Source organism: Nycticebus coucang, unplaced genomic scaffold, assembly GCF_027406575.1.
Source record: "Nycticebus coucang isolate mNycCou1 unplaced genomic scaffold, mNycCou1.pri scaffold_88, whole genome shotgun sequence".
In the NCBI taxonomy this organism is placed as follows: domain Eukaryota; kingdom Metazoa; phylum Chordata; class Mammalia; order Primates; family Lorisidae; genus Nycticebus; species Nycticebus coucang.
This window is the reverse complement of record NW_026515599.1, coordinates 168771-239452: the sequence shown is the minus strand read 5'-3', so window position 1 is coordinate 239452 and position 70682 is coordinate 168771. Positions and strand designations below refer to the sequence as shown.

Here is a 70682-nt window from a genome sequence, read left to right as displayed (position 1 = left end):
AGGGGGGGGGGGAACCCAGTACTCTGTATTCTGCATGTGGTAGAGGTGGGATGTTATCAGCTAGTTGCCAAAGAGATCCAGTCTTGTTTTCCTGATTCATTGATGTTATTCTGGGCTTGGTAGCTAACTGTATGAGAGATGAATCCCCATGGGGGTGGTAGAGGCAAATTCTTGAAGCTTATGCCAGACTATGAGGTGGGGAGGCAGGGAAGACTCTGCCATCCAAACAGTTCCCTGCAGCCACAGATGGAGCGGTGTCGTAGGCATAATCTGCTCACCTCTGCCCATGTGTTCAAGGAAGTCAGCCCTGGGGTAGCTCCAACTGCTGGAGTCAGAAGCATTAACATAATGGGATACTGTGAGGCTTCTCCAAGCTTGGCTCCCTTGGGTGTCAGCCAGCTCAAGGTTTTAGCATTATCCACACCTGCCCTGTCAGTCTCCCTAGGCAATGGGGACCAGGCTGCCAGGCCTCCCACTGAACAGGCTCCAGGACCAGATCTGCCCAGCCAGTGGCAGTAAAATGATAGCCTGGGTTCAGGCCTCTGGCTTTGTCCCTAAGAGGCAGAATATACTCTCTCCAACCCTTGAACAAAAGGCCAGCTTCTGTGCACCTGAACGTCCTGTGGGACCTATATTCCTGCTTGTTTCGTATCAGTCTTCAGGCATGGATGGACAGGCCCTCCCAGAGTTCAGTTCAACTCCCAGTCCACTCCTACAGAATGCCATGGTGCGGTGTGGGGAAATCACCTGCAAAATTGATCCCCCAGGGATTCCACATGCAGGCTCTCTCTCTCCCTGGGTTGCTGCAGTCCTTTGCATCTGCTTTTCATGCGTGCCTCTCACCCTTCTTAACGTTTTGCTCCTGGTGCTCCATTCTGTCTCACTGTGCCTTTGCAATGTTGTTTCTGGACAGGACAATCCAGATGGAGGCACCTAAAGACTCCGCTCATCAATTTGAGATCAGCTGATGAAGAAATGTCTCTAGTCTATCATCATGGAGCCTCCCTTTCTTCATTCTTTTTAAAACCCATCTGGGTATTTATGGACTGAAAATAGATTAGAAGATTTTTTTATATTTTCACAAAAATGAATGGATTATTTTGTTTCAACGTATTACTGGTGTAAAAATATTTCATGTTACATGGATCATTTTTGTGATGCTACAGTCCTGACTATAGGTATGCCCATCACTCATATGGTATTCATAGTACCCACTAGGTTGGCTTAGTCCATTTGCCTCCTTCCCTCTACCCCTTTCCCTTGGTTGATTTCCACATACTTTTACTTCCTTCTATGCACATGTGAGCTCATCAGTTAGCTCCAATTTAATAGTGACTGTATGTGGTGTTTGTTTTTCATTCTTGAGGTATTTTACTTAGAAGGATGGTCTCTGGTGCCATACAGATTGTTGTAAAAGGTATTAATTTATCATTTTTTGTGGTTGAGTAGTACTCCATGGAATACATATACAACATTTAATTAGTCCACTCATGAATTTGTCAGCACTTGGTTTGTTTCCACATATTGGCAATAATGAATTGTGCTGCAATAATCGTTCAAATGCAGGTATCTTTTTGGTAAAATAATTTCTCTTCTTTTGGGGAAAATAACTAGTAGTGGGACTACTGGGTCAAATTGTAGGTCTACTTTTAGTTCTTTAAGAAAACGTCATTCTCATTTTCATAGAAGTTTTACAAATTTGTGCTCTAACCAACAGCATACAAAAATGCCTTTCTCTCTGTGTCCATGTCAGCACCTATTGATTTGGGAATTTTAATAAATTCCATTGTAACTGGAGTAAGGTGATAATGTCATTGTGAATTTAATTTGCATTACCCTAATAGGTCATGAAATTGACCATTTTTTCTTATTTTGAGAATTGTCTTTTCACGTTTTTTGCCCACTTGTTTATAAGATGGTTTGTCTTTTCCTGTTGGTTGCTTGAGTTATTTGTAAATTCTAGTTACTAGTCCTTTATTGGAAGTGTCATTTGTGACTATTTCTTCCATTCTGTTGGTTGTCTATTTTGATCTGTTTATTGTGTCTGTAGCAGTGCAGACGCTTTTTAGCTGAAACAAATCCCAGTTTTGGTTTTGTCATGATTGCCTTTGGGGTCTTTTTCTTAAATTATTTGCCTAGAATCATATTTAGAAGAGCTTTTTCTACATTTTCCTCCAGAATACTTATGATTTTGTGCCATAAATCTTTTGTATATCCTGAGTTTGAGCGGTGAGGACTAGTGGTCCTACTTCATTCTGGTGCATGTAACAATCCAATTTTCCCAGAGCCATTTATTAAATAAGGCTTCTTTTCCCCAGTGTATGTTATTGCCTGCTTTGTCAAAGATAACTTTGTTGAAGGTAGGTGGTTTTATATCTGGGTCCTCTGTTCCATTGGTGTATTTCCATATTTTTGTAGAAATACCATGCTGTTTTTGTTAAACTACAAGGCTATAGTTTCATAGTATGGCTGCAAGTGTGGCACTGGGAGTCCTACAGATTTGTTATTTTGCTTAAGATTCAGGCTCTTTTATGGCTCCAAACAAAGTATAAAATATTTTTTTCTTTATCTGTGAATTATGACTTTGGCAAATTGATGGAGATTGCATTGCATTTATTAATCACTTTAGGTAGTATTGATATTTTAACATTATTGTTTCTACTAAGTCAGGATATTTGTTTATATCCTCTGCAACTTTTTTGTTCAGAGTTTTATTGTTTTCCATGTTAGAGAAATTTAACTCTCTTGTGTGTAAGTATATCCCTACTTATTTTATTTTGTTTTTGTTTTTATGAATGTTACTTAGTCTTTGATTTGACTCCTGGCTTAACTGTCATTGTTATATAGAAATGGTATTAATTTATGTATATTGGCTTCTTATCCTAAGACTTTGCTTAATTTATTTATTAATTCCAGAAGACTCTTGGCAGAACCTTTGGGGTTTCTAGGTACAAGATTATATCATTGGGAAAAAGTGATGTCCACTTAACCAGTTTGGATACCCTTAATATTCTCCTCTTTTTTATCTTGCCTAGGACTTCTAGCACTATGTCAAAAAAGAGTGGTGATAGTGGGAATCCTTGTCTTACTCCAGTTCTTATGGGCAATGCTTTCAACTTTTCTCCGTTGAATATGTTAGTTGTATGTTTTCCAAATATGACTTTTATAATTCTGAGATATTTTCTTTCTATGCCTAGTTTGTTCAGGGTTTTTATCATGCCTTGTTTGCTATCCTTTGCATATGGAATGAAGTCATCTTGGCGCTTCTTTTTTTTTTTTTTTTTAGTATGCTGTTTTATTCAGACTGCTAGTTTTTGTTTTTTTTTTTTTTTTTTGAGGGTTTTTGCACCTGTATTCATAAGGGATATTGGTTTCTACTTTTCTTTTGTTATCATTGTGTCTTTCCCTGGCTTTTGTATGACTATAACATTAGCTTCATAGAATGAGTTGGGGAGGTTTCCCTTTTTCTCAATATTATGGAGTAATTTCTACGTTATGTGTGCCCGGTATTCATTGTAGGTTTGACAGAATTCAGTTATGAACATATCTTGTGCAGGGCTTCTCTTTTTTGACTAGATTTTTCCTTACTGGTTTAATCTCACTTTTCTTTCTGTTTTTTGGTCTACTCAGTTTTCTTTCTTTCTGGTTCAGTGTTGGAGGTTGTGTGTTTCTAGGAACTTTTCTATTTTCTCTCTGTTCTCTAGATTATGTGCATAGCGATTTATCTAGTATTCATGGATGATTTTTTTAATGAAAATTTTGAAATTATTAATGTTTTACTATACATATTGTATTCTCTCAGAACTGAGGGGAAGGGGAAGGCCCCACTCAAGTGAGGTAACAAACATGCCATCAAAATTTAAATATAACTGACAATGTTATGGTTAGTCCAAAATTCCTGAGAATTTGAACATAATTTCGTTTCTGTGAACTTAAAAACAAATGTTTATAATTTTTAAAATAATATGTTTGAAAAGAAATTCAACATATCAACATGAATATGTTAGCAAGGCAAACCATCATCCAACTGTATGTCTGAAAATGTCTGTTTTCTACATTATGTGCATAGTGATTTATCTAGTATTCATGGATGGTGTTTATTTTTGCAGTATGTATTTCTGCAATGTTACCCTTTTCATTTCTGATTCATCTAATTATAAACTATTCTCCCTAGAATTAGGTAATAATCTCCCTGTGGTTTTTATTTGCAACTACCTGATGATTAGAGACAATGAGCCTTTTTTCATGTGTTTCTTGACCATTAACCTATCTTCAATTGAAATCTTTCTGCTCAAGTCTTTTGCCCTTTTTTTTGATGGAGTTGTTTGATTTCTCCCTTGCTTATTTGCTTGAGTTCTTTGTAGATTCTGGTCATCTGCTCTGTATCGGATGAACAGCATGTGCATATTTTTCCTCTTTTGGTAGGTTGTCTATTTATTCCTTGGCTGTGGAGCAATCATTTAATTTGATCTCTATATATCTCAATTTATGCGTCAACTTGAATTTCATGTAACAACAAAACCCATTCTATATAGAATTAGCAGTTTGTAGTCTTCAAACATCACAGCTTTGAGAACACTCCATTGCTTGATTTATGTTTGTTTTGGTCTTACTGGTATGCAGTTACCACTGCAGAAAAGTATTCATAACTTATTTTGTATAAATAGAAGTCATTTCCTTTGAGTACATACCTACAAGTGGGAATAGTGGATCAAAAAGTAGGTCTAAAATGCTTATGTAGAGGTCTAAAGTATATATAGTATTTCAGCAATCTGAGTCCATTCTGCAAATGATTGGGTTTTATATTCCTATAAAGATATGAACATATACTTAATTACATTAAGTGTTCTGCATAACTTCATAATTTCTATATTCCTTCCCTTCAGGTTTTGTTTTTTCAACAAACAAAGTTTTCATGCTTTCTTAATGCATTTCTTTTTAGTAGGTATGCAGTTGTATTAGGTTAAATGAAAAAGTATTTGGCAGTTCTAGACTGACAGTCACATATTGAAAATGCCTACTACATAGTATATTATGAAGGTTATGTAGACTTATTATAACAGGAAATGTCCTTATTCTCTCCATTTGCTGCTGTTTAAGTTGACAGCTTCTCATCACGATACAAATTTTATTATACTTCTTCAAAAAAAGAAAGAGATAAGTTAATAAAAGTCCATCACATAACAAGTTAATGAACAGTTATATAATCCTATTGGTTGATGCAGAAAAAAAGCATAAAGAAAATTAAACACTCTTTCACATTAAAGATACCGAGGAAATGGGGGAACATTTCAATTTAATAATGAGAAACAATAAAACACCTACAGCTACCATCATTCTTGTTTGGGGAAAACTGAACACTTTTCCCTTGAGATTGAAGAGTAGACAAGGATACTCACTTTTACCGCTTTTATTCCATGTTGTATGGAGGTGTTAGCTACTGTAGTAATGCACACAGGTGAGAAAGGGAGAAATAAAAAAAATCAAAATAATATAGAAAAACTTCTATAATTAAAAAATGAATTCAGCTAGATTTCAAGATACATGGTCAACTCATAAAAATTCATCACATTTCCATATACTAGCAATAAACATTGGAAACTGAAATTAAAAACATAGTACTATTTACAACCTCTCTAAAGATAAGAAAATTCTTAGGTACACTATTAAACAAAATGTGCAGGGTGTGTGTGCTGACTATTACAAAATGTTGATTAAAAAGGCTCAAAGAATGTGTTTATCCAAACGGAGAGACATATTGTGTTCATGCTTGGGAAGACTCAACATGGAAACAGATTTAGTTGCAATAACTATCTGAATCCCAAGTTTTATTATAATGTAAGCATGGATAGGCTTTTTCTAAAATGTGTATGAAAAAGTATAGGTCCTAGAATAAGTAAAATCATTCTGACAAAATTGAAAGTGGGAGGGATTATTTTACTCGATATTTAGGCTTACAGTATTACAGTCAGTGCTGTATGAGAGGGGGATTGAGGCATAGATCAAAGGAATAGAAGAGAGAACTTAGAAATAGCCCCAAACCATATGGCCAACAGATTTTTGACATCAGTACAAAGCAAATCAGTGAAGGATAGAGAAACTTTAATACAAATGCAGTCAAAGTAATTGGACATCCATAGGCAGCATAATAAAGCCCCACCCAAGTGTCACACTCTATGCAAGAGTTAAATGATAAAATGCTATGGAAGGGGTCATATATTGACACTTCCATTTAAAAAACAAAATATAAACCCTTTAAGAGGTTTATAAAAGAAACACTAAGAGAAAATCTTTAGGATCTAGGTCCAATCAAAGAGTTTTTAGTCTGGACAACAAAAGCACAATGAATCAAAAGAAACTTTTTATAAATCAGACCTCATTAAAATTGAAACCTTTTGCTCTATAAAAGTCCTGATATAGATGTGGATATAGGAAGAAACAAACTACCGATATAGGGAGAAAATATTTGCAAACACATACCTAAAAGACTAGTATCCAAAACAGGTAAAGAATCCCTAAGCCTCAACATTAAAACACAAGGACAAAAGCCATAAACAATCCAGTTAAAAATGAAAACATCAAAAGAGTTTTCCCTGAAGAGGATATACAGATAGCAAATAAGAATGTAAAAATACAGCCCATGCTATTAGCCTTTAGAAAAATCCAAATTAAAACCAAATGAGATATCACTACATACCCATCCCACCTATCAGAATGGCTAAAATAAAAAAAAAGTGACAACACAAAATGTTGCCAAGAATGCAGAGAAGCAGGGCCACTCCCATATTGTTGGTAAGAATGCAGAATGGTATAGCCATTCTGTAACAGAAGACAGTTTGTCAGTTTCTTGTACACCAAACATGTAGCCACAGAATGTAACAATTCTCCTCTTGGCATTTATCTTAGAAAAATGAAAACGTATATTTACAAGGAAACCTGGATATTCATAGCAGTTTCCTTTATAATAACCCCAGAGTAAAAGCTTCAGATATCCTTCTCTGTGTGACTGGTTAAAAAGTGTGCGGTATGTGCTAGTTACCAAAGCTTAGCAGTGAGAAGAGAAGAAGTGTTGACACAAATAACTATTTGGATGCTTCTCTCAGGAATTATGCTTAATGAAAAAGGTTAAACCCAAAGGTTGCAAGGTTATACCATATGTGATTTTATCTATATAATATTTTTGGAATGGAAAAAAAGTTTAGAATAAATAACAAGTGAGTGATTCAGGGGTTAGAAATGAGGGAAAGATCAGGAAGGAGGGTGGTGTGGTTGGTTATAAATGAGCAACATGAGGTAGCATCGTGTTTAATGTACTGACTTTGGGAGTGGATAGGACACATCTGTACACCTGATAGGAGAAATCAAAGATTGGTGCACTGCATCAAATTCAATAGGCTGAGACATTGCACTATAATCGTGCAAAGTTATCATCATTGAGGGGGACCAGGTGTGACAAGCCGAAAAATGGTCCCCCCAAGTGCCATGTTCTAATCCCTGGAACCTGTGAATATGTTCCCTGGGATGGCAAAAGGGAGTTGGCAGATGTGATTAAGTTAAGGATCTTTCAATGGGGAGATTATCCTGCATCATTCAGGTGGGTCCGGTGTAAGCACAAGGTTTTTATAAGGGAAAGAAAGGAGGTAGAAAAGTAAGAGAAATGGATGTGAGGATGAAGTAGAGGCTGGAGTGATCCAGTGGCTGGCAGAGACCACAATCCCAGGAATGCGGGTGGCCTTCAAAGCCAGAAAGAGTAAGGACACGGATTTTCCCCTAAAGTCCACAGAAAGAAGGCAATCACACCATCCCTTTAATTTTAGTCTAGCAAAACCCACCTTAGATCAATGTTCTCTGGAAATTTCAGATAATAAATTTCTGATGATTTAAGCCACCAAGTACGTGGTCGTGTATATCAGCAGCAACAGGAGACTAAAATAACCTGTGGCATCTCCCTATATTAGTCCTTACAGTTTCATGTAAATAGATAATTATCTGAGTAATATTTTCAATTAAAAACATTAGGAATCTGATCTCCAGTATGAAGAATGCCAATTCAAGTTGCCGTGAAGCATGAAAGCTAAAGAACAGGGAGGTAAAAAATAAGAAATTTCTCCTGTTCGATAACACTTACAGTAACATCTAATAAACAGAATGATTTACTCCCGGTACTTGTACAGCTTTCTCCAACTTTTCTTACTTCCCTCCTTCTAGTACAGTGCAATGGTGAAATGTTGGCCCTCACATCAAAGTGCTTTGATCCATATTCCAGCATTACTCCTAGGGGCTCTGAAACATTGGATGGTTGTTCCAGAATTGGAAATAATAACAGTAATATTTTCCAAGGGCAGATATAAACAATTATTTAGGGGAATGTGTTTGTAGTATGTTGGTACCTAGATTGTAGTATTTCCCTAAATTCTCCACCCAGACCCCTTAACCAGTCTTCATGCTCTGGGCCTTCATCCTCCAGAATTCACTTTTCCCTGCATTAGACAGCCTTTAACAGTTCCCAGTGATCCCTGCAGTGGACAGCCTTTGTGGTTCTCAGTGATCCCTGCAGTCGACAGCCTTTAACAGTTCCCAGTGATCCCTGCAGGAGACAGCTTTAGTGGGTCCCAGTGATCCCTGCAGTGGACAGCCTTTGTGGTTCTCAGTGATCCCTGCAGTCGACAGCCTTTAACAGTTCCCAGTGATCCCTGCAGGAGACAGCTTTAGTGGGTCCCAGTGATCCCTGCAGTGGACAGCCTTTATGGTTCCCAGTGATCCCTGCAGTGGACAGCCTTTGTGGTTCCCAGTGATCCCTGGCTTATTGTACCCTCAATGAATCCCCAACAATAAAACAATAATAATAATTAAAAAAAAAAGAAAGTTTCATTTGGTGTAGTACATAATATAATCCTTTTTATCTCAATGAAACATGAAGATATACATATGTGTGCGCGTGCATGCGCACGCGCGCGCGCACACACACACATATATATAGAGAGAGCTGGTGTGCGCATAAAGAGTTTACCAAAGGGGGGAAAGTAATTGAACACCTAGTTTAGACTTTGCTGGGAATCAACACATTACAATTTGCATCATGCATTTATTTTATCCAGAATGCCACAAACCCCTCTGTGAATTTATAATGAATTATTGAATTTCCGCTAAGAAAGTCGCACTTGTGGCTCAGCACCCATAGCTCACATACACCAAGGCTGGCGGGTTCAAGCCAGGCTCCAACCTGCTAAACAACAATGACAACTGCAACCAAAAAATAGCCAGGTGTGGTGGCGGGCACCTGTAGGCCCTACTCGGAAGGTCGAGGCAAGAGAATCGCTTAAGTCCAAGATTTAGAGGTTGCTAAGAGCTGTGACACCACAGCACTGTACTGAGGGCGACACAGTGAGACTCTGTCTCAAAAAAAAGAAAGAAAGAAAGTTGCAATTGTATTAGCATTGAAAGCCAGTATATTACATACAAATAGGAAAAAGAAGTAATCCCACATCATGGAAGAAGGCAGTGAGGCAGTGCTGCAACAGTGTCTTGAAAACTGCTTGTGACACGTGAATTGTTGTGTTTTAAATGCCCTTCCATGACCCAACTGGCCAAGTTATATGGTCCCATTGAATTTGACCCACACCCGTACACTCAGCCTCAGCAGGTATATGGGGATGTTAAAAAAGGAAGAATTTTTCCAAGAACAATAAGTAAAATTAAGAAGGCATTACATTTGTCTTCGTGTTACCATTTTCAGTCTATTTTTTAACCTACAGCCTTCGATGCCCAGAAAGAAAAGTGAGTAAAGGTGTATTGCTGTCCAACAAATCCTTCACGTTCTTCTTCACAATATGTCTTTGTCTCTTCAATGGCTTGTAATGATTATGATCTTGCAGGCACTTCCCATAAGCTATCTGTGCATTATTAATGAAGTTCTATGACGGGAAACGTCCATCACTGCAATGATTCTTGAAAAGCATAGATTCATTCAAACTAACAATGCATATGAGTTTGTCACAGTTTTAACATATGCATTCTTCTTGCAGATGGTTGAAAAAGAAGGTTATCTTCAAAAAGCTAAAATTGCAGATGGAGGAAAGAAACTAAGGTAATAAAAAGTTCTTTGACCCACTTTTATATAACTATGCTAGTTCCTGTATCCTTAACTTGTATCACTGCTATTGTTTGGGAAGCAAGGCCCTATGATAACAGACTGGTCCCTTTTGCTACCACTATGATCAACATTATTTTTAATATAATTGTAGTTTTTGAAGAAAGGCACAACAGTACATATTATTACACAGAGCATACAGATATGAAATGCTTCTTGTCCTTTTAAAGTATAAGTTCTTTAAAAAAAATTAAAGGAAGTAAGGCAATGGATCTTGATTTCTGGGATTAACAGATTTTGGAGTAAAAGGACTTATTTTCATTACATAAAAATTTCCTGGAGGGTGCAGTGAGTGTCTCATGCCTGTAATTCTAGCACTTAAGGATTCAAGGCAGAAGGATTCCTTGAGCTCAGGAGTTTGAGAGCAGCCTGAACAAGAGTGAGACCCTGTATCTACAAAAAAAGAAAAATTAGCTAGTAGTGGTGGTATATGCCTGTAGTGCAAACTACTCTGGAGGCTAAATCAGGACAGTCTCTTGAGCCCAGGAGTTTAAGTCTATAGTGAACTATAATTGGGCCACTAGACTTCAGCTTCAGACTGGGCAGCAGAGCAAGACTCTGTCTAAAAAAGAAAAAAACGAAAAAAAAAATCCCTACAGTAAATTAGGGGAGCAATTGTTTAAAGGATGAAGTAGTTGAACTATATTTTTAGATAAGTAAATCAGGACCCTTTCTTACCTCACCAACAGCATGGATAAAAAAATCCTCATGGTTTAATCTCATTTCCCACGTCAACCCTTCACTGGGGCTTGATGGGAGAAAGGAGGTAACATCATTGGTCAATCCTACTCTCCAGCCTCGTGCAAAGAAGACGGGGGGTGGGGGGTGGGGGGGAGGGATATTACAAGAAACCAAGATGATGCCCTACCATGGGGGTTATGTAAAGTATCCTTGCTGATCCATAGCAAACTTTGTAACATCTCTGAGAAGGCAGGGCCAGGAGGAAGCAAAGGACCAGAATAGGGCCCTTCCCCTAACCCACTCACATGAATATGATTTTTGGTAGTTGCGATCATTGTATACTATTGTGTACTTGCTTTATTTGCTTTTACTTTAATATGTTGTTGTACAATTTGCATGCTGCAGTTTAATTTCATATAAACATTTGCAGGCAGTTTCATTATTTCAATCTATTTGTAAACTATTATGCATTCTTTCAGCTTTTCTCACTTAAAGTTATACAAATTTTAGTTTTTCCTTTTTTTTTTTTTTTCCTTTTTTTATTTTCACCATAGATATACAGAATTGAGTTTGTGGCCTTGTGTTATCATTACTCTGGGAATGATGTCTAACTGGTTTTATTTTATTTTTTGTTTCTAATCCTCACTTCCATCCCCTTTAGACCTCCAATTTAATGCATTTAATGTGTGTTCATCAAATCCACTTTCATATATATATGTATGTATCAGAATATCTGTGTCACCTTAAAAGTAGTGTGTAGTTGTGTGTATGTGAATGTGTTGTATTGCATAAGCATTTTTGTGTAGTAAATTACATTATGGTTCTTACTACTTTCATTCAACGTTAGTGTTTGGACATCTTTCTATGGTGCTAGACAGACCTGTGTTTCTTAACCATGGGGAAAATAAGTCATTAGGTGATTTTGTCATTGTGCAAACTTCATAGAGTGTATTTACACAAACATACGTGGTATGGCCTATTACACACCTAGGCTGTCGCTCACTCCCAGGCTACACATTTACCATGTTACTACACTGAGCACTGTAGACAATCTTAACATAATTTGTGTGTGTGTGTGTATCTAAACATATCTAAACATGGAAAAGGTAAAACATTGTACAATGATGTTACAATGAACAGGATGTCACTAGATGACGGGGATTTTTCAGCTCCATTGTGATCGTATAGGACCAACATCTATATATGGTCTGTGTTTGACTGAGGCATTGTCATACAGTATACGAATGTATTCAAAGCTAGGTCATTTTTCCCAATTACTGCCCTTTGCACCCTGTGCAAAGACACTGTGGTTAATGATGACCTGCATATATGACGGTGATCTCATAAGATTATAATATTGATTTTTACTGTTCCTTGTCTATGTTTGGGTACAGATCTAAACACACTTACCATTGTCTTACAGTTGTCTACAATATTCAGACTGTACAGGTTTGTAACCCAGAAGCCATAGGCTATAGCACAGCCTAGGTGTGTAGTGGGCTATACCATCTAGGTTTGTATAAGGACAGTCAATGGTTTTCATACAATGATAAAAGTACCTAAGCTTAGACACATTTCTCCAAATGTCATTAAGTGACACATGACTATATACTAAATTTTACTTACCCAGTCCCTCAGGTACAAACCCTAAACTTCCTCTAACTCATTCCATCCAAGACAACATTTCAATGAATCACACATATGTGTCCTTTTAACCTGTTAGGAACTCTCAGGGTAATATAGCCAGGAGCACAGATCGCTTGGTGTTAAGTTATGTACATTTGTAAATCCACTGAATACCACTGCCAGACTTTCTCCTGAATGAGTGCCCCTGTTCACATAACTGCTCTGCAGTGCAGAAGGGATCTCATTTCCCATAATCTCATCAGCATACGGCATTATCTTACTCTCTTACTTCACTAAATTGGTGGCCATAGAATGTTACCTCAATGTCACTTTTATTTGTATTCTGCTGACTGGTATTGCAGTTGAACAACTTTGTCTGTTTAGAGTCATTCAGATTCTGCATTCTAAGAATTGCCTATTTATAAACTTTGATTATTTTCTATTGAGGTTTTTCCTTTTTTTATAAATTGAGGAAACTCTTAATATATTTCTGATAACATTTTGACAAATTTTGATATTGGAAATATCTCCTACAAGTTTATGGTGGTTTTTGTTTGTTTGTTTTTATTGTAAATACTTCACATATTGAATATTGTATGTATAATCAACAAGATAATAACATATGCTATCCTACCGTGTTGATGGTCTGTAATATACCGAATCATTTCTACTGTCCTTTAAAATTTGATTTTTAAGTTGAGTTCAGTTTTATGCTAATACTTATAATTACAGTGAACCCTCCTACTGCTTATCAATTATTATTTTATATTTTCTAGAGATCAATGCTAAACTTGGACTACTTGATCAAATTACATGACCGTTTTTTTATGACTCGTATTTTGTATTCCCATACTGCTTTACACTTTCATCACTAACACCAAAAATGTTGTTTACTTATAACTTTAAAAATCATGTTTTGATCACATGATTTAATCTTGTTTTAATCACATTTATAATTTAGCAACTAATAATATACCATACTTGGTATAATTTGTATTTTTATGTAAAATTTCCTTTGATAGGCTTTGTAACATTTCTCAACAATCTTTATATCTTTTCATAAATTTTAATGAGTTAATAGGCAATATTAATAGATGCTTACTCTGTCAAGAACTTGGCTAAATGTTTTACAAGTTTTAAGTAATAATTATTAATACAATGTAAACTCTATTATTACTTAGTATTGTACAAATGGAGAGTCTTGGTCACCTGTATTAACCTCTCCTTTCTCCTATTTTATGCAGACTTAGTATGACAGAATTTAGTCCTGCCTTCTGATTGAAATATGTTTGTTTTTTATCTTTTGCTTTCATCTGTTTGAAGTCAAGGACTAAAAATTATCTTTTTATCTCAGGACATCAACTGTACTAAAGACTTCAATTTTCACTTAATAAATATCATTTTATTAATTTCTACAACGTTTTCTGCTCATAAATCCATTCTAGATTATCTGTACTTTGTGCTGTTTTCTTATCTTCCATTTTCCTCCTTCTTGTTTTCTCTTTTATTCGTATTTAATTATTTCTATTTCTATCTAAGGAAATTTTGACTGATCCCTAAGTATGAACAGGAGAGGCTACAAGGAAGATGAATTCCTTGGCTGTATCTTACATTCAAAAAAGATCATACATTTAGGCTTATTTTGGAATGAGGTTGTACACATTTCCTTGGTGACACACTGGTAGATTTAAAAGCAGGACATATTCAAGATTCGGCTCTGCACCCATAGCACAGTGGTTACAATGCCAGTCACATACACCAAGGCTGGCAGGTTCGAACCCAGCCCAGGCCAGCTAAACAACCTTGACAACGGCAACAAAAAATAGCCGGGTGCTGTGGTGGGCACCTGTAGTCCCAGTTACTTGGGAGTCTGAGGTAAGAGAATCACTTAAGCCCAAGAGTGTGAGGTCGCTGTGAGCTGTGATGCCACAGCACTCTACCAAGGATGACATAGTGAGACTCTATCTCAAAAAAAAAAAAAAAAAGGAATATATTCAGCATTCAAATTCAATTTTAATTTTGAACATCAAAAATCTACGTCAGTTTTTCTGATTAAGTTTAGGAATTTATTTAAAGATGTCCATCCCCCAAACTGTGAGTAACCCTGTCCTCTCTAAAATTCTACAAGCCCCTAGTAAAGTTAATTTCAATGCACTATTTCAACATGCTCTGCTAGCCTCTCCCTATGCACCCAGTCAGTCCTTCTCCTTAGCCGGCTCCTTTGTATGTCATACTTCTTATTACATGTAGATTCTTCCTCTGTTCTCTTGCTCAGAAAGAAATACTTGGGAGTGAAGACATGGACATAAATATGGGTATTAAAAAAAACGCAGAACAGGGCAGTGTAGTGGTTATGTCTGCTAGTGCCTGCTTTCATCCTAAACTTTGTTTGCTTGAACAATTGTTATTTAGAATGGACTTCCTGTGATACTAAGGTGCCTGCCTAATGCAAACATATCTTTTCTTTAGTATTTTCTGCTCAGGATCATAATAAATGCTTCATGGCTATATCTGTCTTTCTCAATTTCTTGCAACACTGACAGAAATGTGTGTCCTTTATACTTCACTGTCTCTTTAACACACCTTTTAGCAGTCATAAATCATAAGAAGCTTAGAATGTGAGAGAGAAAATACATTCCTAGACCTACTAGTTTGAGAACAAGTCTGAACATTTAACAGTGTCAGAGTGATTTTGCAGTAAATCAGTCAGAGACACTAGAGTAAATCACTTTCACTTCCATCACTGGTGCAGAATCAAATCAAATCCAGCATGACCAAGTCAGGTAAAAAAGGCAGATGGCCCAAATAGGGGAGGCTAAAATTTGCAAAGTAATCACATGTGTGTTTTCCTCTGGCTTTTTTGGTTTGTCAATGTGTTGTTACCTCAAGAAGGCATAAGAGAAGTGAGTGTAGAATATAAAGCTTTGGTGTTTAGAGCAAGCAAATGTGTTAAACCTAGAGCTGAAGCTAACAGATTCTTAGAATGGCAATGAAAAATTTAAGGGCGGTTTTCCATCAAGCTTTCTTCCAGACGAGCAGTGACAAAGTTGCTGTTATTATGTGCTGCCATCCGGTGTTCATTGTGTAGAATGTCAAGCTGATGTCCACACTGAGTTTTTGGTTATTGTTTTATAGGTGCTTTTTGTGTTTGTTTTCAGTTTAGTTTGGTTTTCTTTTTGGCATTTTGCAACTTCACAACTCAAGATCTGTTTTTAGGAAAGTTTTGTGAAGGGTTTCACTTGGATAAATGCCCCACTGATTGCATAAATTGTATATAATTGCCCTAATACAAATTTAGTTCTCCCCCCTTCCTAATTGTAGTCAGTACCTTTCTCCCCTCTGAGATGCGATTTTTTTCTGTGTGTCAAAATATTAATAAAATAAACACCTGAATTTCTTGTCCTGGTATCTGTTTCCTGCCCCGAGTCACTAGGATTAATCCTTTACCTGATTTCCTATAAATCTGTCTGGAGACCGGGGACTGCCTCGCTTATTCATGGGACTTTGGATTTACTAAAATTAGATATTTTTTGAACCGTATGTCTTATTTACCCCTTACATCTATCTCACAGCTTGATTTTTATCTCTTCCTGTGAAAAAATAGAAAAGAATGCTCTCCAAGTTGTGATGAAATGTGCGGACCTGACTGGGTATGGAATGGATGGCAGGCGGGGATAAAGGGTTTGCAGGGCAACACCAGGGGACAATCCAGGTCAAGCTAAGAGTGACTTTGCTCCAAGGGAGAAAGAAGGTCTGGCAATTCTTTGGAAACAGTTCTGTGACTCCCTCTCTTAGCTCCTACATTGAGGCCCCACACAGGCAAGCTGAGCACAACTGAAGGGTGGGCTGCATGCCACCTTCTCTGGGGAGGCTGGAATGAGCAGGGGCCTCAGGGTCTAGGAGGCTTGGTGGTTGAACCCCATCTTTATGACTTTTTTGCCCTTGGTGAGAATGCAACATCCCTATGCTTCAGTTTTCTCATCCATAATATGAGGTTAAGCCCACCTACTGAAATTATTTGGAGGATTATTTCTTTCCATGATTATTTCCCATCTTTCTATAGTTAGAGGTAAAGTTTTTTATGTATCTCTTATTTTCCTTAATATTTTAAGCCCTGAGAATTGTGTTTAGCATGTTGTAAATGTTTAGCAGGTACTTATGACTGGTTTAGTGATTAAATTACATGATTCATATAGAATACCAGGCGCCATGTGTGGCACACCATGGGGCCCAAAGCAAGCTCATAGTATTTGTGTAGGTATGAGACATAGGAAGACCCTTGGAAGAAGCTCAGGGATGAGCCACTAGAATTATATATTGGAAAAATAGCCTAAATGTTCAGGGTTAAATAATTTAGGGAAAAAAGGAATGCTAGCAGTGCTGTATTAAAATAGTAAAGAACAAAGAAGGGAAATTTAACTTTTTTTCTCTTTTTTTCTTTGTCTTTGTTGGTAAACAATAGTCAACACAGAGCAGGAAAAATCTTGATGCATGACCCTTTGAAATTTGAAAATCCATATATACCTGTACTTTTACTCAAAAAACCTTTAATGATCAACTACTGAAGGTCAGATACTGTGCCCCATCCTGGAAAGGACCTAAAAGACCAGAGATGGTGTCTCTCTTTGTGGGTGCAGGGAGACTGGGGGATTAGACGAACTTTTATTATTCTAAAAACAACTTCATTTTAGAAAGGTTTATTTGAAAAATTTTATCCAAAACTGCTAGACTCACCTGTCCTGGCTAAGTCCTTTAAGCTTACAGAAGTTACTCACTTTCTGAGGTGTCACCCAATACACTGAATAGCAGTCACCTATAGTTACTTGGTTGCATATGGAAAATATTAAAGGTTTCACTTGGAGCAAAATCTTGCCAACTGATTCTTCCCATGTTCTCTCCAGGGATGACAGTGTCTCACTGTGTTAAGTAACTGAGTGAAAAGGCCATTCCGCTGAGATCCTAAGAACTATTCCATCACAATTAGTCAAACATATCAGAATGAGGAATGGACTGAACAGATGTTGTATGGACAATGATCAAGCTGCTAGAGTATTTTGTTCAGAGAGGAAGGGTCAGACTTGAGTCATAGGTTAAAAGTTGTTCCCATTAGATGAAGTCTCAGCTACTCCTAGACTACAGGCTCTTGACTCCCTTTCTGGTTTTATGATCCTTACCGAATACAGATGATTTGTTCCTTACTGAGACCAGAATAATCCCTTGTAGGAAAGAGACAGGTTCCACCCAGTTAGGAACATACACCTACTTCTGATTTCTTATGAGGAATAAAACGGTACGTGGTCCTACTCCTTGAAACAGTGCTAATTCTAAGGGAAGAGAGCTTGGGAGTGGTGAGTCTTTCCCCTAATTTTCTAATAAGAATAAGGTAAATTAGCTAATGACAGAATTCAGATGGCTGATATTTTGTCACAGGCTGTGCACACTAACTTTTATGATTTAATGATTTCAACCCAAACTATGTTGAAATTTGACATTGACAATATCCTTAACTAAGGTAGTACTGCTTCACCCTTTAAAAAAGTAATGAACAGATTATAAGTTTTGGAGTCAGAAAGACTGGGTTTAACTATAAATATAAAGGTATGACCTTAAGTACATCACCTAAACTCTCTGATCCTCATTTTCGTCCATTAGTAAATAAGGACATTATTCGTACCTTATCATTTTTTGATTGCGAAGTTAAACCTATGCTAAATGATCAAATTTACAGTAGGAACTCAAAATAACTTATGCTAGTTATTATTTTAAAAGAAATCATGGGGGGAAATGAAATGAAAGAAGGACATCTAAAAGGTTGTCAGCAGCATTTTATTCTTCATTTTGAAATGACATTCTTTCCAAGCAATAGATTTAAATGCTTTCACTTTTATTCTAATATGATAAAGATAATGTTTACAGTTTACGAACACAAAAAGAAATAGCACTGTATTTAAGGTGTCAAAGCAATTTATATTACTAAAGTTCCAAGACCTGTGGTTCCTACCCTTTCCAGCTCATTCTTCTGTTCACGTAATAAGAACACAGTTCACAGCAGTTCAAAGTCCTAATCAAGAACAATGAGATAATTGAATTTCATGCAACGTTAGTTCTAACCAGTTCCAGTTCCAACTTTAAGGAAGGAGAAGTTTTGCCAGAAAGTTTATAAACGATCAACATCTGAAACAGATTCAAATCAAAACCATTTAACCAGGACTTACTATAGATAGGACGCAAATAAGGTATAGTATCTCCTTGCCAAAAGATAAAAAATATAGTGGGAAATGTAACAGGCAGGTTAAATATGGATTCGTCATGTGTGAGGGTGTTCCATACTCTCTCATCACATATGGTTAAAATAATAAAATAAGGATGCTCACAGAAGATGCCCAGACTAGACCAGCAGTCTTTCTAACGTTTCTCTTTCTGCTATTTGGGGCCATGTAATATTACAACCTGTAGCATATGAAAGCTATGGCTCCTTCAGTTCACCTTGCAGCTACCGGTACCTAAAAGGAGAAATGAGCGGTAGGGCAGAAGAAAACACCTGTATGATTTTCTTCCTGTGTTACTTCTTTACATCTTTTCATTATTTAATTGAAAAATTGACTCTTCATTTAAAGACAAGAGGATCCAAGAACGTGATGTTTGTATTCCTATGTTGGAAAATACACATTGTGTTTCTTGTGTGTCTGTTTATCCTGTTCTTTTTTATAATAACACAATGACGCGTCGTTAAAAAAGCGTCAGACGTGTAAGAGCAACCTAATTCTTGCAAACACTAACCTTGCTGAATCAAAGCTGTCTTTTCATCAAGATCCTAGATTCTAAGAGACAAATGGAAATAAATGACACAAAGTTGTTGAATGGTCATTTAAAAAATATGTTTGTGGGGTTTTCTATTGACCCGAATGAAATCTTTCTGTAAATATTTTAAAAGTTGAATTCAACTATTTTAAAGTTAATATTAAGCCAAAGCAAGCTGCAGCAATATGATATAATGGATAGAAACTTATGTATATTAATCTCCTTAATGCTTTGTCATCTAAAAAGAATACTTTTCACAACACAAACACACACATAGTCTAACTGTACAAATAATGTATGCTTAATGTAGAAAAGTTGGTAAACACCAAAAAATATAAAGGAAAAGAAAAAGCCATGATTTTACTACCTGATTTAAGTATTATCATAGTCAGACTTTTTTCCATGCCAAAGTGCACTCACCAATTCAATGAATATATATTGTGTTTCTATTCTGTCCAAGGCAGTATGCTAGGAACTGCGGATACCTCTATAAAGATGAAATTGTTTTTACCATTTGGGAACTTATTTTTTTAATGGGATAAGAGAGAATGAAATTTTAAAAATATTTTAAAATTTATTATAAGTAATATACAAGGAAGTCATGGAGGCACATTTGAAAAAGCAATATCTTGTCTTTTAATGAATGGAATTAATGATCAGAAGGGGCCTCTTTGCCTACTTTCCCTAGTAATGGAGGCCTGTTCATGTCCATGGTGAATGTATCCCACTTTATAAACTTTCTTACTCTGTAAGCCTACCTTTCTCATCCTCAAAAAACTGTTTCCTGCTTCCTTAAAAATGATAATAATAATCAGAAAGGTTTCAGATGGGTGACGAAGACAGCACAGCATGGAGTTTTGGACTGTAGATTGCATTATGGTTTGCATTAAAATCTTCCCATGTCAGTATTCTTCTGAAGTGTAGGGTTCATTATTTCATTATATGAATCTACCATATGCAATTTACTTAACAAATCTCTTATTTTTTGATATTTTTGGTACAGAATTAACAAATAATGATGTACATTTGTTTCTAAACATACAGCCTTAACAATGAGTGAGATATTTTTCTTTAGAATAAATTTAAATTAATAGTAATGAACACGTAAAGGCAAAAGATATGCATATTTTTAAAGATTGTTTTAAAAATATATTGTCAATGGCACTCCAGAAAGGACATACCAGTTTATACTCCCACCTATCGGGTATGAGAGAACCCATTTCCTATACTCTCATTAACCCTAGATGTTATCATTCCTTTTAATCCTGGACAAATTGATGGGCAAAGAGGGAAAAAGTATGCCTCTGTGTTTGTTTGCATTTCTTTGATTTCCAGTGAGATTCAACATTATGAAAATATTTTAAATTAAGCAATGACATATGAGCTGGTTAGTTTTTCATCCTCTGAAATATACTAAACCAATGAAGAGAAGACAAAATGAAAGAAGGGATTCTGATTTCTATTTTACTTTGCTATTTTTGGCTTGATGTAGAAATATAGACTTTTTATGAGAGCAAGGCACATGGTTACATAAAAATAGGAATTTTAGTAGTTGGAAAAGATTTCAGGAAGATTTATAAATTGAAAAATTTTTACTATAAAGACCATGCTTTTCAGTAATTACAGAATGTCTTTATTGTCACCTAAATTTCATGGCACCTATAGATTTTAATAAAGAGAATACTTCCAGGAAGACTACTTAAAAATAACGAGGGTATTTACTCATTCCAAATGTTGCTCATACTGTATCTATAAATGATTTCTTCAACTGATAATGCTTTTTTCCTCTTTGTTTTTTCCTAAGGAAAAACTGGTCTACTTCCTGGATTGTTCTTTCTAGTAGAAAAATTGAATTTTACAAAGAATCCAAACAACAGGCTCTGTCCAATACGGTAAATAATTCTCTATTTCTACTGTTAATCATCTTTTCAGAAATATCGTTGTACTAAAAGTTTGGTTTTGTCAGAAATCACACTAAAACTTCCAAGCTACCAACATCTGAAATCAGATGGAGAAAATGACTCAATAAACTTTTAATCAGATGAAGGGAAATAGAACTTAGTGTCTATTTTATTAAGTGGTGCATTTGGAGAATAATCACAAAATGAGATGAATGGTGAGCAGCTATATAGTAATGTGAAGGTAACACTTCAAATTAAGGTGCCATTTATAAATATGTTATTCTTATTTATGAAATGATCACTAAATGTAGCTACTTGCTCAAATAATGTATTATAAAGAATGTTATAAAATGCATTAGTAATAAATGCTTAACGGATGATACCAAGGGAAGCTGTTTTAAAGAATAAGACATAAATTGTATTAAACCATGTATGTGCATCTTTAACACATGAATTTAAGTTGTTATCTAGCATGCTATAAAGTACTTCAGACATTAATAAATAATAATAAACTATTCATAAATGGCACCTTAATGTAGGGTGTTACCAATGAGGAAACACTCTACGTTAACAAAGTGATTTTTTTCCTTAGTCTAACTGTGACATTCACTATATAAAGCTAACCTTTCTCCACATTTCTGTGATTCCATCTAATGGAGCAAATATAATTTCTGTATCCTGTAGTTATTACAAAGTGAAATTAGTAGGGTTTCTTCATTATACCTGGAGGAGGGCCTCATACATGCCTGCAGAGATTTCACAGTGATAGCTAGCAAGTGGAGGCAATTTGTTGGGGCCAATTCAAGCTCACAACCTTGCTACCCGAGCCAAGAGACACTGTACGATGTAGAAGACAGTGGACAGGGAACATAACTGACAGCCTCCTGTTTAGGAAGGACTTCATAGCCCACTGGCCTGATGGACAAGGAGAGGGGTCGCCTGGCAGGAGTAAACCACAATAAACTAATTTATATTTGGCAGGTAATAAAACGATGGTAAATTCTTTGCTCTCCAGCCACTGTTGTGTTTGCTATGTAATCCTCTTTAAATAGGAAATAGAAAATCATTTGCTAGAAGATTTTTTTTTTTTAAGAAGATTTTAGCAAGAACAAAAGGTAGCTTTTGGCTTGCTTCTGATAATTGCAATAGCCCTTATCCCCAGGTGGTGTGCTGATTTTGGAGTCTCAGTGTGGGCCAATCTGTAAACTAATTATGAATAAATTAAAAATATATCTCGGTTCTTTGTATTTTTAATTCAAACTGCCTGAGAAAATTGTTTTAGTATTTTGTTTTGTTTTTATTTTTGGCTACAAGAAGGTTGACATAATCTTTTTAAGAAAAATAAAGTACCCCTAAGGGCCAGGCACAAAACAACTCCCATCCACTTGCAGGTCCTTTGTCTTCCCTTTGAATAAGTTCTAAAGGGGAAGTCAGGAAGGAAGGAAAGTGGCTGGCCTTGCTGAGTTAGGCTGCTGAGAAGATGATCTTCATCCTGCTGAGTGAAAAGAATTCCACTGGGAGGAGAGTTTATGTGAATGTGTGGGATAATGGGAGAGATTAGATTCCATAGTAAAGCATTGGTTTATTTTTATTTTATTATTTTAATCTCTTCCTAACAGGAGATATAATTACCAGCTGTTTAATTTTATACAGGTGAAAGAAAACTCCCTTTTAGATTGGAGGCAAACCCTGCAAGTTAGCTTACTAATTGCATCCCTCTAGTTCAACCTTCAGAATTATTGTAAATTGACAATAGACTTGACTTATAGAGGAAATTGGTTAACGTTTTTTTGGCAGTCCGTATTTATTACTTTTGGCCCTGTTTTCAATGCTTTGTACAGTTTCTCCAAAGCATTCATTGTCTTCAAAGTGAATTCAGGGCAGGAACTAACTGTTTTGTGGTAACGAGGAAGAGAATTACAGATTCGATTCATGTTTGTACTGCTGGAATTGTCTTGCTAGTCAACTTCTTGGATTCGTTTCTAACCAAGTATTAAAGGCCTAGTGGGATAGCCCACATTACCAGTTCTAGTCTCAGAGAAATGATAATGATGACTGCCAGGCCTTGATTAAAGATGCTGTGGCTTTATTTTGGATGGGATTTATGCCCAAGTTTCTGAATTTCTCTTGCAACCCTTTATGCATGTCCTGGTGTTGTTAATTGTGCTTCTGGGAAAGTCTGTCCTTTCCTCCAAGGGATTGATAGAAGTTGCCTGAGTGAGTTAGGAAGGTGATTTAAAAGAGTAAATGGCATTTTAATCTTTATACAAATGATCTTTGAATGTTAATGCTGTGGTGAAACAAAGCAGCAAAGTAGCTAGAGCAGAGTTTTGAAGTTGGACCTCAGGGATATAATTCTAGTAGATGACAAAGTTGCTCACTTCTTTGAACTTAAGACTCCTCACCTGTAAGATGAGAATGGTGACATTTGACAACAGAAAAAATAAGAGATGAAATTAATTAATAAAAATAAAAATACATAATGACTATAAAATAATTATGCTCTATTAATCATAATGTGGAAACAGCCTAAATGCCCACCAACCCAGGAATGGATTAACAAGCTGTGGTATATGTATACCAAGGAATACTATTCAGCCATTTAAAATAAAATGGAGACTTTATAGTCTTTGTATTAACCTGGATGGAAGTGGAACACATTATTCTTAGTAAAGCATCACAGAATGGAGAAGCATGAATCCTATGTACTCAATTTTGATATGAGGACAATTAATGACAATTAAGGACACGGTAGGGGTGGGGGAAGGGGAGAGCAGAGTGAGAAAGAAGGAGGTAGGGGTGGGGAAAGGAAGAGGAGAGAGAGGGAAGAAGGGAGGGGGTGGGGCCTTGGTGCATTCCACACCTTTTAGGGGCAAGACAGGATTGTAAGAGGGACTTTGCCTAACAAATGCAATCAGTGTAACCTGGTTTCTTATACCCTCAATGAATCCCCAATAATAAAATAATAATAATAATAATAAATGAATAAATAAATAAATATGTTGGCTGGGCTGGTGGCTCACACCTGTAATCCCAGCACTCTGGAAGCCTGAGCTCAGGAGTTCCAAACCAGCCTGAACCAGCAAGAGCTCATCTTTAAAAATAGCTAGGTGTTGTGGCAGGCATCTGTAGTCTTAGCTACTTGAGAGGCTGAGGCAAGAGAATCTCTTGAGCCCAAGAGTTTGAGGTTGCTTTGAGCTATGACGCCACAGCACTGTACTGAGGGTGACAAAGTGAAACTCTGTCTCAAAAAAAAAAATACGTAAGTAAATATATTCTATGGTACATGATATAGTATAATTAGAACATATTATTACCCTATATTAATTTTGCATTTGAGCTGATTCAGATATTTATACAAGAGACATATTTAATTATGGAGACTACATAACGCACAGCCTCCAGAAATGAAAATGTATATGCGTAAGCAGCATAAAATGTCATATGCGAGCACTAATACGGAAAATGAAGCCATCTGTCCATCTGGGGCCCTAGATATAACTTCCTGCATGTCTATATGAAGTTTCCCAGAGCCCTTATTTTCTTCCCTTGACTCTTACCCTTACTGTTTTCACATTTAATATAGCATATTACAAAATGATCCCACATTCCATGTTTGGCTCCCTTCTTTCTGAATGAAGTTCTTTTAGTTCATATCTGTCTTATTCTCTTAGAGCTTCTACAACAGAATACCAGCAACCAACTGGTTGTTTTAAATAGCAGACATTTATTTCTCATAGTACAGGCACCTAGCAAATCAGGTGTCTGATGAGGGACTGCTTCCTGGTTTCCATTTAGCCATCTTCTCACTGTATCCTCACTCTACAGTAGAAAGTGAGAGAGAAAACTTTTACGTCTGTTAATATTAGGTCACTAGTTTGATTCTTGAGGTCTTTATTTTTATGACCTAAGTATCTCCTAATGGGCTTACTTTTCAATGTTATCAAATTGGGGTTTAGAATTTCAACATATGAATTTTAGGGGAACACAAACATTCACTCTACAATACCCAAGTCACATTTTTATCCAAAGCAGCTTTCCCCTGAAATAACCACAGAATCACTTCACTGGTATGTGTAGATTAGAGAATTATAGGCTCTTATTCCTCAGTGGTCTATTAAAAGAGCTAGCAGACCGACCTCTTCTGGTTTTGTTTTTATAGTAAGGACACTACATAGTAACCTGCCACCTACTATCATCACCATTTTATAACAGAAAGGACATTATAAAATACTCAATCCAAAATCTAGGAAGGATAAAAATCTCAGAATAAACACATCTCTTTCAAGACATGAAATTATACATCTATATACATAGTTTTATTTTGCCCACTTTATCTCAAATTAGGACAAACTTTATTCAGAGTTTGACTAGCCCTGCAGTGAGGAGGACTGCCAGTGTCCCTAGATATAGTTTTCCTGGATTGTGAAGGAAAGGATAGTTTTCACATTCTCATAGATTTTCTTTTGTATATATACACATATACATATTCTGATCCATAACTTACTAAATTTTTTAAACAAATATTATAAAATAATGTAGAAATAATTTTTAGTAAAATGTATAAAATTCCTATGTAAATATAAACAGTTAATACTCAGTTACCTACATCAGCACCACCCACAACAAGATATAAACCCTCTCAACCTTCTAGAAGCCCCATTTCTATCATTGTCCCTTTGCCATCGTCACCACCTCTTCTTTTTCTCTGGAGTTAGGAAGATTATTTGCATTTTATTCCTTATTTTATTGTTTTTTTTAATATTTCTCCACCTATATCTATATCCCTTAAAATATTAATATAGTCTGTTTTTTAATTTATATAGATATAATTATAGTATTTATTTCTTCTTTTGCCATGTATGTCTTGCTTTTTCTGCCCTTTAATACTCCATCATTCCATGTTTTTCTCTGCTAGTTTGGGAGGGACATACTTTTTTCTCTTCTGTTAGTAGTTAGCCTAGGATTACAACACTGGTTCATATCAAAGACTAAAGTGAGTCAAATCCTTTACTTTCTTCCAAGATATTACTTCAGAATATTTTTAATTCATTTATCTCATTCCTAAGGTATTGCTGCCTAGCATTTTAATTTAACACCACTAGACATTATTCTCTTTTATACAGTAAAGGTAGGTTTATATTTGCTCAATGTTTACAGCATTCTTTGTTATTTATTTCTTCCTGAATCTTAATCTTGCATTTTAGAATTATTTTTCCTTCTGCTTGAAGTGTATTCTAAGAAATTCTTATATTTAGAGTCTTATGTTAGAAATGTATCTTAGTGTCTGCTTATTTGAAAAAAATCTCTATTTTTCCCTCATTTGGGAAATATATATTTTCTCTGGGTATAGAATTTTGAGTTGGCAGTCACTTCTTTCAGCTCATCAAAAAATATCATTCTACTGTTATCTGTCATCCATTATTGCAATCAAGAAGTCATCTGTTAACATAACTGCTATTCTCTCATTGCTCATAATATTTTTCTCATTATCTTTATTTTTCCACAGTTTTAGGATGATGCCTAGAGACATCAATATCTTTTTACTTTTTTCTGCCTAGATTGTTATGCTTTCTGAAATTGTTTATTGATGTCATTAATATATTTTAGAAAATTTTCAAGCATTGTTTTTTCAAATGTATCCCCTTTTACATTCTCTTATTTCCTTCTAAGCTTCAAATTAAACCTACATTAAATGTTTCTTCAAATTTTTTATACCCTTCCTTGTCATATCTTTTTTCTTTTTTTTTTTTTTTCAGGTTTCTGGTGAATTTAATACATGTGTCAAAAAAAATCAAAGGCAGGGGAAGGGTAAATAAAATTATAGTGAGGTCGGGGAGGATGGCCATGGAGACACACAAAGAGGGGTGATAAATGGCAGAGTGGGGAGCTGGAACAAATGGATTGCTTGGGTGTCACATCAATCCAATCCATAGTCCTCTTCTGGGAAATTTTTCTCTTTTTGAGCTGCATTGCAAGTAATTTATCTTTATTTATCTTCCAGGTCTTTATATCAGTCTCTTTTTGTGATATGCAATATGGATTTGATTTTAATTCTTGCAATGTTTACTTTTAGACATTTGTTTCTTTGTTTGAACTTAGTATGTGATTGTTAATTGTTTCCTGCAAGCATTTTGAAGACTTTATTTTGTTAAAACTTGGAGACATAGTTGTTTTATAATTGATGTCTTGTGATACTAACATCTGAAGTCTGTTTCAGTTGATTTTTGCTGGTTCTTACTAATGAGGCTTTGTTTCTTGTATGTCTGGTTATCTTTGACTGTGTGCTGATCATTTTTATTCAACTATTATCATAGGAATTTCCCTGAGAAAGTATCCTTCTACAGAGTATTTTGCATTTTTTCTTAAGAAGCCTAGGACATTACCAGTAACTGATTACTTCAATCTAAGTTAATAGAATAAAATTTGCAGGTTATACGTACATAATAAGAAGGCTAGAGCTGTGCTACAACTTCTCAGGGACCATGTTGTTTTTCACTTCTATCCTTCTTTTTTTTTCTTTCTTCCTAAACACTGTACTTCTACCAAGAAAGTCTTCTTTATATTCTTTGTATTCACTTGGGATTGGAGAAAGAGAAAAGCTTAATGTTTGGTGTCCATTTTTTTTTTAATGAAATCTCAGGCAGAACCTTGTTCCCTTATTCTGTTAGGTGCCGCGGACCGCCGGTCGATGGGCCTCAGTCCGAGGGTGCTCAGGGTGAACAGTACAGGTTGGTTGAAAAGGTCGATGCAGGATGAAATGACAGACTGCCACACACCACGAGTGATGAAGAAAGCAGCTGTACTTTACTGAATTTTAAGATTGGTATTTATACATTTTTGACAAAGCATTACAAATTACAAAAGGTATTTTTACAACTTGCTGATCCTTACAAGTTATTATCTAACTTTGTAGACGTGAGTATTCAACTGTTCTTCTTCCACAATGTCCTGTCCGCAAGGGGTCTTGCCCGCAAGGGGGAACAAAGGTTGTTGGTTATCAGTAGTTAGTCTTTCACTTCTCCTTATCTACTAAATGCTCTAAAAGTTTTTCTTTAAAATGTGAAGCTTCTCTTTTCTAATGATTTGCTAACATTAATAATAATAACATAAATTATTTGTTTTTATTATGATTAAAAGTTTATATAAGTGAATTACATAAATGATTAGAGTGCTAAGAAATATATGAAATGTAGAAGCGTAAAAGTATGTGGAAAGTTTTTGAGTCGTGGGTGGCTGTGGGTGGTAAAAGCACATATCTAGATGGAACATCTTGTTTGCTGCTCCTGCATTGTCTCAATTCACTGACATTTATGGCAGGGACGTGCTGTTGCACCGTCCCCCTTGGAGACACTGAGTCTCCATAGATATTCTTACTATGTTTAATTCTGGATCAGTAAGTCATTATGTTTATTCTTGGTTCCTTAAAACAATCAGGTAACAATCAGGCATACAACTCAACAAACAGGTTTCAGGGTAAAGGTTTCTTAGGCTTTTATGCCGCACCTCGTGAGTCATTACGTTCATCAAAAAGTATGCTAGGCAACTTTTGCGCTGCTGTCGCATACCAGGGGGACTGGGGGTATCGCTCCGGGGAGCACAGACCACCTACCCATGCGTTTTACAACGCGGACAGCGCCACCTCACCACGGCTAGATGCCGGGGATGCGGCATTTCCCCCTTTTTTGTTAATGAAACGTAATTCAAAGAGGTCTTGGCGAACAGCCTTTATGGAGGAAAACACACAACGAAGGAGACATGGTAACAGTAAGACAATACAGAATATCAGACATCCAATGATGACTATAAACACAATGTACTGAATCCAGGTTAAGGGATTTAAAGCCTTGAAATTGTTAGTCAGTGACTGAGCCAATGCATCTAGAGATGTAGTAGGTAGATGAGCTTCACTTATGGCTGTGATGTCTTTCTGGAGGGTGTGTAAATCATGAGTTATGTCATTGTCCTTCCATACACCCTGTAAATGTGTCTTTGTTTTCTTCCATGATGTAGAAAGATTGTAAGGTAAAGGTGTAACACAGATGGTTTGAAAGGTTGAGTGACATTTAGTCTGTAGTTTATGTTGTATGAATTTAATATCTTGTTTTAAGGTTAATACTACTTCTTTTAAAATATTTAATTTTGTTTTAAGTTTATTATTTATACTAGTTTGTGTCATCAAGGCTAAGGTAATGTTGTTACTTAAAGAATTGACAAAATGTGTAGTATGTACTTCCTGCACTAAGGTAGTTGTAGCTACTGCAAATGTAGTTACTATAGAAATTAAAGCTAAAATTCCTAAAATTAATGCTGTTATAAATCTCTTTGGTCTAATTAATTTATTAACAGTATGTAAAACTTGTAAAGCAGAGTTATCATACCATGGAACATCTTGTAAGTCTACAGGTAACATTACATATGAGGGTCTTTTAACAATTAGTATAGAATTAAACAGTCTTTCATTAAACAAATCAGTAGAAGTGAGACAATTAGTTACTTTACATGTAGTACAAGTTATATGATAAGAATTCTTTAACTGTGTAATAGTTAAATACTTATTGGAAGTTAAAAGTAAAGTATATGGATATCTAACACAAACTCTTACTGATATTGGTATGGGCTTAGCCATATCAGGTTTCTTCTCTAATATTAAGTTGGATGCAGCAACAAGTCTAAATAAATTATAATGTATTTGACTTTTATTTTTGTTCTGGGTAATCCATATGGGTTTAACTAAACCTGGTGTAAACCATCGTCGTATGGTTTGAGGGGCACCAAGCCATTGATAAGAATTATATTTGCCATAATTCCATACATGAGCAGTATAAGAAGTACGTGAATAATTTCAAATAATTGTTTGTGAGTTTGTGGGAACATGTTTACTGGCTGTATCTGGGAACCTACAGGAAAGTCAAGTAGGTGTCTTAGTTAAAGATGATTCCCAGAATTGATTGTTATCTTTATATTTTTCTTTACAATTGGAAATAGGAAGCCAGTTCACTGACAAACAGGTTTCATTATAATCTGGTGTGTCAATAGTTTGTAACTCATACTTCTAAACATAACGTTTTTTTGCATGATTAGGATCCGGGGCATCAGTTAAAAACATTCTATAACTAGTAGGTAAACAAAAAGGAGGTGTTTTGTCTCTCAGGGTAAAGCAAATGGGCATTGAATTAGCTTTACCAGTAAAGTTAATGAATGCCATAGTATGACTTCTGGACTCTGAGTCTTGTAGTCTTCCCAACCGGAGGGAGTCATTAGTTAGAATTTTAACAGGGTCTTGATCTAGCTAACCCACCGGATGGAGTAGTGGTGGGTTAGGAATGTAAGACCAATATGCAGCACTCTCTACTATAGGAGTAGATATAAGTGAGAGAAAAGCTATAAAATACATGGTAGGAGTCAGAGGGTTATTTTGTGATAAGACAAGTTGTTTAGTTTGTTTCACTAGGGTTCTGATCTGTGTCCACGTGATCTTGGGAGGCCTCAATAATACTTTCACTTTCTTCATCTGTGTCGTCAGGTTTTTCATCTGTTGCAGGCGTCGCCTCCTGCGTCTGATCTTCCGGGGGAGCCGGTTTGATGAGTCGGTCTGGAATCCAGATGGGGGAGTCGGCATCCTGGGGAAACACACAAGCATAGCCTCGTCCCGAGGTTAGCAATATATCGGGGCCCTTCCATTGGCCCGATAATAAGTCCTTCTACAGCACTTTTGGGAATGTAGCGGCTGACTTGGGCTGCTAGTGAGTTAATGTTGGTGTTTGATTGTTAGAGTTAACATTTAAATGATTGAGAACAAATAGAGCATGAGATAAAATATGGTGAGGAGAGAAATACTTATGAGTCTTTTGTAGTCGTTTAATCTGTAGTTTTAATATTTGATTAGTTTTTTTTACAATATCTTGATTCTGAGGATTGTAAGGAATTCCTGTAGAATGGGCAATTTTCCATTGTACACAGAACTGTTTAAATGTTCGTGAGGTATAAGCTGGAGCATTATCTGTTTTTAGTTGAAGAGGGACACCTAGCTGCTGAAAGCAGCCAAACAGGTGTTGTACAACATCCTTATAAGCTTCGCCAGTTCTTGCAGAGGCACAAATATAATGAGAAAAAGTATCCACGGTGACATGTACATAAGTTAATTTTCCAAAACTTGGTACATGGGTAACATCCATTTGCCACAATACATTGGGGCGAAGACCCCGAGGATTGACATCAAATTTTAAAGGATGATGAGTAAGAGGATATGTCTTGCACTTCAAGACTATTTGTCTTGCCTGTTTTCTGGTAATTTGAAACATTTTTCTTAATGCATTAGTATTTTGATGATGTAAAGCATGACTTTCCTCAGCCTCAGTTACTGATGTCACTATAGTACGTGTTAAAAGATCTGTAGTGGCATTTCCTTGGGCCAAAGGGCCAGGTAAATTTGTGTGTCCCCTTATGTGGCCAATATAAAACTGATTATTCTTCTGTTGAATTAAAGTTTGTAATTTCTTTAGTAAAGGTAAAATAGTTGAGGCTCCTGTTAGGAGAGCAGTTTCGAGGGCTGGAAAAAGGGAAGTAACATACTTAGAATCTGTGTATAAGTTAAACTTCTGCTTGAAGTTATTAAAAGCCATAATCAAAGCCCACAATTCTGTTTGCTGAGCAGAAGCCTGTGCTACTTCCTTAACGAGAGGAGACAGACCTGGGTTGAAAACTACAGCTCTTCCCGTAGAGGAACCATCCGTGAACAAAATTATTGTATCTGATAATAATGAAACTAAGTACGGATAATCTGCAACGATTTTTGCTTGAACATGTGGTAAATGAATCCATTCTAAGATACCTTCCTGCCATAGGCAGCCTGTAGGAGTATACTCAGTAGAAAAAATAAGTAAAGACCATGGGTTTTGATAATTAATTTGTTTAAACCTGGCTTGGGTTAAAGCCTGCTCAACGACTTCTAAAGCCTGCAAGGCCTCTTTAGTCAAATGTCTTGGGGAACGTGGATTTGAGTCCCCTTGTAAAATGGTAAATAAAGGGCTAAGAGTTCCTGTAGTAATTTTTAAGAAAGGCCGAATCCAATTTATTTCTCCTAATAACTTTTGATAATCATTAAGTGTCTGTAACTTATCTCTCTGTATTTGTACTTTCTGTGGTGTGATGTAATTTGAATGAATCTATTGTCCCAGGTAACTAAGTGGCTTATCTCTTTGAACTTTTTCTGGGGCAATAACCAAGCTAAACTTAGTCAATTGTTCTATAGCTCTTTCCAAGATAAATTGTACTTGTGATAGCTGTGGGTGAGCCAATAAAATATCATCCATATAATGAATAATGTAAGTACCAGGAAATTGCTCACGTAGTGCTGCCAATGCAGCGGCCACAAATTTTTGACATAATGTAGGGCTATTTTTCATGCCCTGTGGTAAAGTTTTCTACTGATATCTTTTAAATGGTTCCCGTAGGTTAAGAGAAGGAACACTGAATGCAAAGCGAGGACAGTCATCAGGGTGTAAGTTAATGGTAAAAAAGCAGTCTTGCAAGTCAATAATTATAAGTGACCATTTTTCAGGTATTGCCACAGGAGACGGGAGCCCAGGTTGAAGGGTACCTATGTTTTTCATAATGGCATTCACTGCTCTTAAATTCTGTAAAAGTCTTCATTTGTCAGATTTTTTCTTGATAACAAACACAGGAGTATTCCACGGGCTGGTGGATTCCTCCAAATGTCCTTTATTTAATTGTTCTTGTACTAAAATTTGTAATGCCTGTAATTTTTCCGTTGTTAGGGGCCACTGACTAACCCACACAGGAGTGTCTGTTAACCATTTTATTTTACAGGCATAGTTCTCTGCAGTGGTTCCTATGAAAAACATTGATTATTTAATTGATCAGCAGTAACTAACTTCATGTCCATAACATGCAAAAGATCTCTGCCCCACAAGGTATAGGGTAGAGAGGGCAACACATATGGTTGAATGTAGCCTTTCTTGTCTTTGTATTCCCATGCTACAAAAGATGTGCTGCGCATAACACCAGAAACTGAACCCAAACTAATCAATGAAGAACTGGTCCTATGAACTGGCCAGGATTTTGGCCAGTCAGAGGCTGTAATACAGGTTACATCAGTTCCTGTGTCCATTAATCCTTTAATAGGCCTGCCTTCTATTTTTATTTTTAACATTGGTCGATCATACAAGTCATGAATAAGAGCCACACAATCCTGATTAGTGGATCCAAACTGACCTTCTCCCCTTGCATCGTGTAAGTGATAATTGGGGAGTGGCACATATGGTAATAACAGTAATTGAGTAATTCTCTGTCCTTTATGAATCTGCGTGGTCTCAACCAAGGCCTTGACCATAACTTTAATGGTGTTCTCAGTATCTGAATCAATTACTCCCGGAACAACTTCAAAATGCTTATCATAATTAGAACTGCGTCCTAATATAACACCAACCGTGCCTGGTAATAATTTGCCTTTAACACCAGTGGGAATGAGAGTGACACCATCCCATTTAGATAAAATTACATCTTTAGAGCTGGTAAGATCTAAACCTGCGCTGCCAGGAGTTCCTCGTGGGAGGTCATGAATAGTAAATTTAGGGGGTAGACAGTTTAATGTAGATGAAGGCTGTAAGCCAGGCTGCACTTCAGTAAGCGCAGCCAGCTCTCCCTTGGGGTTGGGGCTGGGAGAATGTCCCTCATCTAGTTTTTTGACTTGTTGCCTTCAGTGGAATTAGCGCCCTTGTCTGACAAGGGGGTCCCATCCTTATGAAACTTAGATTTACACTCATTTCTCCAGTGTCTGCCCTTTTTACAACGAGGGCATGGACCCGGGGGAAGTCCACGAGTCTTGTTCCCATTATTTCTATTATTAGTAAATTTCTTACAATCCTTCTGTATGTGACCCGGTTTTCCACAATTGTAACAGGTGGGCACAGTGTGCGGGGGGTCACAGCTGAAACATGTATTACTGGGGTCTCTATTAAAAGCATTTTTAACATATGAACTGAATTTCTGACCTTGCATTGCTGCAGCAAACGCCATCCCCTGTACGATTGCTGGTGAGGCATCCATGCATGCTTTAATATAATCCTGTAATGTGCCTGTCTTCCTGACAGGGCGTATTAAATCCTGACACAGCGTGTTAGCATTTTCCCAAGCCAGTTGCTTGAGCAATAATGTGGTACCCTCAGATGGTGGAAGCATTCTAGTAATGGCTTCTTCTAAGCGAGAAATAAAGTCAGGATAAGATTCCTCCATACCTTGCTTTATTCCTGCTAGAGTGGTACTCTTGGTTCCTGGAGGAGGCAGTTTGCGCCAAGCGGCAACCGCATTATGACTAACTATCTCCAAAAATTGTCGGGGCAGTGCAGTTTGATTTTCTGTAGAAGCAAACTCATCTGTCCCTAGGAGCATTGACATAGTTGGCTGTGCTTTCTTACCCTTGTGCTGGGTAATGCTTTCTCTTGATCTATCTTCGTACTCTGTTCTCCATAAGATATAATCCCCTGGAGAAAGTGTGGCTTTGGCTGTTTGTTGCCAATCATAAGGAGTAAGCCACAAACTACCTATTGATTCTACAATTTGCAAAGTATAAGGGGCAGAGGCTCCCGATGTACGAACAGCCTGCTGCAGTTCCTTTAGTGTCTTTAACGACAAAGGCTCCCAGACTGGCGGCGTTCTTTCATCAGTAGGAAAACGTACTGGGAAAGCGAAAGTAAAATCACCCTGCTGGCGGGCTTCACGTACTGCCGCCTGAAAACCCGCGGCCGGCGCGGGGGGGCAAGGAGGCACACGAGAATGTGGAGCCCGTAAAGCCGGTCTAGGCTTTGTTATTGGAATGCGAACTGCTGGGTATGCGCGGCGGTGATCAATAAAATTATCCTCCTCATTCTCCTCATCCTCTTTGGCCAATTCATCTACCACATCCCATTCATCACTGTCAGAAAGATTATCCTTAACTGGTGGAGGCGGCGGCAAAAGTTCTTTAAGTGTTGGTGCCGAGGGAATTACGCCCTCGGCATTCAATGCCGGCTCAGGTTCCTTGAAAGCCTCCGGAGAGACCTCATCATGAATGGGGGCTGCCTTAGTTTCGGGGCTTCCAGCCTCCGAAGCAGTTTCCCTTATAAAAGCCTCCAGAAAGGTATTGTCAGCCAAAAGTTCCCTAACCTGCAGCCATAAAGGATAAGCCTGTGGGGGCAGAACCTGCTCCCCATGCTCCTGCACATAAGCTCGCATCTCGCGCCCCACTCTCTTCCAATCGGAGAGAGAGAGAGAGCCCTCCTCCAGAAACCAAGGACTAACCAGCTTTATAAAATGCATAAGCTCCTCCAACTTTTTGAGGGACACATGAAAACCATTTTTACCCAACAAACGCTGTAACATGACACTAAGCATACGCTCTTCCTTAACCAAAGTGTGCCCCATGAATACCTGCGGATTGCTCACACTTAACCGGTCAGCCTTTACCGGCGGGACTCGAGCTCCCTGGTGAGAGTCGCCTTCAACCTGAAAAGAGAGGAAAGAAAGAAAAAGAAAGATCACCTGTCCTTCAGGTCCCTGTTAGAGGGCGCCAGCTGTCGCGGACCGCCGGTCGATGGGCCTCAGTCCGAAGGTGCTCAGGGTGAACAATACAGGTTGGTTGAAAAGGTCGACGCAGGATGAAATGACAGACTGCCACACACCACGAGTGATGAAGAAAGCAACTGTACTTTACTAAATTTTAAGATTGGTATTTATACATTTTTGACAAAGCATTACAAATTACAAAAGGTATTTTTACAACTTGCTGATCCTTACAAGTTATTATCTAACTTTGTAGACGTGAGTATTCAACTGTTCTTCTTCCACAATGTCCTGTCCGCAAGGGGTCTTGCCCGCAAGGGGGAACAAAGGTTGTTAGTTATCAGTAGTTAGTCTTTCACTTCTCCTTATCTACTAAATGCTCTAAAAGTTTTTCTTTAAAATGTGAAGCTTCTCTTTTCTAATGATTTACTAACATTAATAATAATAACATAAATTATTTGTTTTTATTATGATTAAAAGTTTATATAAGTGAATTACATAAATGATTAGAGTACTAAGAAATATATAAAATGTAGAAACATAAAAGTATGTGGAAAGTTTTTGAGTCGTGGGTGGCTGTGGGTGGTAAAAGCACATATCTAGATGGAACATCTTGTTTGCTGTTCCTACATTGTCTCAATTCACTGACATTTATGGCAGGGACGTGCTGTTGCACCGTCCCCCTTGGAGACACTGAGTCTCCATAGATATTCTTACTATGTTTAATTTTGGATCAGTAAGTCATTATGTTTATTCTTGGTTCCTTAAAACAATCAGGTAACAATCAGGCATACAACTCAACAAACAGGTTTCAGGGTAAAGGTTTCTTAGGCTTTTATGCCGCACCTCGTGAGTCATTACGTTCATCAAAAAGTATGCTAGGCAACTTTTGCACTGCTGTCGCATACCAGGGGGACTGGGGGTATCGCTCCGGGGAGCACAGACCACCTACCCATGCGTTTTACAACGCGGACAGCGCCACCTCACCACGGCTAGATGCCGGGGGTGCGGCAGTTAGGTTGATTGATCAAAGATAAAATGTGTAATATAAACAAATGACTATAGGAAAATGCACTTACGTTGCTTTGATGTTTGGTTTCTCTCACTGCATTCAGATTCCCATCCCCCACAAATATTTCCCCTAGCAGTTCCAACTATCTTTATATACTTTGAATTCTTTTAAGACAATTTTAAAAAATATTTTATCCAGCATTTTTTTTTTTTATTGTTTCCAGTGGGAGAGTTGATCCAGAAACATAGCTTCTCATTACAATCTACCTCACTTTAATGTAAGTATACATTTGGTTAATCAAGTTTGTGCTATTTATATAAGCCTTGGTGGGAAAAGACTTCATAAGAATATGTATTGAAATCCTACAATGAACAGCTTGCTCGTTAGGGCTACATATAAGGCATAGAGATATAGTCAAGATATAGTCTTTGCCTTATAAAATCTCTGCCAAAAAATAGGGTGAGATGAAATATGAAACATAGTAGAGTTTTTCTTTCTTTCTTTCTTTCTTTTTTTTTTTAGTGAGCGCTCACATGTGAAAGATTTGAACTGGGACTTAGAGGATGGTTATAATTTCAATACATAAACATTTGTGGGCAAGGAATACAGGGCAAATTAAAAACATGAACAATGGCATAAGACGAAGAACCAGCAGAGTCTGTCCACTAAAAAAGAGAAAAGAATCCAGTAGAAACTCTGTAAGATGACCACCAAGGGACTATAACAAACTGGTCAACATATTAAGGTGGTCAATATAAGGGACTAGACCTACCAAACTGATACGTATATATGTTGCATGCCTAGTCTATGAAAATTAGGTCAACTTGAGGTGGTCAGTGTAGGGACTTGGTCAACTATGGAGTTTCCACTTATTTTGTGTCATTGGAAGACAGGATAAGTGAAAAGGATTGAGAAGAGTGCTGTAGATTGTGATTTGCTACCTGGGACAATTCTGTGATAAGGTATGTCAGTATTCTCCAGATAACTTCTTCTTAGAATAATCTATCATGACTATTCTTTTAATAAACATGTATTGAACAGCTGTACAAGCCAGTGTTATGAGTCTTAAAAGAGCCAGACCTACAAGATGGATCAGAGCAAGAGAGGAAACTGGTTAATTTCAGATCATAAAAGCTTCATCTCATTTAGCATAGGAGCAAAAACTTTTGCCTGAAAAACACCTAGATTATTATTTGTTTCATCTGGTAGTAGAGAAACACTAGAGGAACAGGAGTTGTCAGTTTAATTTATCTTCTCAGTCCTTGTATAATACACCTTGTATCTTTCAGATACACTTACCTATTTTAGTATCAGTGAAGCATTTCAATTGGCCCCAACACTTCTGATTCAACTTACCTTCTCAGTATTTTATATACTTCATGATTTTAGAACTTCTGCTTGATACGCAAGGGAGGCAACTGTAATGTGCATGGTATATGGAAAAGTTGTGTTCCTGGTTTAACAAAATCTATTGATGAAATGCCTCATGGAGAAGAAGCTCTGTAATTTATAGCATCCATTCATTTATTTATTCTAACAACAATTAACTCCTACCAGGTGTGATATAATGCTTTTTCCCCCTAGAGGCAATAAAGATTCCAGATGAATGACAAAGGATTCCTGTTCTCAAAATGCTTATAATATGGTAAAGGAGACAGAATTTTATATATATGTGTATAATTATATATGTATGTATATGTGTGTGTATATATGTTATATACATATGTATGTATATGTTATGTACCTATGTATATGTATATGTGTATATATATGTAGGTATTTTTTTATAATAAGCCATGACAAAAGTGATACAAAATTTCAGACAATATTTCATAAAACCATAGATTTAGCTATAGGTAGTCCTAATAATGGTTAGTCTATGTATCTTTCCATTTGTTCAAATATTATATCAAATATTACTGACATCTTCTATGTTTAAGTTACTATGCCAGATGTTCTGAAAGATACAAAAATGAATCAGAATGAAGCCCTATCCTTGACAGTCTAGAAACAAATAGAAAGTATGCTCATAAACTGAATAATTCTAGTGAAAAAATGAACATTGTAGTTGTTGTAAAATGGCATGAACAGAGGCATGTGTTAGTTTTATGGTAACTGAGATGGGAGTGATTGCTTCCATCTGGAAAGGTTTTTAATTATATTCATAGAGAGAATGACATTTTAGGATGACTAGGATTTTGATGCAGTGATAGGAGAAAAAAGCTTTATGTAAAAATAAGTATTAGTAAACAGGGAAAATTATGTCCTTAATTTATGTTTACTTTACAGATATGTACCAATCTCTCGCCTTCCCCTCATTGCACTGTGTGCTAGTTACTGCTCTTGAAAACATTTTAGTAGAGCTTCTCTGATGTCTGGAGTGAATATTCCCCAGTATAGACTACTTTGTTTATCTTTTGCTAGATGCCTGGGAACAGTGTCAGTGAGCGATATCTTCAAAACAAAGTTGAGCAACAGCACTGTAGAACAGTAAGTAGTCTAATTTTGCTAGAAAGTTTGTGTGGGACTGGTTTATGAAGAACCTTGATTGAGAGAAGAGATGATTGAATTCTCTAAGAAATATAGAGCTTTTTGTAGCTAATATGAAATCTCCTCATGTTAGGAGTGACTCAGTTTTCAGGGACATGTTTGGGAAATTAAGGTGTATTTTTTTCTATTTTTAATAAGAAACACATATAGAACTTGTTACATTATCTGAGAGGCATGTTCTAAAATTTTATGCAGATTGACAAAAGCAATAAGGCCTGAGCTCTTATTGATAAAGAAAAGGGCAAAATGGCTAAGTTTATCATAATTTTGGTTTAATGCATTTAGTAAATCACAAAGTATCTTTTCACTGACAAAATATTTTTATTGTCTTATATGTCTTTGACCTTCATGGTCATTTCTAAAAAAGTTCTAGGCCATAGAGAATAAGCAGGGCAATTCATGCAAGGAGAATTGAAAATATCCGGTCCCAAGAACACAGGTATGTCACCTGTAAAGCAAACCTGAAAGCAGTTTTCTGTGACTCCAGAATATTTTTTCAGGGTTACACCCCACTATTACAGAATAAATCCATCTTGTAAAGTCTTTGCAGTTTGAGAATTTTTTCTTGTATCCACTGCCACCATCCATGGGACGAACTCAGTCTCATTGTTAGGTGGATGAGATCCACTGTTTCCACTATGTTCAATATTGCTCAGAAAACTTAGTATCACTTTTGACATACACTCAAAAGCATTAAACATGTTTTAGGGAATATTTTTTCTCTAAAATTATGTGGTTATAAAGTCAGTATATTAAAAAATTGTTTTTCATTTTACATTGCATTAATATGTACTTTTTACCAAAGGAAACAGCTGGCAAAGTTTCTTCTTTTTAAATTGCATATGTATGGAGTATAATGGGATGCTTTGATAAATGTATATATTGAGGAATAATTAAATCAAGGTAATTAACATATCCACCATTAACTTACCATTTTTTTGTGATGAGAACATTTAAAAATCTATTCTCTTAGCAAGTTTCAAGTATATGATATACTATTTTTAAGTATAGTTAGCACACTGTGTGATAGATCTCCAGAACTTAATTCCTCTTATTTAATTGAAATTTTGTACACTTTGATCAAAATTTTCTCACACCCTTCCATCCCCAGATGCTAGAAACCACAATTTCACTCTCTACTCCTTCTATGAATTTGACTTTTTATGCTTCAGACTATACTATAAATCTATAGTGATCAAAGCAGCATGGTACTGGCACAAAAAATAGAGAGGTAGATGTATGAAAAAGAATTGAGAACCAAAAGATGAACCCAGACACTTATTGTCATTTGATCTTTGATAAGCCTATCAAAAATATAATTTGGGGGAAAGATTTCCTATTTAACAAATGGTGCTGGGTAAATTGGCTGGCGACTTGTAGAACACTGAAACTGGACCCACACCTTTCACCTCTAACAAAAACTGACTCTCACTGGATAAAAGACTTTAACTTAAGACATGAAACTATAAAGATTCTCGGAGTGAGTGCAGGGGAAACACTTCAAGAAATTGGCCTGGGAGAATACTTTATGAAGAAAACCCCTGGGGCAACTGAAGCAACACCAAAAAATACACCACTGGGATCTGATCAAACTAAAAAAGCTTCTGCACTGCCAAGAACACGGTAACTAAAGCAAACAGACAGCCCTCAGAATGGGAAAAGATATTTTCAGGTTACGTTTCTGACAAAGATTTAATAACCAGAATCCCCAGAGAATTCAAACTTATTAATAAGAAAAGAACAAATGATCCCATTTCATTGTGGACAAGAGACTTAAATAGAAGCTTCTCTGAAGAAGACAGGCACATGGTCTACAGACACATGAAAAAATGCTACTCATCTTTAATCATCAGAGAAAAGCAAATCAAAACAACTTTGAGACATCATCTAAGTCCAGTAAGAGTAGCCCACATAACAACATCCCAAAATTACAGATATTGGTGTGGATTTGGAGAAAAGGGAATACTTCTTCACTGCTGGTGGAATGAAACCTAATACGTTCCTTTCAGAAGAAGTTTGGAGAACACTCAAGGATCTAAAAGTAGACCTGCCATTTGATCCCACAATTCCTTTATTAGGATATATTCCTCTATATATCCAAAAGACCAAAAATCACTTTGCAACAAAGATATTTGCACCAAATTATTCATTGCAGCTCAATTCATAATTGCCAAGTCATGGAAGAGGCCCAAGTACCCATTAACCCATGAATGGATTAATAAATTGTGGTATATGTATACCATGGAATACTATGCAGCCTTAAAAAAGGATGGAGACTTTACCTCTTTTATGTTTACATGTATGGAGCTGGAACATATCTTTCTTAGTGAAGTATCTCAAGAATAGAAGAAAAGGTATCCAATGTACTCAGTACCTTTATTAAACCAATTTATAATTAGTCACACTTCCTTATGAAAGATAAATCACAACTATAGCCCTGGATGAAAGAGGGAAGAGGAAAAAGATGGGAGGAGATGGGAGAGGTTTGATAGAGGGTGGGTAAATGGGGGGAACACACCTATGAAGTGTATCGCAAGGGAATAAGTCAAATCTATCAAGTATAGAACACAAATGTCTTAACACAATAATTAAGTAAATGAGGTGAAAGCTATATTAATTAGTTTGATGTAAACATTCCAAATTATATAAAAAATGAACACATTGTACCCCAGAAATGCATAAATGTTTTCATGATGTATGTGTATATGTCTTAATAAAAAGAAAAATAAAGAAAGAAAAGAATTTCACTTTTTTAAAATTTTATTTCTAATGACAGAAAACTTTGCGAAGGCTGTGAATAAACGGTTAACTTGTTCAAACCACTCATTCAGCCATAACCTCAAAAGCAAAAAAGGTGTAGTATAAAAAGCCTCATTAAAATAATCTGTTTGCTTTTTTAATATTGTTTACTTCCCGTGTGAATAATGAACATAAGCATTAATTAAATAATGCAATGCATACAATACTCATCCACTGTAGTATAACTTTAACAACAAAACAAACTTATATATGGAAGTAAAATGATGTGATTTAGCAAAAAGATGAAAATAGTTTCAATCAGAAAACTATTCATGAATTATTGAGTATTCTTCCGTGCAAAATGAATATAGAATGATTTTATCTTTGTAGAGTGAGTACTGAGCCTTATTCAGACCCCCGCTCAAGGATCTCATGAAAAATGGAGAGGCAAACAAGAGAGCTACCAAGTTTAGCCTAATGAAGGCATTTAAAATCTCTGTTTATATTTTAATTTTTATAATGGTAGTCCTCTTGCAAAGTGAGCATGGTTATCTTTGGTGCAGCTTATTAGTATAGCCATATGTATTGCATCATCATATGGCCTCATCAAACATTTAATAATTAGGAAAACAGGTTACAGTCCAAAATCTAGAGAGTAGTGGATAGAGATGGAAATAAAGAAAGAAACAAAAGAAATTAAATTCTAGTGTTTTATTAATGTAAGCTTTGGAAAGAAAAAAAAGGAGATCAAGTGATCAATATTACTATAAATGAAGCCAGGTTCTCTAGTTATAATTTTCTCAAGATTTGGCCATTAACCATAATAAATTCTATATCTTATATAATTTTTAATAACCACAAAAATCCATGAAATTGATAGAATGCTTTATAAATGGATAATAGTTTACTGTCCCTCAATAAACCTCACCTTAGGCTCTCTCAGAAAACTATTTTAATTATAAAGCTTGCCTCTCTGTGGTTTATCATTTTGGTCAGTGTAATGCATCTGTTTTGGAGCTTACATTTTTCTAAGATAAAATAAACTTAATCCCAGAGTGTATTTCTTAATTTATGGACTATATGTACTTAGTCTTCCTTAAAAATTCCCTACTAAATTGAACTGCTCTGGGAAGCAGCATATCATATTAGGTAGGAACAGAGGCTTTCAAGTCAGACCACCTAGGCTAGGAATCCCAGGTTCACATATTTACAGCTGTAATCTTGGTTGTCTCATTTGCAATATGAGGGTTAAAAGAGTACCTATCTCCTCGAGCTACTTGTGAGAAAATTGGAGTAATGTGCCTAGCACCTAGAAAACACATTAAATCGTAATTATATTTATTATTGCAGTTATTACTACATGAAGCAATGGAGTGTGGTGGGTAAGAGCAGAGGCAGATGAGAGAAGGGGAAAGAGAACCTGGGAAAAAGCCTAATGACCTTTAAAAGGCTTAAGCTAAGAGGTGTCCTATTGTTTCTGCTCAGATGCCAGTGGTGGGACTAAGTAATTGGTCACATTTTGATGCAAAAGGAGATAGGGAAGAAATGGAATGTCCAGCTGGTTTGCTGCTTGCAGTGACAGCTCTAGACCCCTGAAGAGAGAGCACAGCACACATTTTGGTGGAGAACTATCCGTCTCTGCAACAAGAGCAAAACTAGCTGTCTCAACCCTATATATACATTTTTTTTTTTTTTGAAAACAATCACATAAACAAAGCTTTATGGGAGAGGTACTTGTACAAATCAAGGACACAGAGAATGAACTCAGAAAGAAATGAGGCTGGAAATGACAGGAAACAGTTCCTGGGATGTGTTTCCAGGACGGTGTCCACTCTGGCTGCTACTGTGCAGGGAGCCTCAGCAGACAGGTGCGCTGCTCAGCTGGAAAGGGAGCTGCAAAGGGACTGTGTAGGAAAAGCTTAAAACAATTTGTAGGCTGGGCGGCGCCTGTGGCTCAGTGAGTAGAGCGCCAGCCCCATATGCCAAGGGTGGCGGGTTCAAACCCGGCCCCGGCCAAACTGCAACAAAAAGATAAAATAGCCTGGCATTGTGGCGGGTGCCTGTAGTCCCAGCTACTCGGGAGGCTGAGGCAAGAGAATCGCGTAAGCCCAAGAGTTAGAGGTTGCTGTGAGCCGTGAGATGCCACGGCACTCTACCCGAGGGCGGTACAGTGAGACTCTGTCTCTACAAAAAAAAAAAAAAAAAAAAAATTTGTAGGAGGGAGGGAGCAGAAGGAGTGACAGAATTTATCTTCCACATTTCTTCCGATTTCTTCACCAACCAGAGTCTTCACTTGCCTGCTTCTTAAGGGCCCTGGCCTCACCCTCACCCAATGAGGGGCATCTGAGGTGGGTTCAGTGAACAACAGGAGAGACTCTGAGGAGGCACCTGAGACATCAGAAATATGCCCAAGATAGTCACCTTGAGGAAATAAATTAGCCTTTTTGTGTAATATAAATGTAAAACTGTATCAGCTTATAACAAAAATAGACTGAGTAGAAGCTATTATATTTATTATAACAAGATTTTAATTCAGAAATAAATGCTCATTTCTTGAAAAAGAGAGAATACTTTCTCTTCAAAAATAAACAAAAACACCCAACATTCTAGTACCCCAAATCACTAGCAAAGTTTTATTTTTCTGAAAATCTGGTTTGATTTGGGCATGTAATATACTGAGAAATTTCATTGAAGAAGCAGTTCCAGTTATTATTGACATCATTTATATTCATATACATAAAACCCACATCTTATAATCAAAGTATCATCTTCTATGGTGACAGGGGCCATACTTTAGACATTAATAAAATCAGGTATCCATTCAGCACTCTTTACTAAATCATTTGGCCCAAATGAGAATTTATAAGTGAGTTTTATCCTCCTCCATGAACAATTTTCCAGAATCAAAACCAGTTATGTGATAAAACTTAATCCCTCTAATCAGATTTTATATTTCACATGTAAGAATGATAAGGACCATTTGAGTCTATATTCTGGAATAGCAATTAATCCAAAATAAAAAGATGGCAGCTAATAACCTGTTGCATAAACTCTGAGCTTTGTCCATTATTTTAAGCCACATCTAGTAATAAGGGTGGAGGATGAAGGACCAGAGGATTGTTGCCTACATACATGCCCAGTCTTCATCGTGGAAACTACCACCAAGCAAAATCTGACCTTTGATATTTTATTAGTACACATTAAAAGACAATGGACCCCAAATATCCCATGAAAAATGGAAAACTTAATCTGAATCAGAGACAAAAAATATTAGAGAGAAAATACTCAATCAGTTATTATTGGGAAATGATGAAGATGGACTAAGAGAATAATAAACATCAGAAGTGGATAAGACCTAGCATCAATTTTTAATAACTTCATATCACTCCAACAAAGAGGCTTTTATATTGTCCAAAAAACAGTCACTCTTACATAATTCTATTTCAGTATTTTAAAAATCAGTCATTTCTATTTTAAGTTTACCCCCAGAAGAAATATATGTGCATTCTTCAATTTTTAAATTCATATTTAGTCAGTTTTTTAAAAGTTTATTTTTATAATGATGTACAATATGATCCATTGGCATCATGCAGTTTATTAACAGACTTTTTTCTTATGTTTTATAGCTGTAGAATCAGAAATACGTTTTCTATTAAAGGAGTCTTTAATTTCAGGCTTCTTGAATAAAATCTTGATCATCTTCCAAATAAATTCTACAACTTTTCTGAACTACTTATTCCAGTGCTTAACACTGAAATGCTGAAAATTTTCCCTTCTAATAATTCCTAGGCCTTTCTGCTGTAGCTTTGTGAATATGAACTACTGATCAGTACAATTTTTACACAGTCCTCTCTCTACTTGTCTCAATTTTCTCCTCTGAGGTTAAATGTATTTGTTGGTTTTAATCTTACTCAAATAAATTTACATTTATCTTTGATACTTATGAATCCACACCAAATCTTTATTTGCTTCAGTTCTTGCCTACAATCAGTGTAAATGGAAACATTGTGCTTTAACTTCCTATGCATTTCCCACTTTGTAAATCTCATTCTGAGATGTATTATTTGTTTTTGTTAACATATTGGACTAACCCAGATATTTTTCATTATAATTCTCCATGCAGTTCATCAATTGTTTCAATAGTATCTGTTGAACACTTACTGTGGGCCACTTGGCTAGATTTTGAAAAAATAAATGTAAGACGAACCCAGTTATCTGACTGCATAGCTGGAGGGAAGAGTCAGCCCCCCCAAATGGTTACAATTCACTCTGTGAATAACACAGAGGGTTGCAAACGAGTATGTTTTGAAGTAGGAGAAAGGGAAAGGAGTGACTTGCCCAACAATAAGGAGAACCTGTGGAGACCTTCTTGGAGTTGCATTGTGAAAATGAGCAGGCAAGCAGGCTGGGTTGAAGAGGGAGATAAATGTATTCTGGGTGAAAAGAATGAATGCATGTTCACATCCCAAAAGTATATAATTGTGGAAACGTGTTGTATTTGGTTGCTGCCATGGCTATAGCTAATGTGGACTAATGAGGAGAATAATTGGAAAAGGAATGAAAACAAGAAGGATGGGGAGGAGAGGATACAAAGCAGCCTGTATGTACCTCACTGATAGATTTGAACATTATCCTGTCAATAATATGCTTTCCAGGAAAATAATGTGAGGTTTGTAATTTAGGGGGGAAAAAAAGTCAAAAAAGTGAAGAATGAACTGAAAAGATTTTTATTGGTCACAAAGGCAAGAGCTAGAATAATTTAGGTGGGAGAAAATAAAAACTCAATTGAGGTTATGATCATGAGATAGAGAAGATGAAGCTAATTCTGGAATTGGGGCTGCTGTGCCTTTTGATTTTGGATGGCAAGAGAAAGGGCGAAGGGTTAAAAAATTTTCAGGTGAAATTATTAGTGATTATTTTTGAAGACAAGCCATAAAGAAAAGGGGCCAAGTCTGTGAACACAATGATTCCACTGAAGAGTCTGTGCTATCCTCTAGTGACGGCGTAGAAAAGGCCTGAGAGAGGGACGGAGGGAGGGGGGTGGGGCCTTGGTGTGTGCCACACTTTCTGGGGGCAAGACATGATTGCAAGAGGGACTTTACCTAACAAAATCAATCAGTGTAATCTGGCTTATTGTATCCTCAATGAATCCCCAACAATAAAAAAGAAAGAAAAAACAGTTCTGGCATGTGGAATAAGCTGTGGGCCAGAGTAACCCCCCGAGGAGTCAGCAAATGACAGGTGATGGTACAGGACTGGGAACATGACTGACACCCCCTGGAAGCAGTGAGCTGGGAGAGATAACAAGGGCCTAGAAGAATATGCCAGGGCTTACCAACAATTAGGAAGTGGGGAAAGGAAGAGAAGTCAGTGAAAGAAAAAAGAAGGAAGAGTATAAAAAGAGAAAGAATTTGGTCTCAAACTCATCAGCTCAGGTGATTCACCCGCCTCAGCCTCCCTGAGTGCTAGGATTACAGGCATGAGCCACCATGCCCTGCCCAAAGAGACATAAAAAGTGAAAGAATTTGGAAAGAAAATATGGTATTTTTACAGCTCAGGAACAAGAGGGTTTTAAGGAAAAAGGTCGACAGAAGCTAACGATACAGAGTTCAGAATACAGAGTTCAGGTAAGATGCTGATGGGAAAGAAGGGCACCAGATTGTTTTTTTGTTTGTTTGTTTGTTTGTTTTGTCAGATCTGAAAATGTCTTTATTTTTTTTAGAAAATGGATTCCAGGAAGGTTAAAAAGCAATACCAGAGAGTATCGATGCAGAATTGGATGTAGTCATTCAAAGCATTCAAGTAAGAATATGGCAATATAAACATCCAAAAAGCATCCCTTAGATGTTCAAAACAAAATGTTTAAGTCATTCCTAACTAATTTAAGCTTTATAGCATTTCCTAGACAGGAGAAACTAAAACAGTTAACATTTGAAAAGTCCTGAAAGCTTTTTCCTTGGTTAATTAGACCGTTTGCCTTTGATCAAATTCCTTCTTTTTTAACATGAATAAAATGTATTACAAAGGTCCACGGTTAAAACAGACAACATGTTGCAAATTAATTCTAGTATAATGTATTCCAACAAAGCTTAGAAAATAAAGATGTTGAGGTGGCTTTGGACTAAGTTTAATAGTCATCTCCTCTGCTGACAACTTCTTTGCATGTTGGACGCAACGGTATGGTATGTTCAAACTGTGCTGTACATGATCCTTTAATGTCACATAATGGTGGATATGGATCTACAATGCCCGAGTCACACAGATTCTTCAGAGCCATTAAATATTTACTTTCTCCTAAGCGATCAAGCCATCTGCGGCAGAAGGCAAGGGTGCCGAAGCCTTATCGGCACATGTCCAACATCAAAATTTTTCACGTAATGTGAACATTCCATGTCATCATGAACAACACCTTTTCCTGTACTACCAAAGGGTTCATATTGCATACACTTTTCCTTCTTCCATTCTTGTTGCCTCTCCTTTCACCATGGGCACTGTTTTCCCAGCATGTATTCTATACTGCCCAATTGAATGTCCATTCAGATTACGGATTGGTTTCACTTGTTATGTCTTCCCATCTATTTCAACTTCATAGGATTCCATAACTTCTTAGATGGCCTCCCCAACGTCTATGATGTTCACATAGACGAACATCAATTCCAGCACACTTTATTGCAGTATTACTAGCATCCTTTACAGTTTTTAATAATGTATCATATTTGGGATTAAAAGTGACAGTAAAAGCACAGTCAATAATCCTACCACTTATGCATGTTCCAAAATCTATCTTACAGATGTCATTATACTGTAATACTGTTGTGTCACCAGCATTGGGAGTATAATGGGCAGCACAATTATTGAGAGAACACCCAGTAGGAAATGCCAGGCCTGCATTTAATCCATTCTCTTTTATCAATTTGCGTAAACAGTCTTCTAACTTTTCACAGATTTCTATCATTGTCATCCCAGGCTGGATCCAACTCATAACATATTTTCTAACTTGTCGATGTGCTTCTGCAGCTTCTCGAAAATCATTCCAAATCTCTTCACTGGCCTGATCTAAGGCTTTCTTTTCTTCACTTGTAGTTCTCCAAGCAGCTGTTTGCCCATCTTGTGTGGGTGGATATTCTCACTCTTGTCCTTTGGGAAATACACCATTGGGATACAGGTCACATATTGGAACTGAGGGTCTGTTTGAACTTTTGATCTCTCCTTCCTTCCTTCCTTCCTTCCTTCCTTCCTTCCTTCCTTCCTTTCTTTTCTTTTCTTTTCTTTTCTTTTCTTTTCTTTTCTTTTCTTTTCTTTTCTTTTCTTTTCTTTTCTTTTCTTTTCTTCTTCTTCTTCTTCTTCTTCTTCTTCTTCTTCTTCTTCTTCTTCTTCTTCTTCTTCTTCTTCTTCTTCTTCTTCTTCCTCCTCCTCCTCCTCCTCCTCCTTCTTCTTCTTCTTTCTTCTTCTTTCCAGTTGCTCCATCCCCATCACCATCTCCATCTTCATCATCATCATCTCTTTCTTTTTTTCTTCCAATGCTTGTTTTTCCAATTTCTTGCTACCTCATCCACTGAGGCTCCTGATTCTTTATCAGGTTCTTGTTGCCCTACTGCAGCAGCCCCTTTACTCTTCTTCTTCTTCCATCTTTTTTTCTTGGCTGCTTCTTCAGCCATAGAGGCAGCTTCCTCCTCCCTGTCATCTGCATCCAAGTCACCATTCAGGTGGCTCCCGAGGCCGCTGCCTCCTCCACACCCGCCATGTTGCCTGAGAGAGTGTGAGGGAATGAGAGCGGCACCAGATTGTGTTGATCTGAATGGTCAAGACCTTTTAGAAAAGTCAGATGTCAGTGGTTAGGAGAGAATGGAACATGATCAGACAGAATGTGAATGCAAAACAAGGAAGAATCTGGCAATAATGAAAGGGAAATAGGTAAGACCAAGAAAAAGTCAGGTTGTGGAGCTGATGCTTGCTTTTCCTTTTTTTTTTTTTTTTTGGTACAAAGAATTGAATTGAGCATAGTTACAAGCTAAATGATATAATCCATTTGAGAGTAGGAGAAAGGGACAGCTCAGAAAATAAGACACAAGATTGGATAAAATTAGGAACTAGAGAGGTATAAGCTTTGAGCTCCCTTTGGGGCAAGACAGGGCATGCCTTGTGGGTCATTTATGGACCATGTGGCACTGATGGGCCAGGTAATGTTGATACTGGTAGCAGCAACTTGTCATATCCAGGCAAGCAAGTTCATTAGGTAAGAGTCACAGATCCAGGCCTGGAATTTGGAAGCCAGAGGGAAAGTGAGAAATGTTGACACTTATAGAGAAAAAGTAAAATATGTGAATACTTGTTCTTGGACCTAAAAAAGGCATTGATTTTTAGGTAAATAAACTAGTAGGAGGAAGATAGAGGTATGGTGGGGAGGCCATGTATTCTGTTGTGATCAAGGACTTGGAACTTGGAGTCAGATAAAAGTGAGTTCATATCTCAGGTGGGGCACATCCTGAGTGTGTGATCTTACATAAGGCACCTGGTCACTACCTGTTTGAGATTGTTCATGTGTAAGTTGAAGGCAATAGTAATATTTTTATCAGATTGTTTTAAGGGATAAATGAGATATCAATATAAAGTGTTCATAGAGCAAGATAGGAAGCTGTCATTAAAGTTTATATATTTTTTTATTTTAATTATACAAACTAAATATGAAAAGTGTGAAAATTTGCGAAGTTTCCAGCACAAAAACTCCATGATGCCTGTGAAGTAGGAGTAAATCACTGGATGGGGCAGACTAATGAGGCCCAAAGCTTTGGAAAAGAGGTGTCATGAGGAAGAAGAGAAAGGGACCAGAAACACATCAAAAGTTTACCCAGCAAAGTCGAAGACCCAGCCGAAGGAGGTCTTGTTAGTCCAGTATTCGGTGGTATGAGAAAGATCACAGAGGGACAAGCAGATGAGAAGGGTATCAGTGGAGGGAGTTGCTGACTGTTGAATCAGGGACCACTGCTGGTCACAAAAGAAGTGAACTCAAGAGGGGCTTGAGAGGCTGGGAGACTGCACAAAAGTGGACGATTTCAATAACTTCAGAATCACACATGACAACAGAGTGGCAGTGAGGAAGGCTCTGGAAGTGGGATTTTGGAGTGAGAAGCAGCACAAAGACTTCTGAAGTGGAGAGGAAGTGAAGGGATGAGATCAGGAGGAATGGAAGAGACAGGGCGATGTGGAGAAAGTGCTCAGGTGGATGATGCCATGAGATTATTGAGAGAGTTCCGAGGGCAAGAAACCTGAGCCAGCTGCCATGTGATTTAGTCCATGATGCTGACAAGAACATTTTCGAGATTGACATCACTAGAGTATGATAAGACTGTGGAAAGCTTAGAATGCTTTTTACCCACAGGTTTCCTCTGTATCCTATGGAGTCTATAGGTAATATTACAGATACTGAGGCTAATATGGGATCCATAAAGAAGAGCCAATATTTTCCTTTAACCTGGAGGCCCAGTGCCCAGCAAAGTGACTCCCACATTGATACACAGCAGGTGTACAATAATTGCTCAGTGAATGATCCGTGACATCCCACATTCTATCTAAATATGAGTCCATTAAACCGTTAGTCACTTCTAAATCACAAACCAAAGACTTCATACCCATTGGGAAAAAAATACAAATCTTAATTTTTGTAAAATTGGAATTTTAAGATACCCAAGTCTCCCTTCCAAATCACAAATGATAGTTGCATTTTGGTATTTTTCCTTCATTCATTAATTCAGCAAATACTCATTGAACAACAACTATGGGCCAGGCAATCTTCCACACATTGGGAAAAACAGTGGAGGGAAAGGCAAACAAGGCCCAAGCTCAGGGAGCTTAATTCAAATGGAGCGGGGGTAGGACACAGACGGTCAGCATATAAAAATATATATGTTAATTTCTGTCGGGAGGAGGGCTGCAGCGAAATTAAAATAAGTAGTGAGCCAGAGAGTAACCAGGAGCACTGAAGCACAACTCTTTTATACAAGACAATCAGAAAACACCTCTAACAAGGTGACATTTAACTGGGACCTAATGGATAAGAGGGAACTGGCCATGTGAAGATCAGGAAATATTCTAGGCAAAAAGGTAGGGCAAAGGACCTACTGCGAGATCAAGTTTAACAGAAAAGGACAAAAGCAAGATCACTATGCCTGTCCTAGAGTCTAGTGTGCAAGCCATAACTTTCCCCAAATTCATACATGTTTAAGCATGAGTCTGAGCACAGCGTATAGGCAAATTTCAAGCCCTGCGTAGTGGTGAAGAATAGGCTCTGAGCGACACTGCCGGCATCTAAATCCTGGCCCCTCAATTTCTAGCTCTGTTATCTTGAGGAAATTTAACGAATCATTTGACACACTTTCTTACCTGAAATATGGTAATAATAAGAATACCTACTTCATAAAGCTGCTGTAAGATTTAAATGAATTATTAATAATAGTTGTAAAGAACTTAAGGAAGGGTTTGACACATAAAAAGTGCTTGTTATATAAAATATATATATAATACTACATATAAGACTGTATTATATAGAAAAGATAATCCCTTTGTTATTATTAGTGATTATTTTTGTTGGTTCTGAGTATCACCTAATTTAATTAACTCTATAGGAAGGATGTCGTTTTTAATTTTCCTGCATCACAAATCACCTAACAATGAACACCATAATCATACTTTGAGATTTTCCACAATAGTAATCGCCTGGCTGGCAAAGTGTGGGTAAATCATTAAACACTTTCATGGATCAAAATATGAGGTATTTAAAGGTGATGGCAAATCTTGAGGAATTTCTTATGAAGTCACTATTAAATAAAAAAGGGAAAGGCAGGTATATTATAACTTTTATCCTGTCAACTGAATTTATCCTGCAGGAAACTTATGCTTGGCTTGTACAATGTTTTGAACAAAAATTATACAGTCGTCCCCCCCCAAAAGCCCTCACAACTTATTTTTTAAAATTCCAGAGATGTGGCTTCAGACAAATAGTATTTCTATTAAGCTCATAGAATTAGACAAAATAGTTATGAGGCAACATATGTGACAGATAATATCTTTCAATATTTTTACCATTATATTATTATTTTATGTATTATGCTCACGTTCATGTTGAAAACATTGCCCAAAAAACTATTATAGGCTATGTATATTAAAACTGATAAAGTAATGGTTTTTCTTTAATAAATTTTAGTTACTAAAAATGTTTAATAATTGGAGTTATGAAAATTTAAAATTATATGTGTGACTCACTTGTATCAAATGAAAATAAGAAGCAGCAAATATAAATGATATTCCTATAAATTTATTATTATGAATTATCAAAATAAAAACAAATTTTAACTAACATCTACACTGTAATTGGGTAATGATAAAGAAACTATACATTATAATCTATTTCGTATGTATTACATTTATTAAATAAAATTATACATATACTTACATGTATAATCTTAATATCTAAATTGTGAATTTCCAGAAGGCATAGTTGGTACAATAAATACAGTATTTACTGAGTTTGTTAATATAGGAAACACAAACCTAAAAGGAGTCTTTGAGATTAATTAATCTGCCTGCTCACTTCTCAGATGATGTATGTAACAAGGCTCTAAATAACGTTTCTAAAGTCACAAAACTAAAAATTAACAATTTTTCGCATTATAGTATGATTTATTAATTTTTCTTTTCCTTTAAAGTGTAATAATTTGTGACTTACAATGGTTTTATGTTATCAATTGAATAGCAATATTCCACATTATTGAGTAGCAGATTTTAAACTTTTTTAAATAATTACTAAAAACACTATTTCAAAATGTCAACATTTTAAATATTATTTTTTTATATTATCTATAATGAGTGATATAATTTAAAAAATAGACTTCTAATTTTATATGGTAAAAATTATAAAGTCTCAGGCAGCGCCTGTGGCTCAAAGGAGTAGGGCGCCGGCCCCATATACCAGAGGTGGTGGGTTCAAACCCAGCCCTGGCCACAAAAACGGCAAAAAAAAAAAAAAAAAAAAAAATTATAAAGTCTCAAATGAAAAATTCCTTCAAATTAGGTTTCCAGGAGATTGGAGCAAGGCTTTATATTATAACTATGTATAGCTACTAACTCAATAAAACCTATTTTCTTTGAAATGTATCTACAATGTTATATGCTTTTTAATCTTATTTCATTTTGGTTTACAGAAAACTGGGCACAAAGCAGAAAGTGTGGATTTGTATGGGGCACATATAGAATGGGCCAAGGAAAAATCAAGCAGAAAGAATGTCTTTCAGGTAAGAATGCTACATATATTCAGTTTATTCCTATTTCCTCTAAATCAGAGCTTTCTTGAGTAATCAAAGTAAGATTACCTTCTTGTGATGTGTTCATGTGCAAGAACTAGTTTTCTGAAGGTTATTACGAAAAATTGACTTGTCGAATCTTGTGTTTGGTTTGTTGTTTTCCCCTGATGATTAGTTGCTATCTGAACACAAAATATCTGTCGTGCATGAATTAGTTTTACACACAGATCATTGAATTTTGTGCTATCTTTTATGGTTTGGGGTTTAATTGTGTTGGAGTTTGAAATTGAGAAGTAGTATTTGAGTCTTTTGTACAGGCCAAGTGGCTAATCTGAATATTAAGACTAATAGTCATAGCAGGCATTATAAAATGGTTAAGAAGACATATTTGGTAGAAATGAAGGGGTGTCTATGACTATGGCAGGTGTTGGGGAGATGTAGTTTTTGAGTATATTTATTAGGTGTGTCTGGTGAGTGTTGTACGTTTTTGTATATGGTTTATGAAAGGTGCAAGATGTGTAATAGTGTAGGGACCTCAAGTGTTAAATAAAATTTGATATATTTATTATTAGGTGAATTAAATAACTTTATACATTTTTATCTTGATGGAAGGGTAGAATGTCTATCTTTTGAGTCATTGTTACAGTCTCAGTTAATTAAGAAGATAGAGGGATGTATTGTTCTAACTGGAGTTTGCTGTCCTTTTCTCTCTGTTGTGGTCCACGAATCCCAGTCATTGACTGTCTTAAACATTTCTTGATGAAAAGGGGGCAGTGTGAATAGTGGGCTCTGGAATTAGTTCTGTGAGGGCAGAAGTGGATATTTGTTTAGAGCAGTGTTTTTCAACCTTCTTTATCTCGTGGTGCACATGAATCTATATTTAAACTTTTGTGGCACACGTAAATTATGTTGATCAAAAAAAGAGTAAAAAAAAATTGTGCTTTGAACTTCTTTTGAAAATAATGAAATTTAAAAACTATCATGGCACACCTAAGATCCAGATCCTCTCACGGCACACCTGTGTGCCATGGTCAACAGGTTGACAATCACTGGTCTAGTGGTTGTTTTTATATAGGCATGTGTTTTGTTTTTGTAAATGCAGATATCTTGTGGTGACTAGTATTTGTAAGTGGATAGTCTCTAAAGTGTAGATTGTGGTTGAAAGGGACAGTGAACTGGTCCCCTCTTTAAAAAGTTTGACGATCCCTGAAACAGAAATCATTTTACCACAAAGATATTTGCACCAGAATGTTTATTCCAGCCCAATTCTTAATTGCCAAGTGATGAAAGCAACCCAAATGCTCATCAACCCACATGTGGATGAACAAATTGTGGTATATTTATACTATGGAATACTATTCATCCATAAAAAGATGGAGAGTTTACATTTTTTGTTTACCTGGATGGAAGTGTAACACATTCGTCTTAGTAAAGTATCTCCAGAATGGAAAAAAATGTGTCCAGTGTACTCAGTACTATTATGAAACCAATGTATAAACACTTACAGACTCATATGTGTGATAAAAGACAAATATAGTCTAGTGAAGGGGAGGAGAGAGGAGGGATAAGGGAGGGGAAGGAGGGAGGGCAATTGGCCAGAGGAGGGAGGGCATTTGGTGGGATCTCACCTAATGTGCACAATGCAAGGGTATATTTCAAATTAACTAAGAGTGTATTTTAAATGTCTTAACTCCCCCCCAACAAATAAATAAACAAACAAACAAACAAACAAAAAAACAAGTAAATGAGGTAATGGTGATCTTAATCAGTTTAATTTAAGCATTCCACATTGTATATCAAATCATGACATAAATGTATAGTTATGATTTTAATTAAAATTAATAAAAAGAGGGTGGTGCCTGTACCTCAAAGGGGTAGGGCACCGGCCCCATATGCCCAAGGTGGTGGGTTCAAACCCAGCCCCGGCCAAAAACTGCAAAAAAAAAAAAATTTATTCAATGAACTGTGAATGAACACAAGTTAACCATACATAGATCAATATTCTCTCTACGTCCCACTATTTCATTTGGATGCTTGAAATGCAATTCTGATGTCTTTGGACATGACTTACTTGCAAACTGCCTAAATGAAGCAGAAATCATTGGTTTTGTTTTTGTCTCAGTGTGTCTATTTATTGTTTGTAAAAATTACGTTAAATTTTTCACTTTTTGCAAGTGTTAATAAGTAATATCTTATCAGTGTCCAGGTCTTACACAACTTTTTTCAAACTTCATCCTACGTATTTAGTATTTTTGATGGTATTGTACATGGAATTACAGTATTAACAGACTTTTCCTTTTGGAACAGTTTGATATTTACAGAGCAGTTCAGCAGATAATGTAGAGTTTTCAAATACCCCCTGCACAGATGTCATGTAATCCTTACATTAACAACTTTTATGGTACATTTGTTTTAATTAACAAACCAATATTGATAACATCATTAAGTATCCATTTGTGGGAGGAAGATCACAGATAGAAAGTGCCACTTTCATCACATTGTATCAGGATACATACTGTCAACATGATCTATGACTCTTGACATGGACCTTGCTCATCTGGCTGCCATAGTGTTTGTGTGATTTCTCCAATGTCAAGCTATTCTTTGTTCCCTCTTCCATCATGTGCTCATTGGAAGGAAGTCAGTATGTCAAGCCCACACTTATGAAATGGGGCGTTGTGGTCCCGAGTATTAGGGTACAATATCTACACCATTTATTGAAAATGAAAGATTTCTCTCTTCTCCCCCACTTATTAATTTATCTATGTAGTAAATATCTATGGACTCAAAGATTTTTAGCTTATGTTATGAGTTATAATTCTATACTCCATTTTTGTTGCTTAAGTCGTTAAAGCTTTTGCCCTTGAGAGCTTCTTCTACTGGTTTTGTTTGTACTGTCGTGTTGAAATACGATACTGATGGATGGTGTTGTGGTTTGGGGTTTTGCTTTGTTTTGTTTTTAAGCACTTTTGAGTAATGTTAATCAAGGCTGAATAAAATAGTTTGCGATTTAGAACTTTTTCATTTTTTATTTATTTGCATTCTTCAAGTTTAGAACAGCAGAAACCCATTTGGAATAAGTAAAACAAAGTACTTCAGTGGCTCAGGGGAAACAAAGTCCACCGGTCAATCAGGCATAGCTAGATCAAGGTAAACCATGTAAGAACCCAATCTCTATTCTCTCCTCCACCCCAATCTCTTTGATTTATGTTCTGTTGTATTGACTTCTCTTTGGCCAGTTTCCCTCCAGGGATGGCTCCACTGCATATTTAAAGCCTTACAGTTGTAATGTCATCAAGTAATGGAAGGATTTTACTTTCAACATGTGCATAGAAGTCTCCAAATTGAAACTTTGCCCTGTCTTGGGCACATGTACGCTCTTGAACCAGATGCTGTTGTGGAGGGATTGAATTCTCAGATCAGCCAGGTCCAGTCACCAGCCCAGATGAATCTAATTGAGGTCAGCCCCTGTGAAGCGTTGGGACTGAGCATAGTGGACGTTCCCTGATGAAATAAGGCTTCCAATACCAGCTGATAGGAGTAGATGCTGGGCAGGTTACAAACAGAAGCCCTCACAGGTGATGATCAGCATGCACATGTTTTGGTTTGCCTCTTCTGCACTGCAGTAGAATTCTTCGTCCTTATTTCTCCTCCTTCAGGCTGGAAGTCATACCAAATTCATTTGTGGATACCTTCTTTCTCTTCTTTCCAGATTCATCTTCAGTGTTTGGAAAGTGACCAATCCTGGAACGATGAATCCTTGTTCTGATGAATGAATTTTTTACATGCATGACGTATCGATTGGTGTGTGTAAATAATGAAAATACAATAAATCCATAAACACAAGATAATCTGAGAAACGAATATTATATAATCTGATGAATGTGATCCTCTTCTTGTTTCTGAAAGACTAATTATTTTACATATCTGCTGATAATCATGTCTGAGTCTTATACAGCACATCTTAGTTGCCAGCATTTTCTATCTGGTCATTTAATCTTTATAACAATCCACTGAAGTATAGATGCCTTTACAGTGCCATGTTTCAGTAAGATGAATGCCTCAGTAAGAGTGAGAGCTGGGCCTATGAAGGTGGGGAGTCTGGATGGAGTCCACATTCTTTTTTTTTTTTGCAGTTTGTGGCCGGGGCTGTGTTTAAACCCACCACATCTGGTATACGGGACCGGTGCCCTACTCCTTTGAGCCACAGGTGCTGCTGGATTCCACAGTCTTTACCACTATGCATTCCTGTCAGGCACTGAGCTGAAGCCTGCCATGTGAGTAGGACAGAGTCTCCCATTTTAAAGACTTGTGCAAGCAGGAGGCAGACATCGTGTGCATACACATGAAAAGTGCTTGTAGTCAGAACAGCCCTGAAGGGGAGCTGTGTCTTGGTCCATATCACTAAAAGATATTGCATGAGGGCCTGCTCACGTACTGAGGCTGTAGTGGGGCAAGGTGATGTACTTAGAACCTCCCAATGTCATATTGTGTGGTGAATGCTTTACTATGTTTATGCTAAGTTTGGATTAATGTTGACATAGCACTGACTAGTCTTATGATTAGATTACATATCAGAAATGGTTCTTATGAGCATGTAATTGTTGATATATTGATTTCTTATGACCTTAATAACTGGCACACTAGGATGCAATGTATGGTGTACATTGGATATTTATTTTTCCATTCTTGCAACACTTTACTAAGAAGAATGTATTTCAACTTCATCCAGGTAAACGTAAATGATGTAGAGTTTAATAAAAGACTAATATAGTCCAGTTCAGAAGTAGAGGGAAGCAAGGTGTGGGCATTTGGCAGAAGGAGGGAGAGCGTGAGGCAGGATCTCACTTAATGTTCACATTGTCGTGGTGTATAACACACCCTTTGAGGGGCTCTTCAACAAAGTTCTTCAGGAAATTTACCCTGAAATGGGAACAATGTAACCTCATATTGTAACCTCATAGTATTTAAAAAATATATAAAAAACATACTAAAAATAAAAGAACTGAGGAAGATAATTTGCTACTTAATGGTTGTTTCCTAAGGATCAAATACAAAATTGAAAGATAAAGGCGTTGCATCTGAATGTGAACATTTTAATTATTTGTATTATCAATTGTGAGTCTAGGCTTTGGGAGATAATAAGGCAAATTCCATGTCAGAGGAACAGTGATTCCGTTCATTTGCACCTCATGTCAATATGACACCAATGGGACAATATTTCTGACCCCTCTGCCTTTTACAGAGAAACAAACTGGATCATACTTTGATAAAACCCAAACTGATGGGAGCATATTCACAGATACACTTCGATGACTGCTGATCTGTGGTTCAGAAGAACATGTGTGGGTTAAGGGGAAGAGGGCTTAGGTATATGATGTTGAAAATAATTTTCTCTTGTTTTAGTGTACTTAGTGGCAAAGGTCATCATCAGCTGGGGATGGTTGTTAATCTAGAGCGTTCTGATTTCTTTCCTCATATACTAACAAAGGGAACTTGGCATTCATCTGTTCCTGATGGAATTCTGCACTCAGGTGGTGGCTTTCAGCAGCAGGTTCTGTTAGAAAAAAAAAAGGAAAGAAAAGATTATATTACAGAAATGAGCTCAAAGCTAAGCTAACTCCTCACTTCTCTAAGGATGGTATGTGGACCAGCAGCTTCCACATCACCTCAGAACTTTATAGAAATGCAGAATTTCAGCCCCACCTCAGAGCTACTGAACCAGAATGTACCTTTTATGAGATTCCTAGGAGATGTCTGAACACAGTAAAATTGGAGCTAAAGTAAAAATAGAAAGTCAGCAGTTGGATTTGTCAGTATCATCTGATGAATCCTGATTGTCCTTAGCGGCTGAAGCAGTTTATCTTTACCTGGCAGCCTGGACATTCAGATTCCGTTCAGCCTGAGATCCTGGCACATGATTAGAAAAGGCTAGCCTGACCACCAAAGAAGGGCAGAGATTCCTTGCAACACAGGCCCACGCAATCTGGGGCTCCTGGCTACCCTAATGTGGTCAGGGTTGAGAGGTGGAAACAGCAGAAGCCCCTCAGGCAGCAGAAAAAAAACCGCTTGGGTCCAGACACTGGAGTAAGCAGTGAGCTCTCCAGGAGCTTGGTGAGCAAGCCACCCCTGGAATGGGAGGAGAATAGTACCCTCTGCTGACAGTGCTGGACATCCCTGCTTCTGGCAAAGGAAAACTGTTTCATAGGTCCAGGTCCATTGTCATAGAGCAGGCAATGAAGCATGAATTTGGAGCTGACAGGCAATACCTTAATAACAGCACAATAGGATGCATTTAACCAGTTTCCCATTAGCGGACGTGTTGGTGTTTCCCGTTTTTCACCATTCTCAACAATGTTGCTATGAGTGACCATAGGCATACAGATTCTCACACTTGAATGATTATTTCATGAGAATTTGAAATTGCAGAGAGGGACATGAGGGGTTTTACATCCCATTCTAGTGTTAATCAAGTAAGTCCTGGGCTGAAGTTTGCTGGTGAAAACATAGAAATCAGCAGCTGCCCAGATTACTTAGGGATGCTCAAAGGCCTTAGTGGGAGTTAGGCAATGTTGCTTTTTTTTTTTTTAAGATTCACTGTAGATAAAAGAAGAAGAGTTATTTACTAAATCCTCAAAGGCCCCAGGTTTCCTCTTTCATCTCTGAATGATCTTAGCCATTGGGGGCTCTCCCAGGATAACACACCCCTAGCCTGCCACACCAGAGGACCATCATAGCTCCTTCAATTCCTTCTTTGTTTGGTACCTGAAGAGCCTATTTTTCACCCTTGGGAATATTTCTATATTTGTCTTGTGCTATTTGAAACATGTACAGGTGTTTGTACAGAGAACCAGGAGGTCCAAAAGGCCCTGTTTCCTGCATGGAAGGCATGTCCATCCTTCCTTTCTTTGCCCCCCTTTATCCTCAACACATCCTCACCCAGAAATCCCTTCAGTTCAGCCTATGGGTGGTCACTGCTTGAAGACATACTTTAATCCATTCATCAGCTAAGCACCCTCATTATGCCAGGCAATCCGTACACGGATCCTGAAGGACAGATGCTGTTGCCTCCATTTTGTACACATGGAAACTATGGGTAAAAAGCCTAAACGACATCTGAGGTGCAGTGTTTGACTGTGACACCAGATTCCCCAGTGGAAGCCCAACGCATGGCCACGTTTTAGAAAATATTGCAATTACTGGAAGGGGGAAAGGGCCAGTGGGCTTCTGTCCTGACTCAAAAGGCCTCACTGTGCCGTGCCTATGGTATCTGGTGGCTTCTAAGGAAGTCCTTCCCTGTTAGTTCTGGCCCAGGTGGGGGCTTCCTCCAGTGACCCTTCCCATGGTCGCCCGAACACCTGTTCACACATACAGAGGGTCTTTCCTAAGACTTTGTTTCTCAGAGGCCCCGTTGTGTTTGGAGTTCTTGATCCAGCCAGGTGTTACCAGTCAAGGTGCGGTGCTTCCTTCCAAGAGTCAGGCCCTTCTGGCATGGTTCACCTCTTAGAGATGTTACCGGGCAGAGATTAACAACAAGCAGTGAAGGTTTCACCAACCTTTCCTGAGCATCAGGCGGAAGTACAGGATGGGGACCACCCACCTATGTCTTTGATTATTGCTTCCCAGAAGAGCCAGTCATCCGTTACTTTTGTTAACTTACATATTTTTCCCAATTTCAGATTCACACAGAACACACACAAAAATACATCCACAAAGACCCCGAAACATCATCGCAATATGTAACCAAGACGATCTTCAAACTATTCTTCTCTCCTTACAATTATTAGTAACTGTTTGGTATGTTACTAATAACATACTAATTACATTTTAATGGACTATTTCCTGGGCAAAGTCAGGTGCTCAGCAAAATTGAACAGGGAGTTCCATATGGCGCCTGTCCCCACTCGCTCAGAGCCTTCAGACTACCAACATCCCCCACTGGAAAGGCACATCTGGAACAATTGAATAACGTACATTGATATGCCCTTATTATCCAAAGTCATAGCTTACATCAAGGCAACAACTTGATATTGTACATTCTCTGAGTTTGGACACATGTCGTGTATCCACCACTATAGTATCATACCGAGTAGTTTCACTGCTCTAAATATTCTTTGTGCTCTGTCTGTTCTTCCCAACCTTCCCCACAACCCCTGGCAACTACTAATCTTTTCACTGTCTCTAGTTTTATTTTTTCCAGAATATCATATTTCAGCTTGTATGGCATATAGCAATTTCAGAGTGGCTTGTTTGTATTTTTAAAATGTTTTGTGCCTAAGCTTACATGACTGTTCGTGTATTATATATTCATTAACTAGTGATAATATCAAACACAGTTTAGCAACTTTCTTCCATAAAAAGTAAGTCTTCTCCATATTTTCTCAACAGTATGAACAAAGATTAGGGTATCAACCACAATAGTCACTAACCGACTTGAACATTTACTGTGCCATGTACTGTTCTACTGTAACTGTTTTCCACCTGCAACGTGGACTGTATTGTGCCCCCCTGAAGAGCATATGTTGACGTGCTAACCCTCAGTATGTCAAACTGTGACTGTACGTAGACAAAGGACCTTTAAGGAGGTATTGAAGTTACAATGAGGTCATTAGGGTGAACTCTAATCCAACGTGACGGTTGTCCTTAAATACGGTGGAGATTAGGACATGAACACACAGACACACACAAAGGAATGATTATGTGAAGAGGGATGAAGAAGACAGCCATGTATAAGGCAGGGAGAGGGCTTCGGAGGAAGCCAATCCTGCGGTCATGATCTTGAACTTCCAGCCTCCAGAACTCTAGGAAAATAATTGTTCATGCCATCAGGTCCGTAGTACTTTCTTATGACTTCTCTAGCAAACTACTATAATGTGTAACATTTATTCTTGCCGTAGCCTCAAAAGGCAAGTACTACTGTCTGCGTTTTATAAGAAGAAACCTGAGGCCCAAGGAATTTTATAAGAAGATAAATAACTTGCCCACGATCCACCACAGTGTAATATCCAGCTACCAGGATATGCTGTGCTACCATAAAAATCCCCAAATCTTAGTTGGTTAACACAACAAACGGTTACCACTGACTGATGTGGACAGTGTATCAAGGGTTGGTGAGGGATACTTCTTCCTAGTTTCTCAGGGTCCCAGACTCATGGGCCCTTCATCCCAACCTGTTTCCACAGGCTCCTGAGATCAGGGAAGGGAACATGGTGAACCTATGTTGATTCTGAAGTTTCTGCCTTCTCATTATTTCCTCTTACATTTCCCCTACTAAGGCAAGTCATTAGGGCACATCTGTCTTCAAAGGGCTAAAGGAAGGAAGCATAACCCCACCACGTGCCCAGAAGGAGAGGAAAACCAGGATGTTTATGGATAGCGTCATGGTAGGTACACAGGGCAAGCAAGCTCAGGGTGAACATGTCTTCCCCGATACAGGCGGGGCAGTGTGGGGCAAAAAATTCTCTTCACCTGGAGAGAGGTCTGGTCTCTGGCTTCAGCTACTGGGAGGAAATCTCAAGGTCCCTGGAGTGTCCTGCCTCATCACAACATCGTTATCTGCCTGGGGGCTTTAGCCATGAGACAGTCTAAGAAGGTGATGTATGTTGGGTGCTTTGGGACATGCCATATGACTTCTGAGTTCCTGAGGGGCTGAAGGCTAATGGTCAGCTACACACACACAATGTGATCAAGTTCACAAAAAAGCCTGAACACTTGGGGATCGACTGAGCTTCCTGGGTTGGCGGGACTCTGTGTGTACTGCCTCACCTTGTTGATACTAGGAGGGGAACGTGTTCCCAGGACATGAGACTGCACATCTGGACCTGCTCCAGATTCTGCTCTAGGTGTCTCTTACTTCCGCAGTTCTAATATGCATCCTTTCACTCTAAGAAACTATACTCACTAATGTAACACTTTCCGGAGTTCTGTGAGTCATTTGGTCTTTTCAACCAAAAAGGTGGTTGTGGGAGCCCCTAAATTAATAGCCAGCTGGTCTGAAGTGAGGGTGGCCCTGGGATCCCCTGAACATCTAAGTATTCATCTTTTCCTTTTTTTATTTTTATTTTCATTTTTTAAATATTTATACTTAACATAACACTTTATCCTATTGCTCTGCTGAGACTTTTCCTCCATTTAGAGAAGAGAACCCATCTTTTAGTGGTTGCCACTTCCCTCTTTCCAAATTAGGTATAATTTGACATAGGAGAATTACAAAATTCACTTTTCAGTAATACAATCCAATTTAATTTTTTATACAGCTTGAAACTGAGGGTTACAATACATACATTTGAAAATAAAATGACATCTTTTCACATAACTTATTCTGAACAGTAAAAATTAACTTTATGTACCTGACCGTCAACTTCCATGCAAATGAAGAAGCAACATTGTCAAACAATATATCAATATTCCCAATGATGGTTATTACTGAGGTTTCAATTTCTGACTATCTTACAAAGTTAAAATTTGTTCTCAGAATTTTGTTTTTAAAAACCCTTTTGGAAGTGCTTTTATTTCTTCAGGGTGATGGCAACGTAAATTGTGAAAACAATGTGTAAGGTGTCAAAGATAGTATAAAAATACATACAGATACACAAATATAATAAATATTCCTGTTTTTTTCTGATTCCAAAAGCAGATATCTAGCCATCTTCCTTAAATGGTATCGGAAATCTCCAAAGAGCATCTAGGTAACTGGAATATGCAAAACCACTCTATAAGAAACAGATAAATTGGAAGTAGGGCTTCTGTCACAAACAGGATGGCTATAAAGCAAACAATCTATGGAAACATTCGTATGTTGGAAGTGGCGACAGAAACACAGGTATTTTTCTTGTTGTTTTAAGAACAGCTATTCTGATTTTTATAACCCTAAATTCTAATACATCAAACAAAAGGTATTAACATTTCACTTAAGATCACTCAGCATCCTCAGCTTTCAAAGAAATATAGTAAACACCTTAAAACCATGAAAATAGTGTTAACAAACTATACTCTAAATTAGTATGTGACCCCAAATGTTGGTCTTCTTAACAGGTGATGGGCAAAATCCCAATCGTAGAACAATCTTCAGAAAAGTTGGCATGACACTCATATTCACTCTTCTCCCAAAGAGGATGGGCATGACAGTGGGGCTCCTGGGCCTAAGCATCTGGTTGTAGTATAAAGCAGGAAAGGGGAAATGACCGGACAGGGCTCTCGGAGGGGAAATCACTAAGATACAGCCTGAAAGTACGGCTCAGGAAGGTAGATTTTGTAACTTAGAGTGTGGGTGAGGTAGCCCCCAGTGAGGTCTCATAAGTGGAGGGTAATACTCCCTCATCCCTTGTAGGATTTCATTGTTTGAAAATGATCTTGAAGTTCAGCTTTATCTTGGAGACCACAGTATGTGCTGCCTTTGCCATTTTCCTCCTGCCATTTCTCAATCAATGTCTCATCTCCGGTCCTGTCTGGCAGTTTGGCCCCTAAGAGCTTGGTGGCAAAAGACTGTTAGCATGGCAGAGCCAGACGTGAGCTACTTCCCTCCAGGAAGGCAAAGCTCTAAGAGCAGGCAGGACACACAGGCCCGCTGTCTGCTGCCTCCTCGCCCCACCTCCCTGGTGGCCTCATGGGGCCATTGTCTGCCTCTCCGAGATTATATGTTGGTGGCCTTGTCCTGTGATATTTGTGTGACGCTCATGCCTATGAATGTGGACAGGGAAGAATTGAATTGTATGAGTGTTGGCATGTTGGGAGTGCCAGGCTCAACTGCTTCAAGTTTACGGGCACCCAGCTGTCACTGGAAAGTATGTACTCCCCGCCTCCCCACCCCCACCATCCAGGTCTGCCAGCCCTTAAAGGCAAAAACCTTTTGAAATTCAGGGTCAGCACTTGCAGCCAGACAGTGGTTGTACTGTCCACCTTCAGATAGCAGGGCCCTAGAAAACTTGAAGCAGTTAAGTCCCAACATGCCGCCACTCATACAATTCAATTTCTCCTCAAACATAGGCAGGAGCATCAGACAAGTAACAGGACAAGGCCTCCTACATATCATCTTGGAGAGGCAGACAACGGCCCCATGAGGCCACCAGGGAGGTGGGGTAGGAGGCAGCTGACAGCAGGCGTGGGTTTCCTGTCTGCTCTAAGATGAGAGCTTTGCCCTCATGGAGGGAAGTGGCTCACCCCTGGCTCTGCCATGCTAACAGTCTTTTGCCTGTAAGCCTTTAGGGGCCAGGTGGCAGAGAGTTTGGGAGATGAGGTCTTGACTCGGAATAGAAAGGAGGAAAATGGCAAAGGCAGCACACACTGTGATTATATCCTACAAGGGACAAAGCAGCAGGAAATGGAGAAAGAGTCCTCTAAGGCAGTGGTTCTCAACCTGTGCGTCGTGACCCACAAGAACTGTATTAAAGGGCCACGGCTTTAGGAAGGTTGAGAACCACTGCCCTAAGGGAACTCAGGGAAGAGAGCCACTTCTGATAGTTAAGCCAAGTAAGGAAATGTTTTAGGGATAAGAAGTCTTTCCCAATCCTATCAAATGCACAGACATCCAAGTGGGCTGCACCTTGTAGCTGCCAGCAAAGATGGCTCTCAGGGATTAGTTTTGGCAGCAGGGCCTGGGGTTAGTTTTGGCTTTTTAGCTGGGGGTGCGGCTGCAGAGTTTCCACAGCTTGGGGGAAGGCGTCGCTTGGGAGCTCGGCGTCGTGGCCCATCAGTGGCCTTATATGCAGTCTGGGGACTGGCTCCTGGATTTGACGGGAGAGGAGGTTTCTCACTTGAGGCAAAACTGATGGTCAGCGCTGGCTGGCTGGTGGGGGCTGGGCGTGAGGTGGTCAGGGTGCCGCCCAATGTACGGAAGCCACCGGAGCTGCTGCTGCTGGCTGTCTGAACAGCACTGGGAGGGGACTGGCTGAATCCAGAGGTGGTGACTGTGCTTGATGTATGGTTGGGAGTAAACATGGCAACCTGGACGATGGAAATCTGGGCTGGGATAAACCTGTCAGCAGAGGCAGGGAGTGCCCCAGAGAGAAAGGGCTGTGCAGCGTAAGTGGTGGCGCTCCTCACGCTGCTCCTGGTGCGGCTCACACTGCTCAGGGGAGATGAGGAAGACACAGCAGGTGCCGCAGAAGATGGAGGTGCCGCAGAAGATGGAGGTGCCGCAGAAGATGGAGGTGCCACAGAAGATGGAGGTGCCGCAGAAGATGGAGGTGCCGCAGAAGATGGAGATGCCGCAGAAGATGGAGGTGCCGCAGAAGATGGAGGTGCCACAGAAGATGGAGGTGCCGCAGAAGGTGGAGGTGCCGCAGAAGGTGGGAGGGGTAGAATGCTCAGCATTCCAGACTGAAATCGTTGCTTGGCGGTGGTGGATGGGGCAGATAGGGCTTGGGATTTAGTAAACGTCTTCGCTGGAAGAGCTACAGGTTCTGGGCTATCCTCAGTCATCTCGACGTCTTCGATGGCAGGGGGGGCTGCTGGCGGGTCCACCTCCATCATCTCGACTGTGGAATCGGTGGTGGTGTCAGTGTCTGGTGGGTCCACCTCCATCATCTCGTCTTCAGTCGTGTCTGCCAAAAACTTGTTCAGCCAGTCAAATGAAGCTTTCTTTTCTAAGTCCAGGTGTTTAGCAGTGACTGAATAGCCAGGGTCGGGAGCTGGAGGCAAAGTCAGAGGTTCCCCTCGCGGACAGCGCAGCAGCGGAAACTTCCGTTTTCGTGGCCTAGAGCTGTGAGTTGTAGATGGGGAACTGCAGACGTTTGTGGTCGTTTCTGCAGCCTTCTCTCCCCGGGACTCCTTGTCTGGGACAAGTGGAGTTGAGGAACTGAAATGATGACCCAGCTCTTCTCCTCTTATTTTCTTTGCTGGCCTCAGTTGTGTCTTGGAGCGGGATGAGGAGGGTGAGGAACTGGGGCCGCTTCTCTTCTGGAGCTGTGAGAAGCCTCGGGTAGAGCTGTAGGAGCTGGTAATGGCATTGCGCCTGGGGACAGGGATGCCACATGTGTACGTGCTCGCACAAGATGTGCACGATCTCTTATTCAAGGGGTCCTCTGAGCTCTGGGAATCGGGACCTTTCTTCAGACGCTCAGGCTTAGGCAGCAAAGGAGCCCGGACTCCTTTGGCCACCAGGGGCTCAAGGGCTGAAGGTCCAGTCCCACTGCTGTCATGGCAACTTCTTGTATTTTTCTGGCCATCAGCAAATATTTGGTCTTCCCCCCTCACTGTATTTTCCATCCTGTCTTTGAGGGCACTTGGGTCTGAGACGTCGCGTGATAGTGAGGACAGTGCTGAGCTGATCACCTGCTCCCGTCCTGCAGAACGAGTCCATTTTCTGTCAAGAGGGGGGATCCTCACAGTCCCCGGGCGGCCCACCCACCGGAAATGATGAACAGGTAGCCGGGTCTTCTTCTTGGGGAAGCCATCCCAGCACACCCTGGGAAGTACCCCCACATGGGAATACCCGGGCTGTCGAAGGGGATCCCATCTTCGAGGTACCATCATGGAGTGCCTTGAGGACATCCCACCGTCCCTGTGGCAAGGCCTCCTGGAGGCCGGGAGCAGAGGAGTGGGGAGCAAGGGGTAAACATGGCGGACAGGATGGGCCACCCGGGCTGGAGGTGAGGGCCGGGCGGGAGGTGAGGGCTGGGCGGGAGGTGAGGGCTGGGCGGGTGGGCTGCGGTCAGGCCTCTCCTGCGGGTCCCCGCCCTCCTGAGCTGGCGCAGGCTGCTGCGGGCCAGATTTGTCCAGATAACTGCCCATGAGGGCAGTTCAGCAGAGTCAGGTCCTTCGAATGGGGTCCGCTACTCTGGGAGGTTTGTGTTGACTACAGACTTTGCCAAGGTGAAGGGATCAGTGTGTTCGCTGACGTTCCGTGTTCTGAGCAGCGCGTTCTGAGTTCCAGCATCAGGAGCCTCCATGACCAGCCTGACCTGAGCACCTACAGGCGGCACCAGGTAGAGCAGGAGGGCAGGAGGTGGAGCAGTAGTGGAGGAGAAACACCCGGGACGGCCCTGACACTCGCTCTCGGCCTGTATATGTGCAATGTTGTCCATCTTTTCCACATGTGATGCTGGTGTTGACAGCATGGGTACTACAAGAGGGCATACACACTACTCAGACTATGATGAAATTAATGGCCTGATTCTTCACCCTTGTTGGTATCCACCATCTCAGCCATGCAACTTTGCACTGCTCTACTACTCAGCAGGTGGGTGTAATCTTCCAACCCCGAGCTCAGCATGTGTCTGGCTTTGGTCAATAGGAAATCAGCCAAAATGCAAGCTGCTGTGAAGGTATCATTTGGCCTACTGACCTTGACTTTCTGTCATCCCTGGGAAGACATATGGGGTCCAGCCATCTAGTCTGTGTAGGATGAGGGATTTGTGACACTGAGCTGCCCTAGCCAAGGCCAGATGAGAGCACATCTCCTAGGAAGCCTGCTGATGCACAAGAAATATTCATTGTTCAATATCCCTGTGTTCTGTGGTTATTTGTTATGCAGCTACAGCTAACTGCCTTATATTCTAATTAGTTAGGCTCCTTGGGCAGTGCACCAGCCCCATACACTGAGGATGGCAGGTTTGAGCCCTGCCCCAACCAAACTGCAACAAATAATAGCTGGGTGTGGTCGCAGACACCTCTAGTCCCAGCCACTTGGGAGGCTGATGCAAGAGAATCACCTAAGCCCAGGAGTTGGAAGTGCTGTGAGCTGTGATGCCGAGGCAATCTACCAAGGGGAATAAAGTAAGACTATGTCTCAAAAAAAGAAAAAGTCACTTTTAAACACTCTTTTCTTTAAACATCCCCCTCCACTTTCAGAAATAACACATTAGAAGCTGAGTGAAGATTGCCTCAATCTATCCCGTTCTCTTTTTTCATTTTATCTTACACTATGACTCTTCTTTCAAACTATGACTTACTCTTACTAACACTTACTATTTTTTCAGCAGGTCAAGTGCTGACCCAGCACCCCTTTGCACCAGTCTTTCAAACCCTGGCCACACTAACTAATCAACCTGATTGCTGTTTATGCCAAGATCTAGACCATGCAAAGCAACCTGAATTCATTTTCATCCCTGCTGATGTCAGTGCCTGGTGGAACCAATCTGGAAAAAGCATGAATGATAATATGTGGTATCCACAGCCAGAGAAGAAGCAACATACGACTTCACCTGCTGGTGAGACAACTGGTCTGTAAAAACTGTGGAGATATCTTTTGCTCAGGGACACATAACAACCTGATATGTGAATATGCCAGTGAAGAGGACAAGACATGACAATCCCCAGGCTGGAAGGTCACAGGTTCTAACCTGACTGTCTATAAATAATACTGGTCTTTTTATCTTGTGTGGTAATAAGGTATACAAATGGTTCCCACTCAAATGGTTAGGATG

The 70682-nt window shown here is 38.3% G+C and overlaps 1 long non-coding RNA gene and 1 pseudogene across 2 annotated transcripts; one reads left to right on the top strand and one right to left on the bottom strand.

Moving 5' to 3' along the window:
- Positions 1-9958: 9958 nt before the first annotated feature.
- On the top strand, positions 9959-54303 carry LOC128579619 (uncharacterized). Of its 2 annotated transcripts, XR_008378223.1 has the most exons (6): positions 9959-10087; positions 21063-21150; positions 36957-37010; positions 37627-37695; positions 39158-39223; positions 54220-54303. It is a non-coding gene; the product is annotated as an uncharacterized LOC128579619 (long non-coding RNA). The 2 variants fall into 2 exon arrangements; XR_008378224.1 differs by lacking the exon at positions 37627-37695.
- On the bottom strand, positions 48106-49766 carry LOC128579618 (methionine aminopeptidase 2-like; annotated as a pseudogene).
- Positions 54304-70682: the final 16379 nt, after the last annotated feature.